At 51.2% G+C, this 66,920-nt stretch overlaps 1 protein-coding gene across 3 annotated transcripts; it reads left to right on the top strand.

Annotated features, from left to right (window-relative positions):
• The first annotated feature begins 10,466 nt into the window (after window positions 1-10,466).
• Window positions 10,467-53,298, top strand: Sec14l1 (SEC14 like lipid binding 1). 3 transcript variants are annotated; one of them, XM_021640446.2, is made up of 18 exons: window positions 10,470-10,648; window positions 10,889-11,036; window positions 12,519-12,611; window positions 36,756-36,905; window positions 36,997-37,128; window positions 38,373-38,501; window positions 38,849-39,086; window positions 40,076-40,185; window positions 42,349-42,538; window positions 44,393-44,481; window positions 45,298-45,368; window positions 46,281-46,452; window positions 46,718-46,852; window positions 47,321-47,455; window positions 49,022-49,273; window positions 50,384-50,562; window positions 50,827-50,928; window positions 52,775-53,018. In XM_021640446.2, the coding sequence occupies exons 3-18, from the start codon at window positions 12,549-12,551 to the stop codon at window positions 52,788-52,790; spliced, it is 2,163 nt and encodes a 720-aa protein (XP_021496121.1). In that variant the 5' UTR covers window positions 10,470-10,648; window positions 10,889-11,036; window positions 12,519-12,548; the 3' UTR covers window positions 52,791-53,018. The 3 variants fall into 3 exon arrangements, with proteins under 3 accessions (XP_021496115.1, XP_021496121.1, XP_021496128.1); XM_021640440.2 differs by lacking the exon at window positions 10,889-11,036 and having other exon boundaries at window positions 10,467-10,648; window positions 52,775-53,298; XM_021640453.2 differs by lacking the exon at window positions 10,889-11,036 and having other exon boundaries at window positions 51,261-53,018.
• Window positions 53,299-66,920: the final 13,622 nt, after the last annotated feature.

The raw sequence follows: 66,920 nt of genomic DNA, 5'->3' as shown, positions 1-66,920 counted from the left end.
TTGCTCTTGTGAGGAGGAGGCAGGGACAAGGGGTCAATTGGGCGGACACAGACTGTGGTGGGGGGAGCTGGGTCCCGAAGAGATGCTGAGGCTGAGCTTGGGCAGCTTCCTGGGTGAACCAAAAGTTCCCCAGTGTGACTAGGCCAGAGGTTGTCCCTGGCACCACCCAGGGCCTGCACCTCCAGCCTTCCCAGAATTCCATGAGCTCTCCATTACATCATCAAACCCACACTTGAGCTATCAGGACTGAATTCTGCTGTCTGCAGCTTTCATCCCCACTGCCCTGGCTTCAGTTCAGAGTACAGGTATCAGAAGGCAGGGAAAACAGACTTGCAGGAGTGAAGGGAGAGTCCCCATAGCAATGATGAGGTTGGCAGGGGTTTTTGGATAATCGCCACCATCTTCTGAGCTCACCTGGTTTATATACATCATTCCCAACCCTTCTTGTCTACAGCTGTAGTGGACCATGTTACAGGGAAGGAAATAAACCCAGAACAGTCGCTTGACCAAAGGCCACGCAGCCCCTAATGGTGTGCTCAGACTCGGACCCAGAGCCTTGGTGCTCAGACCCTTTTCTCCACACTGCCACTGTGCACGGGCTGAGTCTGCCTGCAGAAAGGCTTGGAAACTGCTTGCCCACTCTCAGAGCCCATGCATCATCCAGATAGACTGGAGATATCACAGTGTTTGTGGCTTGCCAGGTTAAGGCACTGGATAGCCAATACCCTTAGAAAATAGACACACTGGGCAGGTTTCTCAGGCGAGGGAAAGCTGTAGAGACTCCGTCGCCGCGACGGCTCGCGGGAGCTACTTAATGTGCGCTCAAACACTGCGCTGGTTGTGTTTTTGTTTTGTTTCTAGCAATTGTAGGTGTGTTGCTTTTATACTTAAGAATCCCATTTCATGCTTCAGTACTTGCCTTGTTTAAAAGAGATGAAAAAGCAAGTAGGTCTGACTGCATGGGAGGCTGTGGGTGGCGTTCCTTCTTTCCTCCGTGCGTCTCTGCTTTCAGCACATTTCTACAAGGGGCCTCTACACATGCTGCTTCTCGCTACAAAGAACAGAAAACCTGGGCTGCAGAGATGGCTCAGAGGTTAAGAGCACTTGGCTACTCTTCCAGGGGTCCTGAGTTCAATTCCCAGCACCCACATGGTGGCTCACAACCATCTATATTGAGATCTGATGACCTCTTCTGGCATGTAAGGTATACATGAAGATAGAGCATTCATATAAATAAATAATGTTAAAAAACACAAGCAAACAAACAGAAGACCTGGACCCTGGACTCTGAGTGGGCTCTGACGGTTCGTGTGACCTGTAGTCTGATGAAGGCGAGCCCTGAGCACAGTGGGAACAGCACTGTTACCAAGGGCCTCCTTTGTCCCTCTGGGCCTTCCCTTGTGAACACAGGCTGCCCCAGTACAGGAATCAGAGTGGGAGAGACAGTGTACCTGCGTCACAGTAAAAGGCCTTCCTTTGGCTCTCCCCACCTCCCTAAGTGCCTTCCAGCACCCCTGCAGTGGGTCACATGCTCACTTCTAAGTGAGTCCCTGGTAGGGATCACTTTAAACTCGGGCTTCTGTGCTGGAGTCACCCACATGTAAAGGAGGGTCAATGCCTTGTGGCCAAAATTGTAGCCTTGAGTGGGAGATACATGTGAGTAAGTGCCTTGGAGAGGGTCTGTGCTCCTGATGCCCTTGACTGTGGTTGGTTTTGGTTGTCGTTTCTGAGACAGGCTGACCTTGAGCTGATCCTCCTGCTTCCGTCTCCCCAGTGGATGCAGCTCAGTTGGGAGGGTGCTTGCTTAACCTCTGTAGTAGGGTCCTGGGATCCCTCCTCAGCACCACCGGAACTGGCCGTGGTGGTGCGCAGCTGTAGGCTTTTAGGGAGAGGCAGGAGAATCAGAAGTTCAAGGTTGTGTTCAAGGCCAGCCCCATACACATGAGATCCTTCCTCCAGTTAAGTCAGGGTTACTCTAGAAGCTGGTCCCCTGTCTCCTCGGGAGAGAATGTATTTTTGCTGCTCTGAGCCATCATCAGGTTTACGGTTCCATGTCGGGCAGCAAGAGGAAACCGGCTCACCCACCACAGTGAGTCTCCAAGGCTGCGTGTCACCCGCTGCCTGCTGTGTGGAGTTCAAAGCGGTCCTCTGTGTCCCAGGGGCATGGAGGAAGGTCAGGAAGGCTCTTGGCTTTACGTCAGTGTGGTTACACGTTTCTGGGAAAGAGTGGAGTCCCTTGCTAATGAATGTCCCACAGGAAGTTGGAGGTCACAGGTTAGTGGCGGCCCAGTGCCAGACCAGAGGCTCGGACACCAGGGCCTGGTAGTTTAATGTTGAGTGAGCTTTTGACCTTGGAGAAGGTGGGAGAGTGACTTTGTGCCTAGCCAGGCAAGAGAACAATCTCTCTGTGAACCCCAAATAGCCTTCAAGTTCAGATAGCCCATAATTAACAGGAAGCAGTTCACAGAGCAGGACCCCAGTATTTCTTCCCAAGCTCTCTGTAGTGAGAGTTGCAAGCTCTGGTCTTTCCATCTCAATCCCTTACTGGTCTCTGGAACATTTTTCATATTGTTTTTCTGTTTGGGAGAAATTTAAGATGGAGAAAGGGTTTATTTAAATGTGGAGGGCGTTGTTAGTAACCAGCTAGAACAGTAGGCAGGGTGATAATAATAACCTCTCCGAACAGAACATTCTGGAGGCAGAGCCGCGGGGTGTGTGGCTGTGGGATGTATTTACAAAGCGGGGTTTGTGGGTTTGTTATTCAAACACTTTCTTTTCTTTAAAAAATTTTTTTAAAGAAATTAAATCTTTAAAAAATTAAATGAGAGCCTAGCAGTGGTGGTACAGGCCTTTAATCCTAGCACTCAGGAGGCAAAGGCAGGCAGATCTGTGAGTTCGAGGCCAGCCTGGACTATAGAGGGGGTCAAGGACAGCCAGGGCCACACAGAGAAACCCTGTCTCGGAAAATCAAAAACAAACCATTTTTTTTTTTCCTGTCTGAGATTACCCTGTGGGTAAAGGCTCCTGCTTCCAGGCCTGAGGACTGGAGCTCACTCCCAAGTAGAAGGCCAGAACTGACTCCTGCAAGTTGCCTTCTGACCTCTGCAAGCTCACCACAACATGTGTGCAAACACACACACAAGTAAACATGTAACATATAAACAATTTTGAAGTAGTCGCAAATATATGAAAGGTGAGGAGGCGGCTGGTGGGACTTAGTTCTCTCATTCTGCCATGTAGGCGGAATGTCCGCTGCAGAGGACTGAACTCATGAAGTCAGACTTGTCAGCCAATGCCTTGACCAGCTGTGCCATCTCTCTGTCCCCATTTTCCCCCTTTCTTTTTAATCAGTTGTTATTATTGTGTGAGGCTGTGCATAGGCTGTGGCACACATATGGAGGAGGTCAAAGGTCACCTTTGTGGGGCTGATTTTCTCCTACCTTTCTTTACATGGGAATCAGGCTGTGAGAGCATTCCAGTTATTGGTTCATCTCACCAGCCCCGCAAACTGTGAGATAGTTCCTGACACCAGATTACATTAACATTTAATCAAAGGTTTTTCTTCTTCTTCTTCTTCTTCTTCCTCTTCTTCTTCTTCTTCTCCTCCTCCTCCTCCTCCTCCTCCTCCTTTTCCTCTGGAGGAGAAAAATTCCTAAAAGCTGCCGCCGTGGGCCTCACGGGCCCCACCGAGGTCGGTGTGGAATGAATGGGTGCCACTGTCCTCCAGAACCTAGGATGTGTGAAGGGAACTTTCCAGGGCAGAGCATAGGGGCCTGGCTGTGGCTTGAGCCCTAAATGACCTGAACTGAAACCACACGTGGCCTGCGCTGCTCTGCCATCGTCCGCAGGCAACCTGCAATTTCTCGGAAGAGACAGACCCAGTTCTTTGATGCAAGTGCAAGCCTGTGGGAGGGTGCACCAGAAGTAGTCTGGGGGAGGAAGAGTCAAGAGCTGTTGCAGAAATGGCCAGGCTAAGGTTCAGCTGAGGCTATCCTAGAGCAAAGGCTGAACACCTTGAAAGAAAAGCTGCTGTTATTTTACTTTATTTTTACATTGGTGAGGATCAAACTAAGGTCTTTACAGGAGCTGCAAGCTACTGATGAGCCCCCAAGCCTGTTCTTATGAAACCTGTCTTTGTTTCACTCTCTTTCAATTTTAATTAATTAACTTTCTTCTTGTTCTTCTTCTTCTTGTTCTTCTTCTTCTGTTTCATTTTTCAAGACAGGGTTTCCCTGTGTAGCTCTGGCTGTCCCAGAACTTGCTCTGTACACCAGGCTGGCCTGGAACTCAGAGATCCTCCTGCCTCTGCCTCCTGAGTGCTGGGAATAAAGATGTGCCTGGCTCTCACTTAATTTTTTAGGGATTTAACTTATTTTTACTTATGTGTATTTCATGTATCTATGTGTGTGTATGTAGCATGTATGTGTGTGTCCATGGGGTCTGGTAGAGGCTGTCAGACCCTCTGGAGCTGGAGTTACAGGCAGTTGTAGGCTGCCAGACATTGGTGCTAGGTACCGAACTCCAGAAGAGTGGCAAGAGCTCCTGACTCTCCATCTCTCCATCTCCCATTTCGCTCTTCTCTTTCCTCTTCCTATTCTTTCTTTCTTCCTTTCTTTTCTTTTCTTTCTCTCTCTCTCTCTCTCTCTCTCTCTCTCTCTCTCTCTCTGTCTCTGTCTTTCGAGGCAGCTTTTAGCTTTTTCTGGCCTGGAGTTTTCTATGTAGAATAGGCTTGTCTCACATGGTCTTTCCATTGTTGGCCCCAGGGCCCAGGGATCACAGGTATGCACCGTTGTGTCTGGCTAAGTGCCCATCACATCTTTCTCTGCTCCAGTGTTACCTTGCTGTCTGAATGAATTAAGCTGAGGAGTCCAGGTTTGTTGAATTAACAAAGGACCAACTAAAGGAACAGAACAGTGGAGATGAAAATGAAGTTATTGTGAACAAAGGACAGTCAGGGACAAAATTCATAGCGGGTCACTAAAGGCAGCTTTGAAGGATAAACTGCTTCCCTGGTCAACCTTGCGTTGAGTAAGAGAATGAGTTCATTTGTACTTTTGAAAAAGACTCCTGCTTGCAAAGTCGGGAAAGTATGGCTTCGATGGGGAAAATTCGATATGACAGCTTTGCCTCCTTAGACCGAAATGAAGTATTTTAAAACTATGTGAAGCTGGATGACGCCTTTTGCAGATCTGGCTTCTTGGCCCCAAGTTTTTGCATCTTGGGGATGATGCAATGCATTAGCTCAAGGCTGCTGGGTGGCTGCCAGGGCTCAATTAGGAAATTGTGCCTGTAGGGTAACCTACATTCCCAGTATTTTTCCAGGCTGGAAACTTTGCCAGACAGTCCATGTCGGGAGACTTTTGTCATGCCTTGCAAGGCCGTGTTTAACTCCTTTACCACCAGGTGGAAATTGGGGACTTTTCCAGAAGCGGGTGTTTGATCAATGCAGATGCAAACAGAAATGTTGTTCCCTTGTGTAAGGACACCAGAGTGAGAAAAAATTATCCTGGGACTCCGTGAGAAGCACAGGTCCCTAGGTAACCTTGATTCTTAGCATCCCACCATGGAATTGTTCTTGCCTTTCTTTGGCTGTGAAGAGGTTGGGCCCTGGAGGCTGACCCTGTGGTGACCCTCCCCTAATCACTGCCTCCAGGACTCGAGCCACCAGCTCCTCATGCTTTCATTGAGAGGATTCCTAATGAGGGACATGGAAAAGATGTGGTCTAAAAACCATCAATAGCATCCCTTCCCCTGGTAAGGGTGGGCATCACTTGCCACAGTGATGATACTGTGCCCTATGAGGGTGTGAATGAAGGCTATAAGCCAGAGGAGCCAAGGAATGATAGCCTCACGCCTAGGCTTCTAATGGGAAGAGGTATCTCAGCCCAGCAGCCTGAAGGAGCAAGCACCTTGCCATGGTTGCTAGGACCTGGTACTCCTCAGCCTTTGTCCTATGGGCACCTGTCACAGATGGGGCCTGACACAGCGTCTTTCAGGACATCTGAGGCATTTAGCAATCCTCCCACAATGACAAGAATCTGGTGAGAGGAAGAGAGATGTGTACAGACAGGAGGACAGCAGCTGCCCTCCCTGCACTTGGGGAACTTTGGATTATGGAGGGACTCACACAGCATTAATACTGCCCTTTGCTGGCCCACAGGTGACACTAGTCACTCAGGGAATCTAAAGAAAGGAGAAGTGGCACTGGAGCAACCCTAGAAACCCATAAACAGTCTGGGTGGTTCTTTTCTGGGTTTGTTTTTGTAAGAAGATGATGTGTCATCACATGACTTGAGTCTTTGATCACATCCTGATCCCTATTCCCTCCTTAACCCACTGGAGTCTGTCTCCTGTCCCTGAGTCCTGAAGAATTCCTGACCACTAAGGAGTCATGATCCTATGATGGCCAAAGCCCAAGAACTCTCTCCTATTCTCACCGGCATCTTTGGCTTTTGGTCTGTTGAGGACACATGACTTTTAACTCCTCCTTTGTGACCAGGAGACGGTGACATGTTTTCCTGCTGTTATTTCACTTCTCCAGCTGTTTAACTGTCTTATCTCTGGTTCTTACCCATGATCCAACTCTTTCCCTAAAGGGTTATCTTTTAATTGTGTGTGTGTGTGTGTGTGTGTGTGTGTGTGTGCTCATGAGTGCATGTGCCCATGGGGGCCACAGGCGTTAGATTCCCAGGAAGCTGGTGCTACTGAGAACCATTCTTGTCTTCTGCACAAAGAAGGAGTACTCTTAACCAGCAAGCAATCTCTCCAGGCCCCATGCTCCAACTCTTTTTTTTTTTTTTTTTTTTGTTCTTTGTTTTGCGTTGATTTTTCTATGCAGTCTTAGCTGCCATGGAACTCACTTTGTAGACCAGGCTGGCCTCAAACTCACAGAAATCCTTCCACGTCAGTCTCCTAAGTCCTGGGATTAGAGGCATGAGCTTGAGTTCTTTTGAACTCTGCCCTTGGCCTTCTCTTTGTCTCTGTGTACATACATACTCTTAGGGATAAAAATGGTCCAACCACTAACTTCATCTTGCCCTTGGATAATCCCTATTTCATCGCGTTCCCTCTATGAGGCCTTCCTCAATTCCTCAAGCATGTTTCCAGGGCCTGTCTCTCTCTCTCTTTCTTAATGAAAATGTCTTAAGTAGCCCAAGCTGGCCTTGAACTTGCTGTGTAGCTAAGGATGATCCTCCTGCCTCTACCTCCCACATGCTGAGACTACAGACCTTTGCCACCACATCCTGCTTATGGAATGCCAGGGATGGTATCTAGGGCCAGGCAGGAGCTCTACCAACTGAGCCCCCAGTTCTCCCTTCCTTTTATATTGAACATTTTCGAGCACTGCTGGACCAGACTAGTTTGCTTGTGTCATTAACGAGAGACTGTTAGTTGCCCTCAGCACCCATCCTCTGCTCTTTCAGGTGAAGAGGAACTATTTATTTTTACCTGGATATGTAGCAACTGGGAATGTGGGTTCCATGGCATGTCCAGCCCTCTTGTCAGTCGTGTGTGCCCCATGTGAATAAATTCTGACCAGTGGATATAAACGAAGCCCCCTCCCCCACCCTGCTCCAGGGAAATATATTTCAGGAGGATGTTTGACCTTCACTTCTTCCTCCTGCAGGGTAGTTGGAGGAGGAAGATGCTTTGTAATAATTGCAAGCAGCAAGAGAGTGGGAACCGATGTCCCGAATGGCTTTCCAATTAGACACCTGCATCCACGTGGCTCAACCCCTCCGGACTGAGACCTGAGACTTCCTAGTTTATCGTGGGAACACTTGCTATTTAATATGGCGACAGTGCTGCCTCACAAGATGCATATAGAATCCACTCCAGCACAAGAGTCTCATTTTGGCAAGTAATTCTCTCCACCCTTCACCCCACTCCCAATCGGACTGCTCTCCCGGGCGAGCTGTGCGCTTACCAACAACTGTTTTCAATTTTACTAAGCAGGACTCAGGACCTCACTGGGGCCATGGCTTAACCATTACATCACAAACTCGGCCCCGTCCTATCAGACACCAGCCACAAGACATGCCTTGAACGTTTCAGTGGAGATCGTTAAACCTGGAGACCTCCCTGCCTCTCAGCCAGGCGCCGGTGTGGAGTACACGGCTACAGGTGCCCAGGAAGTTTCGTTGCCTGTGCTCTGGTTCATCTGCAGGGCTCTTGGGCGATCATCTGAAGCGCTGACAGTCAGCTGTGGAGCCTTGCCACTCTGGGCCTTATCCACGTAAGCTGAGACAACAATGCCTCTGATCACACTTTCGCTGTGGGCTTTGGATCACAGGCAGCCAGACTGAGTCACAGCACACTTCCCTCCGTCCTACCCTTGTCACATTCCTCTCTCAGTGTATAGGGAACAAGAACTCACATGCAGAGAATCACAAGCCCCAGGCCATTCATTAACTGTAGTTATACAGAGGTCCTTACAGATTTTTGGCACCTGATCAATAGCATGAATTTCAAAATAATCAAATGGGATGGGTGTGTAAGCTAAATGGCAAAACACCTGCTTGGCCTATGTGAAACTTGGGTTGAACATCAGCACCACAAAACAAACAAACAGAAAAAGCAAACCACACCCTCTCTTAAATATACCATGTTATAATCTAAACAAATGTTTTTATTTAAAATTGTTACTTCAGTAGGGCCTGGTAAGATGGCTCAGCTGTTTTGTTTTGTAGACAGGGTTTATTTGTATAGCCCTGGCTGTCCTTTTCTCTTTCTTCTTTCTTTCTCTCCCTCTTTCTTTTTCTTTCTTTTGCGCTCTCTCTCTCTCTCTCTCTCTCTCTCTCTCTCTCTCTCTCATGCATTAGTGTTTTCTTTTTGAGTTGGGATCTCACTAGGTAGTGCTGGCTGGCCTGAGCCACAGAGATCCACATGTCTCTGCCTGATGTTGGGATTGAAAGCATGTACCACCACTCCGAGGATGAAGGCAGGAAATGCCAGAGGAGGGCAGGAGAGGGCATCAGATTTCTTGGGGCTAGAGTTAGAGTCGGTTGTGACCTGCCAGGCGGGTACTGGGAAGCAAACCCAGGCTCTATGGAAGAGCAGTCAGTAAAGTTAAGAACACAATTGACGGACTAAATGAATCCCTCAGTTCCTCTTAATCCATCAATTAATTTCCCTCATCGTTCTTTAGAAATTATTTGATGAAGAATGTTTGTTTAGCCGGGCACAGTGGCCCACGCCTGTAATCCCAGCTCTCAGGGAGGGAGGGGCAGGCGGATCTCTGTGAGTTCACCAGGACAGACAAGACTACACAGAAAAACCCTGTGTCGAAAAACCAAAGAATACATGGTTTTGTATCCCTAAGGTCGGTGTCCTCTTTTCTCCATTTCCTCTAAATTTGTGGTTGCATGTGTGAGCTCTGGACAAGACCGTCTCAACAGGCGCTGCCATTCGCTCATTGAGGACTCACATTACCAATGTCTCCTCCAAAGCATCTTCTAAAGCAGAAGGTGATCCCTACACGGGGACACAGTCATCATCCGGTCTGAGTAACGTGGGTAAGCTGGAAAACGATGGTTCGCGCTGGAAAACCAGAGTGGGATGCAGCGACGAATGACACGCCCGTGGGGCGGGTAAACAGGTCCCGAAGGAAACTCCCAACCTCTTCTGCGCAAAGGCAACCTTGAAAGTCCAGCCAGCCACCCTGGGTGACTAATGTAAACGGAACAACAGTGACATTGATGGAGAAACTGTGTGTTGCTTCTAAAACCAGCGTGGCTGTGTGGGCGGATGCGCCAGGCGTCCGCCTATCGTCACCCGCCCTTCTCCAGGACCCCGAAAAGTTTCTGTGCGTCGCTCTTAAGCTTTAAAGTTGGAGGTATTGAAAGGCAAGGCACACCTGGCGGGCCACTGAGGTCCCTCGCTTTCGCTCCACCCCAGTCAGACATTCCCCAGCCATCTGCCCGTGCTAACAAGGGTGCCTGGGCTCCTCCCCACCCTGTTTGCACCATCTCCATTAGTAGGCCAGAATGCAGTCGGGGCACTACAGGGATACAGGATGCTTCTGAGCCGTCAAGGAAAAAACGAGGAAGCACATGGGGAAGATCCAGACTGCGCAGGCGCGCGGCGTCCATGCTGGAGGGCCGGCTTAGCTGAAGTCCTGCCGAGGTCCCAGGCCCCGCTCCCTAGAGAGACCCCGGCCGGGATTCGCGTTTCGAATTTCTTCCCTTGGTCCGCAGCCGCTAAACGCGAAGCCCCGCCCACCTCGAGCGCCCCTCCCTTCCCCGTGACGCAAAGAGAAGGAGCCTCCGGGGCTCGTTCCGCGTCGGGGCGGACTTCCGAAGCTCCTCCTACGCACGCGCAGGTCGGCAACTCGCGCCGGCGCAGTTCGGACTCCAGCCGGGCGGCCGCCCCTCCCCCTCCCTAGCAACCGCCTCCCGCTCCTTCCCCCGCCCCCTCGGCCCGCTGTGCGCACGCGCGCCCCCCGGGGCTCGCCCCTCCCTCCCCGTCACCCGTAACAACCACTCGAGCCTTCGCCGCGCCCCTCGGCCCTCCCGCCCCGGCCCCCGTCCCCGGAACCGGCGGTCGAGCGGCGGCAGCCGAGCCTGAGGCACGGCTCTCTCCCCGTGGAGCCGCCGGCATGAACGCATCCCGCCGCCCCGCGTCCCCGACCCGGTCCTTCTGACAAGAGGTAAGCGAGCGTCGCCTTGGAGGGCTGGGAGCGCGCCCGACCCCCCACCCCCGGCGGAGTCCCTCTGCCGCCGCGGCGGGAGGCGCTCGCCCTCTCCGGGACTTCGGAGCCTGCGGGGTCCCTCGGCGCCACCGCCGCCTGGCCCCGGCCCGCCCCCTCCGTCCAGCCCCGGCCTGCAGGGAGGCGCTCCCCCGGGGCCGACCCGGGGTTGATTTTCAAACACCAATTATCATGCAATAGAGACAGCCCCAGCCTCCGGTGCCATTTGGCGGTGGTCACTTCGGATGCCCGCGCAGGGCGTGGATCTGGACCAGTCCCCCAAAGCCGAGATCTGGCCCGAGTTCAGGGAGCTGGCGAACAAGCTGGTCCTTCAGTGTAGTCACTTTGGGTAAGACTTTCTTAATCCAGGCATCACGCAGTGCTTGCATCTTCTCCCCTACCCGTCAGCACCCGGTAATCATTCTCCTTTTATTTGGGAGATACCTGAAAACGAATTTTCTCAATTAAAAAATGTAAACGATTATCAGATTCCCTACCGCGCACCAGCGTTGTAAGGTTTACGAGAGTGAATGGAACGCGGTCTCCGCGCTCCAGGACGCGTCAGCGCCTGAATCAAGATTAATGAAGGCTTGAGTTTGGAGGAGAACTGAGGAGTTTGGCTCACAAGCCTCGTGGTATGAGAGCTGGGAGTGTAAGCTCGCCTCACGGAGATGGAATCAGGAAAGGCGAATGGCATGCTTGAGGTCACCCGGAGTTTGTAGCCTTCGTAGTTTTCCAACTGTTGGAGGGTGGTTTTCCAGCATAACCTACTCCTTCTGAGAGCTGTGTGCTAAGCAAACATACCAGAGAAAGTTCCAGGCCTGTTTAAAGCAATGCAAACATTGTAGAAGTGCAGCTTCGCAGATAGCAGTTCTGAAGTACATCAGATAGGCTTCTTTTGTTTTGTTTTTTTACCGCCAGAATTGGGGATGCTTAGGTCCTCGGTCTTGAACTTTTGAATATCTTTTTGAACATCCTTACTGACTGAGTCTCTGCAGGATTGGTGGGCTCACTGGGGATTTCCTTCCTCCCCTTCCCCCCCCTTTTTCTCCCCCTCTTTTAAGTAGGTGAGTGAACTGTTCCAGATGACTCTGAACACTGGGTGCTTGCAGAGAAAGCCACCCTTGCCAGCACTAGAGTGATTGTGTATGCAAAGGGGGTTCCTTGACCTTAGGCTGGAGCATGGAATTGATTACTTTGCAGGATCACAGCTTCAGGAGGCTGGAGGGTTTTGGAGCCCCTTTAGCTGAAACTGGGCAGCCTCCCTGCCGTTGGTAGACCGTCTCTGAAAATGGAGCATGCAGTTAGAAAACAATCAACAAAGTTCCCTTTGAAGGCAGCTCTTGAGGAGTATTCCATAGTTTGAGAAGCAGTAGTACTCCCCCCTCCCCCCGCCCGCTTTTTATGTTATCTCCAGAGCTTATGCCTTAACATGTTACTATTTTTATTTGGCTCCTTGTAGAAGTTGTTCCAGAGAAAATAGTTAGAATAGTTGAATCCTAGGACTTCATTGCTGCCGAGGACTAGATCTGCTGACCCAGGCTAGAGAGAGACCCAGGTCTCCGATATAAGGGGCAGAGCTGCTGCCCCCTTCCATGTGGGCCTTCTTTGCTTATTCTTAGTGCCTTGTTACTTCCCCCATCAGACTGTTTCAGCATACCTTCGTGTGTGTGTGTGTGTGTGTGTATGTGTGTGTATGTGTGTGTATGTGTATATGTATGTGTGTGTGATTATGACCTGTGGTGGTCTCTAGGATTTGGTATGATGTGTGAATTCAGTCTCACTTTTTCCTGTAATGTGGTTATTTATTATACATATTTTTGTTTTTTAGGAGTAAGAAGATTGCTATTGAATTACAACCATGGTGCAAAAATACCAGTCCCCAGTGCGGGTGTATAAACATCCCTTTGAGTTAATTATGGCTGTAAGTACTTCACATTTCCGTTTACTCTGCTTTTTAAGATTAAACTTGGATGATCTGCAAACAATGTTCTTTGTTATCATTGCTTCACCTGGTCTGCTCTGTTTCTGGTTGGGACCTCTGTCCAGAGTCTGTGATGTTTTTAAAATATAAGCCTCTGAAACTGCAAATCTGGACATTGTGTTTTTGCAGTTTATCTGGGGTGATGTGTAGGCTTCCATCATTCACCCTTGGAGAACACAGAAATGGGACCCTGACCTGTGAATTTGGCTGGTTTTCTTTGTTCAACTAGCTGTTGGACATGGAGTGAGGACTGGGAATAAGGACGGGGAGTGCCGGGGTGAGGATGGTTCTTTCCTTAGGCTGTTTGTTTGGGAGAGAGCGCTGGCCCTGAGGGAATTCACCTCAGTTGATCTCAGGACTGAGCACTGTGGGATGAAGTTTCCCTCGTTTGAATAAGTAGTTCTTTTCAGTAAGTTTTCCCACCAAATAGCAAATCTACAGTTCAAACCAGAATTCCACAAATAGTGTAGCTGCTGTGTCTTTTAGCTACCTGAATGGGGCTGACAGGCATTCTGCTAGATTCAAAACAAGCCAAGTGCTATTTCTGACCTCTTGTAAATTACCGCTGAGCATTCCGTATCTTTTCATTTGTGTTACTGTTACGGTGTGAGGCCCGCATGAAATGTACAACACATCAGGAGAGTGTGTCTATCACATGCACCCAGGGCACACCCATGCCACTGTCACCAGGCTCAGAGCGTGTTAGCCCAGTAGGGAGATGAGCTTTGCTGCATCTGGGGTCCTGTGCCCATTCCTGTCAGAATGAATATCCCAGGCTGGCCTGCAACTCAGGCTCTTCCTGCCTCAGGCTCCCAAGTCTGGCCATCACAGCTGTGCACCATTCTGTTCAGCTGCCGCCTTCACTCTTAGCTCTGGGTGACTATGCCCGTTTCTGTTTTTTTTTTTGTTGTTGTTTGTTTGTTTGTTTGTTTGGTTGGTTGGTTTTTTTTTTGTAGAAAAGCTCAGGTTTTCCTGCCTCGAGATCAGTTAGCTCAGTAGTCTTGAAAAGCAGAATAAACACTCAGAACCCCTCATGTGGCCATTGCTTGCGTTTTCCCCGATTGAGGTATTGCTTATGCGTAGTGGAGAGGCCTCATGTAGCCCTGCAGTTTCCTCAGGTTTAAACAGTCGCCTACACCTCTCTCAGGGAGGGGCATTTGCATCCTTTGCTGTAGACGGTTCCTTGTCAGGTGTGAGGCTTGTCTGTTTTACGGGTGGGGGCTTTTTATCCTAAAAATAGTTCTGTATTTCCCATAAATATTTTGTGTGAGTAGTGAGAAAATGCTTTTGTGTTAGCATGCTGTCTTGGCTTTTGGTTGTATGAAGCAGCCTGTCCTCTCCCCTGCATACCTCTCCTCCCCCAACCTACTTGAAAGGAGTTTTGTTACAGGGACAGGCACACGTGGTGTGATAGGAATCACACAGAAGTTCAGGAATTCCCGCTGGGTCAGGCTGGAGCCTGTTAGTGGAGGGTGGCTCCTGGCAGCAATCTGCTCTCCCTGGAACTTCACCCCTGGGGACCCTGCCTTGCTCCCCCAGGCTGAGGCTGGCCTCAGAGGGTGGCTCCTGGCAGCTGTCCCTGGAGCGTCACCGCAGCCATTCTGTCCCACCACCCACTGATGCTGCTGTCTGTGTTTCCCTCTCCTTTGGCCCCAGCTCATGGGCCTGCTGAGCGGGCCACAAGCCTTTGGGTCTAGTTTAGCTCTGTGGCGTTTCTTGCTGCATCTTTCAGTTTTTGAGCAGCCAGTTCTTGTCACATTTCCTACTTCACATTCTATAGAGAGACCCGGTCATCCTGCTCTTCCTTAGACTGAAGCTCACAGTGGCCACTTGGAAGTCACGTGACCTTTCTTCAGTTTGCAAAAGGCTGTTGGAGTCAGGGAGGAGGTGTGTGGGGAGTCACCAGGATGGGGCTGGCAGGGTATGTTTGCCAAAACTTTGTTTTAAAAAGCTTAATGTGGGCTGGGGAAATGGCTGAGCTGGTGAAGGCACTTGCTGCCCAGCCCAGGGATCTGAGTGTGATACTGAGGCCCACGTGGCAGAGAGAGAGAACTGACATGTTGTCTGTCTTCTGTTCTGACCCCGACACTTGACTGATGGCATGCATACCCGCCCCCTAATAAATGTAAAGAAATAATTGTTTTTTCAAAAATTTTGCTGTGGGTCTGTTCAGAGGCAGACTTTGCCGTATCTAACCCTGGTTATAAAGATGTCAGGGTTGTGGAAGTGTTCAGACTTACTGATGTCCTTTACTATTTTCAAAATTAGGGAGTTTGCTTTGCAAATTTTATGCATGACTTTTGCATAAATTCAAATTGTTAGCCACCCCCAGTTTTTAAAAACAAGCCGCTTGTAAACTGCTTTTGTTTTTGGCACTGGCTTACTTCCTTTTGGATTGTAAACCTTTTCTTAGGTCTGAGAAGAAAATGTATTTCCTTCCTCTTTCCAGAACTAGAATTGTCAGTTGTTCCAGTTTTGTCCGGCATCGCTCACCCTTTTCCTGACTGCGTTCTCAAGGCATAAGATCCTCAGCATTTACTTTGTTTTACTTATTTTTATTAAGGCAGTCAGCAGTGAAGTGCGTGTTCTGTGACCTGGTCACTCTGAGAGCTGCACTGTAGCTCATTCGCACTAAGCAGGTGCATCTGAGTCCCAGGGACAAGGCTGGGAGGCTCCTCCAGCTCACCCCGGTGGGGAGCCAGGGTTTGTGACTATGAGCTGCAGAAAATTGTCGGGTGAGCATAGCCCGGTACACACAGTGGGGTCACATATTTCAGTTGCATTTCTATTGAATTAATGAAAGTACGCTGTTGGCTTGAGCACCAACAACATTTAAAAAATGTTAAAGATTTCTTGAGCTCATTTGAATTAAAAAGTGGTATCTAAGCAAACAGAACTGAAGTGATGGTTTTGGGCAGGCACTTGTGACACTGGGCAGGTGGGCAGGTGATGGGGCAGGTGAGGGACAGAGGGGACAAACTGCCCATCCTGAGCTCTTGTGCCTTAAGTAATAATGACCTAGTTACTTGTTCGTTTTCCTCTCAGTCTTTGAGCCCCTCAGGGTACCTGTGGACCCTGCTCCCATTGGCTCTGGAGGTGATTTCTGTGACCTGCTCTGCTGCCTGCTGTCCCTTCAGGGCCCCTCCTGCCTGTGCCCTGCCCTTCAAGCTCATTCAGTTCTGACCGGTCTGTGGGCCTAGTGCCTCTCTGCCCCTCCGTGTCTTTTTATACTCCTTCGCCTCACATGTCTGCCTTTCCCATCTGTCTCTTCAGATCTGTTCAGCATGTCCTGCCCTGCTTCCCTGATACCTCTCGAGGCATGCTTCATGTTTCCCAGCTTGTTCCCTTTCTCTGCTGAGGGATAAACCCAGGGCCTCATGTGTCCTGGGCACGTGCCCCACTGCTGAGGCTCACTCACACTTCTGACTTGTTCTTAGGTTTATGTCAGTGTTAGAAGCTTGGCTTGTGAGTCTATTTGCTCTTCTTCTCCAAGGCCCTGAGTGTTCCTCAGAGTGGTGGTGTCTCCTGTTGTCTCCCTTTTTGTTGTCCTGAAAACACACAGGTGTACAGGGTCTGAGCAGTGGGTTTCAGCGTCAGCTGGTTCACCTGAACCTGAGGACGAGGCCTTGTTTGGATTTGGTGGGAACTGGGGTCTCACCTGCCACTGTGACCCTGCTGTCACCAGGCTTTGTGTTTCCTTGGGTCCTCAGGTTGTCCAGGACCTCCCCAGAGAAGGGCCCTCGGTGATAATGAAAGCCAGTGCTTTATCGTGTGAGGTGGGCAGAGCTGTTGGTGACTGTAGTAGCAATGAAAGCGTTTGCTGTGTGCTTGACGGACCAGAAGCCTTACTTGCAGTGTCGTTGTCAATTCAGTACCCCACCAAACAAATACACCGATGCCCTCCTCCCTGCATGTTCTTCAGGCTTCTTCCCATTTCCTGTTTTCTATCTCACAGCCTCTCTCGAAAACAGCTGAAAGGACGAAAAAGAGATTTGCTTAGAGTCTAGATGCAAGTTCCACCCCACCCCTCAATTTGGTGCCCTAGTGAATAGCCAGTGATGGACAGCAACACCCTCCTTGGCCCTTTCCTGATACTGCCTTGCCCACCTCCAAGTACCAGACAAAGATGAACCCTTTTACACACACAGATAACCCTGCCTTGAATCTTTGACATCAGTGAGCATGTATATTTAAGTTTTATTCCTCCAGCCAATGTGTAAGGGACCGGAAAGGGGAGCCTGCTGTTTCCTGCTGAGGCCCTGTGACTGGGGCGCTGGGCAGAACTGGAGCTGGAGTTCATCCTGAGGCGGTGGCTCCGCTCCTGAAGATGGGTCGGGTGGACTGCCACCGGAATCTGCCCTGTTGTCATCCAACCTTTTATTACTTTTTGTATTTATTTTATTTTGTGTGTGTGAGTGTTTTGTCTGCATGTATGTATGTGCAACATGTATATGCTTGGTATATACAGACATCAGAAGAGGGTTTCAGATCCACTCTAGATTGGGAGTTACACATGATTGTGAGCCGCCATGTAGGTGCTGGGAATTCAACCTGGGTCCTCTGCAAGTGCAGCCAGTGCTCCTGACCGCTGGACCATCTCTCCAGTGCCCCTTTTATGATCTTGAACTGCATTTTCTTCCCTTTACCTTAGGTTTCATCCCGGGGTCTTTTTCTGGTTCTGATTCTGGTTTTCAGTTTTGTGGTAATTAGACATGACATTGCAGTGCTCATTGTTTGATCTTTAAGCAGCCTGGTGTATGTTGAGCTCCTTTCTCCTTCTTTCTAAGGACCTGGGCTTTAGGCTGGCCTTAGACTCTTGATCTTCTGCCTCCGTATCCCAAGTAGCTGAGACTGTAGGGCAGCACCACTGTGCCTGGCTGGAGTTAATTTCTGCTCTCATGAGTAAACACATGCTCCAGCATATGTGTGTGTGTGGGGGGGGTGGCGGCGCTGTACTCCATTTTCTCTGATGGCGACTAAGGGTCCTGGAGGGTTATTTGGTGCCATGTTGTGCTCTCTCTGATGAGGGTGAGTTCCATGCCTTGTTCCATTCAACACAAGTTGAGGAGACGGGGCCAACTGACTTGCTGTAAAAAATGGGGCATTCTGGTCTGTCTGTGGCAAGCTAGGCCTCTTTCCCTGCTTTCATCCCACTCCCATTTTAGCCCTCCACGTCAGGTCATGTTTACTGTGGGGGCCCAGCTTTGGGTGCTATAGCCAGATTTAACTCCAATAACAGCGAAATCCCCAAATATCCCATTATGGGAATAATCAGGCATACACAAATAAACAAGGAGAATTGCAGGCTGCTGTGTATCCATTGTTCAGTTCAGGAGCATCACCATCTTGCAGTGACCTTCCACTGTTCTCCCTGGCACCCCTCAGATTGTTGGGTTGTTGGTGCGTATTTATACAGCTTTAAACATAGCCATTGCATTAATAGTCATCTTCCTTACTATCACTTAGGCCACCTCGTTTTCCGTTACCTAAACAGAAAAAGGTTTATGGCTTACTTCAGTGCTTCTCAACCTGTGGGTCTCAACCCCTTTAGGGGTCCCGTTTCAGATATCCTGCATATCAGGTATTTACATTATGATTTGTAGTAGCAAATTTACAGTTAGGAAATAGCAATGAAGATAATGTTATGGTTGGGGTCACCACAACATGAGGAGCTGTACTAAAGGATCACAGCGTTAGGAAAGTTGAGAAGCCCTGGCTTACTTGCCTCCTGCTTCCAGTAGAATGGTTTGCATTTGGGTGCTTGTGTCTTGGCCCTGATTCTGGCCTCCTATCCTGAGCTCTCTTCCTCCTGTTTGCATTCTTGCCCCTGATTTGTTAGGGAAACTGGGTCATTTGTCCTGTGTTGTGTTGCCTCTGCAGCCTTTTGCTGATTTAATTGTTTTCTTAAGCCAGGGGCAGAGAGGGCCCTGCCTGAACCCAGTCATTTAACGCTTTCTCCATCCTCCAGAGGCCTGCTGATGGAGGTTAACACATGGATTAAAACTGCTGCTCCCATCCGCTCCCCTGAGGAGTGTGGCTGCTGTGGATGTGCTCGCCAGGTGCCCAGTCTCTTCAGGTTAAACTGGGCCATCCTATTTATAGTTTCTTTTTAACCCAGTGACTCGAGTCGCATGCCTGTGCTGAGCACCAGGGCTTTATTGGCCGGTTTCTGTGGAGTGCTTACAGGGATGTGACCAGGTGTCCACTTGTTCTGGTCGCGCGGGCTCTGCCCTTCCCCACACTCCTTTCGTTCTAGTCCTTTATGGAAGCTACCACTACAGAGAGAGACAAGTTAGGGCAGTTTGGCAGCTGCTACAGCTGGGCTGTAGTTCTTGGTGTTGAACCTGTACAGGGCTGAAGCTGTGTGTGCTGTGGTAAACGTAGCTTGCCAGGTACTGCTGTCACCCTTGGGAAGGGCGTGCTTGGAGGCAGGGCTGGCAGAAAATCGTATGAACTTAGAGTTCCTGTAAGTTCAGTTACTGAGGACGTTTATGCAGGGACTCACTTGAGCCTAGAATTTGAGTACAGACTGGGAATATAGTGAGAGCTCACTTGGAGGAGGGGAGAAGGAAAGAAGCTGTGTCTGTCTTTCACTGATGCATGCTGCCCTGTTTTGCACCCAGGTGTTGGATGGTTACTAAGCCCTGTCTTGCTCTTTATCTTGAATGTCTACTAAACAGATTTATCTTAAGGACGGTTGGTCTTGGGAAGGATGCTGATGTCTCTGTGCTTCTGGTAACGATTTTATCTCTTGTGTTGGGGATTGAAGTACACTGAGCTACATCCCAGCCATTGGTCAAGAAAGTTGGGACGGGTCACCTTGGAGCATGTTTTGGTTAGATGTGTCTGTGACTTATCTTGGATCATGTCCGGGAGACTCTGGTGAAGGGCATTGGAGTTTGTGTTTGGACTAAGATGGATGGTTACTGTGGTTGTCCGAGAACCGTGCTTGCCGTACGGCATGCTGCTTCCCTCAGGCTCCTGCCCAGCACCAGGTTCATTTTAAGGAGCATTCTTGACTCCGAGAGAGTGGCAATCTGATTTTTTTTGTTTTGGTTTGGTTTGGTTTTTTGAGATAGGGTTTCTCTGTGAAGATCTGGCTGTAGACCAGAAACTTGCTCTGTAGACCAGGTTGGCCTCAAATTCACAGAGAGTAATCCAATTTAAAAAAAAATTAAGTCCGAGACACTGTTATTGAGTCTGTTTTCTTGGTAGCTGTTATTCTGTGATGTCAGTTTGTCCTAATCATGAAGTGCATTTCTTTTCTCCTTTGTGTTTCTTGCCTGTGCACATATTAAAAACCAAGGGGGTTGGAGAGATGGCTCAGCGGTTAAAAGCACTGACTGCTCTTTCAAAGGTCCTGAGTTCAATTCCCAGCAACCACATGGTGGCTCACAACCATCTATAATGGAATCTGAATCCCTCTTCTGGTGTGTGTAAAAACAGCATTCATATACATAAAATAAATAAACCAAAAAAAAAAAAAACCCACAAAAGACAAAACAAACAAATAAGAAAAACAAGGCCAGAGCTTGAGGAAAGTTGCTACCTATTCAGAGGAAAATTGACTGAAGTATAGTGGGTGCTGGAGTGCTTGCTCGAGATCCTGACACTTGCACTGACTAGTTAACAGCATTGTTTAGCATGCTCACCTCACTGTGTTCACACTCTGCTGAGCCAACCTTTCTAGTGGTAGGCGCACAGTCTGCGGTCTTCACCATCAGGTACTGGGCTTCTGCTCAAGCCGGAAAGATGCTGGGTTAGACCCTTCTCGGGGAGTTAAAAGAAAGCAGGTGGATTCTAGTTGTAACATTTTAAACTTAAAATTTCAAAGGGATTGGTCCTTCAGCAGACTGTACAGTCAGCTCTTCTGCTGACTTTCTGTAGGGAGTGGAGTGGGTGTGTCCTGGGGTGCTGTCTCCTTGCTCTGTGGGGTGCTAGGAACCACAAAGGTATGTTAACAAGTGGGTGCATCCCTGTCTTCCATCGTGTGGATGGCTTTATTCGCTAATATTCAGGTAGATTTATAGTATAAATTTTTATGGTTGTAAAACATGCATATAATTAATTCATCCAAATGCATTTTAGTTGTATAGTTTAGGGTATTAAATACAGATGTAATTAGATACAGTGCATCCATCTTAACCACCATTCCAAGCAGTACTGTGTCCATTAAATACTGATATGCACACCCCAGCCATCATTCGATTCTCTTTTGTTGCCAGTTCTAGGACGGAACCCAGGGCCATGTACATTCTAGGCAAGAACCTCACCACTGAGCTGCCCACCCCAATTCTGTTTTCTGTGTCTGTAACTCTGTCTTCTCTTAAGTTCCACAAAGAGGCGGAAGTATTTTTGATCTTTTGTAACTCACTTATTTTATTTAGCCTAATGTTCTCAAGCTTCATCCGTGTTGGATAAAAATTCCCTTCCTTCTTTTTTCTTTGTTTTTGAAACAGGGTCTCACTAGGTAGGGCCAGCTGAAACTCTCTGGCTGGGCTGGAACTCAGAGATCTTGCTGCCTCTTTCTTCCAGGTGCTGGGACCAAAGGCGTCACCACCATGCTTGGAATAGTCCATTGTGTGTGTACATTCATTCATTTATTGGTGACCATCTTGGTTGCTACTGTCGTTTTGTGTTTTGTACTGCTTGGAATGGTGGTTAAGATGGATGCACTGTATCTATTTACATCTGTAAATAATACCCTAAACTATACAACTAAAATGCATTTGAATGAATTTTGTTTTGTTTTGTTGGTTTTTCAAGACAGGGTTTCTCTATGTAGCCTTGGCTATTGTGGAACTCGCTCTGTAGGCCAGACTGGCTTTGAACTCAGAGATCTGCCTGCCCCTGCCTTGCAAGTGCTGGGACTAAAGGTGTGCATCACCACTGCTCAGCTGGTTATTGCTACCTTTTGACTATGAGGCAGAATGTACCCTTTCAACAGTTTTTAAGAACGTATTCTGTGTGTGTGCAAGTGAGAAGACAGCTGACAGTTTATTACTCCTTCCCCCATGGGGGTGCAGGGATCAGCCCATGTTCAGATGCCTTTACCTTCTGAGTTATGGGGCCAGCCTCTGAACTGTACTTGGGAGTTGGTTGATTTCTTTTGATTTTCTGTGTTTGAGTGGTTTTTGTCTGCTTGTGCATCTATCTACTGTATGTGTCTAATGCCTGCAGAGTCCAGAGAGTGCCAGGTCCCTTGGAATAGAGTGGCTGTTGGGAGCCACTCTGGGGGTCCCCTACAAGACAGCAGGTGCTCCTAACCTCTGATGTCACTCCAGCCCCATACTGTACATTTTTAAAACAAATTTTATTGTAATATTAATCAAAAAAATAAATAATAGTAATTGTGTGCCTCTTCAGGTGTAAGTTTTGTTTATAACTTACTTGTTTGAGGACAGGGTCTTGCTTTGTAGGCCAGGCTGACCTCAGACTCATGTTTCTTGAGCACTAGAGTTAGGGCTGTGCAGCCCAGCCCAGCTCATGCTCTATTTCTGATAGATTCAGACTAGTGCAATCTTTCTGAGCGTAGGTGTGATGTACAGATGTATATCACATCTGTTCTTTTTGTGGTGTTGGGGCTCAAACCCAGTGCCTTGCTTGTGCGGCACTGCCTCTCCTGTTCAGCCTGTTGTGGAAGTGAGATGACACACAAGCATCTTCCATGAGGACTGGTGAGCCCTCTCATTTGAGGGAGGGGGCTGCCTGTGGCAAGGCATAGCTTTGCACAGGTACCCTGCCCCCTGAGGTTCCGTGTTAGGACTGCATTTGTCTTCTGCTGCGTGTGACTTAGGTCTGAGCCCCTCAGGCTTTGACCTATCCCATACTGGCTGCTGACTCCTCCAGGCTTTGGTTTTGGCTCATGACACTAGATAAGATTTCCATAGCTCATTGCATTCATTTATGTGGGCAAACACATGGCATTTTTAAAGCTGACAGCTGCAATTCCCTGGAACACCAAATGCTTTTCTGAAGGCCATGGATTATCTTTTACACTGTGAAAAGTCAAACAGCTCTGCCAAGTGGAGCCTGAAAGGACCACGAATCTGCTGGAGTACCCGGTCTGTTCTGCTTTACTTTATCTTTTTTTGTTTTTGTTTTAGGTTTTTTTTTTCTTTTTTTGAGACAGCATCTCAAACCCATGCTGGCCTCCAACTTCCTGTCTGTGGGAGAATGACTGTGGACCCGTCGATCCTTCTGCCTCCACCTTTTAAGTACTAAAAAGTATAGGCATGTGCCACATACCTGGTTTAGGCGGCTCTGGTGGTTGAGTCCAGGGATTCCTTCAAATCCTGCTAAGATGATAGCAGAGTGCTCTCCAGAGTGACAGCCCTGCTGTCCTTTGATTCTCTAACAAAAGTAGGGCTTTTATTTTGATAGTTGAGAAGTGTGCGTGAGCACATAGCCGTCTGTCCCACGTGTGTGTGTGGCAGACACTGTCAGGCGGCAGTGGTCTGCTTTGTTTGTTTTTATGAACAGCAGATAATGCTGTTTTAATAGTTGAAAGCAAACACAAAAGAGTGGGATTAACATGCCGCTGCTATGTCAGAGCCAAGTATAGCACGGGCTCCTTCGTGGGCCTGAGCTGCAGGAATGTGGGTCTAAAGGAGGGAAGTGGTGGGAGGGGCCATCTGCAGCCTGCTGGGCAGAGAGAGCCAGAGCCGGGCCTGTCTTGAGGGGTAGCCCGGGGCCTGCGTGGTTCTGTGTCCCAGAGAAGCTGTCTTCAGCCGGCTGCATGGCCAGCCAAACGTGTGTGTTACTGGAGTCTGCCCTTGTGTGAGGCACCTTGCCCTCCAGTTTCCTTGCTGGCTTGATATTGATGCAGGGTCTGGCCCAGTCAGCCAGCCTGGCTCAAACTCCTGGCTGAAGTCATCCTCCCACCTCAGTCTCCTTGAGGCTGGGACTGCGGGTGCCAGTACCCGAGCGTCCTCTACTTTGTTCCCGTGTAAATGACATTATAATAAGCACAGCTGGCCAGCACTTGGGGTGGAAGGAATATTTTCTCTTTTTAAAGGGGTTTGCTTGTTAGCTGGGAGTGAGGGTGGCGTGTACCCATAATCTCAGCAGCCAGCATGTCAGATGTGGAGGTGGAAAGTGTGAACCCAGTCTGGGTGCATAAGACCCTGCTAGTCAGTAGCTGATGGAGGGTTTGCATGTGCCCCGGGCACAAAGGCATTGCTTTACTCTCAGGAATCCACATCATCCAGATCCTTAAACTGGTTTTGTTTGAAATCCAACCAGCGGTTGGCAGTTGCAAGGGTGGGAAGAGATAGGGACAGACACAGGGGACACACACATCCTTGCCTTAACCTGTCCGTGTCCAGGCTGGTTTGTCGACTGAGGAGTCTTAAACATATACCGGTGACTGTCTGTGCAGCACTTGGAAACTGCGGTCCCCAGAGATTCCTGGATGTGGGAGGTTGTCCTCTATAGCACAGCCTAGGTGAGCTTCAATCTTGGGATCCTTCTGCCTCAGCTTCCGGGGTGTTGAGGTTACAGATCTGAGCCACCATATGTGGCTCAAAAGTTTAGACCTTTGAAGAAACTTAGAGAATGTCAGCAGGGAGGCAGAGGAGGAGCGTGTGTGTGTCATTGGGGTTGGGGAAGGACTCCGAGGCCTCCCGCTAGTCCACCTTCTGGAATCTGACTTTCTGGACAGTGGACACAGCGCATTCCCTTGTGCTGGTTCTCAGGGGTACAGTGGGCAGCAGAGCTGTCCCCACAGCCTGTCTGATAAGCCCATCTGGCCTGGCCCCGGGAGCGGCCTGACCTGCTTTGTGGTTGACAGGGAGCCTGCTGCTGAACTGGCTTGTGCAAAGCCAAGAGCAAGGGTCCAGGGACAGCAGCTAGAGCTGGAGTTTGCTGCTGTGCCTTATCGGACAGACTGTGCGCTGCAACCAGAGAGGGACGCTGCGCACAGCGTAAACTCTCCAGGCTCTAGTCAGTGTGCCCAGGGGCCAGTTTACAGTCTTGCTTTAAGAGACTTTCCACCCGACTCCCTTACCCCCTCCCCCCCGCCACCTCCTACCCCTTCACTCCGGACTCTTCTCCCTTCAGATCCTTCCACTCTCACCTGGGGCCTGCTATGCCAGTCAGTACCTTCCTTCCTCAGTGCCCCTCTTGGTCTGTCTTTTTGGTGGTGCAGCAGATGTCAGTCAAGCGCCATTCAGGACTTGGGGCTTCCGCTTGCCCTGTCGTATCTCCTCCCAGGTAGTCCTCAAATGACAGGCCTTGGAGGGGCCCCACTGGGTAACCTTCATGATGGTAGAGGGGGAGGGGAAGAAGTAAAATTCAAGAAGTCAGTGGGAGTCATTATGCTGCCGGTGTCAAGTCTTTGGACCAAATTGTGCAAGATTGTCCTGAAGGCTTTTGTCTGAGAACAGCAGTGTGCTTTCTGCGGCTGTGGGAACCGAGGTGAGTGTTGACACTCGGGCTACCACAGGGCCAAGTTTCTGACATGGGTCCAGATTGTGTAGGGAGTGTCAGTGCCGTTAGGACGCCGGCTTCAGGGCAGCCTGTAGCAGGGGCACATTCCAGAGAAAGGGTGGGGGCACAGCGCTGTGGTGGTAGATGCTTGCCTGGCATGCGGGAAGCCAGGCTGTGGAGGGCACTTCTCGATCTGCAGTGCTCAGCTGAGCCCTGGCAGCGTACCCTGCCTGTGCTTCCCACAGCTTCCTCCCGGGGGAAGTTAGTGTGCAGTCATAGCACGCTGTGCTTGTCCTGGGACAGGGTCTGAAACGCCTGGCACTTCATAATCTTTCAGCAGTGCTGTGGGTTCAGGAAGATGAAATGGCAGTGAGCACACACAGACTTTATTTTCATTTTTATTATATGTTTGTTTAGTGTGTGTGTGTGTGTGTGTGTGTGTGTACGAGCGAGTGAACCACGCACATACAAGTAGGCTTTATTTTTAAGAGCACTTTTATGTTTAAAGAAAATTGAGCCCTGGTGTGTCTGTGCAGCCTCCCTCCTGCCTCGCACTTTTCCCACTAGCATCCTGTGTGATTTGATTCTTTCTACTGAAGAGTGAGGCCTGGTGACTTGCAGTCTGCTCAGATCCACCAGCTCCTCACACAACTTGTGTGCCTGCAGGCCTGATGACACTTGCTGTCACGGAGCTGCCATTGCAACCGTCCTGCTTATTTAAGAGTGAAATAGAGCCCTTTCCCCTTCAATTACGTGTATTACTTTGGAAATGTTATTCAAATACCTTAATAAATGGTCCAGGGCTCCACCTCCTCTCAAGCATTTTGTCTTAAGAAATCAGGGTGCTGGGAACTCCTCAGCAGAGCTCTGTGTAATAGGTAAGCCGGCCAGGAACAGCAGGAATGGTCATCTTCCGGACTTCTGATGCAGGATGTGGGGTTTCCAGGCTGGCCATTAAGTCCTGAACTGACAGCAGCAGGCTCTTAGCTGAGGGTAGGCTTGAGTTTTCTAAGTACAGTCAAAAAGAAGATGCAGTAAACCACGCCTTCTTGGTTATGCTTGAATTTTATTTGAAGACCCAGTAGCTCCCTTGAACCTGTTACTATTATGCATTTCTTGGTGGTCTTGCTTGGGAATTTTTTTTACAGCATAAAAGAAGTTATGTTTATGTGTGATTTTCTACATGAATGCGTGCATACACCTTGTGTGTGCCTGGTGCCAGTGGAGGCCAGAAGAGAGTGTCATATCCCCTGAAACTGAAGTTAGAGATGGTTGTGAGCTGCTGTGTTGGTGCTGGGATCTGAACCCAGGTCCTCTGCAAGAGCAGCAAATGCTTTTTATCATGAAGCCATCTCCAGGCCTCTTGCCAGGGAATTCTTGAAGGAAGAATATAAGTATTTCTGTATGAGAGTGTGGTCTGGCTGCGAAGTCTGCCCCCACTTAATAGCCAGGGTTGATTTGCCTGATCTGTCTGGCTAGTTGGATGTTCGCTTCCTCCCTCACTGTTCCATGTTGAGGAGGGCGCTCAGAATAGAAGGGCCAGTCTTCGGTCAGGGGTATCTGTGCTTCCCTTCCGACAGCCTCTCAAGAATACAAGTATTTCAAGATAAAGAACTCCAGACTGTCTTGCTAAACCACTTTAGCCATTGAGTTAATTGGTCCTTACTAGGTTCAGCTAGAGGCCGAAGAGGCATTACACAGCAGGCTCCGCCACCTACCGCCATTGCAGATCTCAGTGGTTCCTGTCACCCAGGGCTCAGGGGGCAGGAGGCCAGTCTTGGTTACACTGGGACAGCCTTTAAAAGAATAAAAGAAAGCCACAGTGGCACTTGGGAAGTTGAGGCTGGAAGATTGCCACACATTTGAGGCTAGCCTGGGCTACAGCGTGAAACCCTGGCGCAGACCTAAGGGACAATCTTTTTATTTTATGTGCCTTGGTGTTTTGCCTGCCTGAGTGCCTGTGTGAGGGTGTCAGAGCTTGGAGTCACAGACAGTTGTGAGCTGCCATGTAGGTGCTGGGAACTGAACCCGGGTTCTGGACGAGCGTTCAGTGCTCCTATCTGCTAAGCCGTCAGCAGTTTTAACCAGATGGAAACTTGCTGATTTTTTTTTCTCTTCCATAATCCTTTGCTTCTGTTGTGTCAGTGACGCCCTCCGCTGAGTGCTGGCGACTGCTGGTCTGCGCTCCATCTCTGGGGGCCACCCTTGTTGCCTGCCCAGTGATGGGCCCAGAGCTGTCAAGCTGCGGTGTGTGCTGTTCCCATTCTTGTGCTGTTTGTGTGCTGCTGCTGGAGGCTCTGCCTGCCTGGTGTCTGGTGTGGACGGGGGGGGGGGGGTCACAGGTAGCAACTCACGCATGTGAAATGCTTCTTAGAGTGCCTCGCCTGTACAGAGTGCCGGCTTGTCAAGCTGTGTGTTGGGGTGCTGTCAGGGACAGTCAGAGCAGCACTGAGACACAGTGTGTGTGGGCTGCTCCCTCCTGCTGTGCACACGCCGCGCCCCACCACGACTCAGTGTGCTCTGGGGGGAAATGTTACTTTTTCCTTTTCTGTGATTGGCATACATGTTTAGAACGTTGGAGCAAAGGAGCAAGCACATGCCGGATTCTGACACGGTGATGTGGAACGCCTTGGTTCTCAGTGTCCGCCAGCCCCTTTGAGTTCCATGTGCATTCTGGGAATGGAACCTTCCCTGAAAGCAATCACAGCTGGCTTGTACGGAATGATAAACTGAGTGGATGTTAGGGGAGAGATGCAGAAAGGTTGCTCCTGGTCAGAGGGGGGCCAGAGACCTGTGGTTTCCATCAGTTCTTTTTTTGGGAGGTGGGGTTGGGAGGGGAGGTTTATGGTTGGTTCATTCATCTCTCCCATTCCCGCCCTCCGTCTTTAAGATGTCAGGTATCCTAAGCTAGCCTTGAACATGCTATGTAGCCGGGAATGACCTTGGGTTCTGATCATCCTGCTTCCACCTCTTGAGTGCTAGGATTACAGATGTGCTCCATCAGCCTGATTTACGCAGTTCTAGTGCTGGAAGCCAGAGCTTCATGGGGGTAGCAAGCACTCTGCTACTGCAGCACAGCCAGGCTGACATTCACATTTAATGGAGCTTTCAGCAGAGAGATGGCCTGGTGGGCACTGGGAGGCCCCAGGTGTCCTCACTATGCCCTGTGCAGCCTGTGGGTTGAGCATAGGACTCTTCTGACCTAAGTCATCTGGAAGGTGCATTGTCAGCACCAGGGACTTTGGGGTTTTCTAAGATGAAGTTCATATTTAACATTCAGATGTGTTTGGTTTTAGAGGAAATGGCTTGGGATAATGGCCTGGTATCTCTCAAGTTTGTACATGCATGTCTTAGTTTTAGGCTAGGACTGTCTAAAGAGAGAGGGGACACTGTGGTCCCTTGGCCGGCTCCATTATGCGTTTTATAGTCGTGAAGCCAGCAGTGTTGAGTTGAGCTTGGAAATGGCTCCTCAGATGGAGCACGAAGTTACGTGTGCTGTAACTGATTAGTTATAACTTTCAAAGGGATTCAAATCTTTAGAAGTTTAGTTTCTTTAAATATATTATTAAGTATGAACACAAAGTTGAGTATGGGCTTAGCAGAGGATCAAGAGTGTGGGGCAAGCCTGGGCTACATGGTAGGACACCATCTCAAAAATAGAAGCTAAGTGTGAGCACAAGAGGAAGTACTTACTAGCACTAAGCAGAAGTACCTGCTTCCTTCCTTTCTTCCTTCCTTTGTTTTCTCCCTTCCTTCCTTCTTTCTGCTCCCCCCACCCCACCTTCAGACAGGATCTTACCGTGTAGTCCTGGTTGGCTCAGAACTCTCTTTGTAGAATAGACAGATTGGCCTGAAACACATGGATATCCTCCTGCCTCTGTCTGGAATTAAAGATGTGCCATCTTTAATCTGTGCCGCCAAGCCTGGCAAGAGGTAAGTTTTCGAGAGTTTCTGTCAGGACCACACAAGCCCACAGAAGAATGAACTGATCTTCAGCAGTTTCCCTGGGAGCTGTCAATATCAGTGTCTAGACTTAGCTGTCCATAGGCCTTCAACCCTGCCCTGTGGTACTGGGGGTCAAATCTGGGGCCTTGCTCCTGTAGACAAGTGCCCCAGCTCTGAGCTGCCCTGCAGCCCGTGCATTTGATCTGCAGCAGTAGGCCAGCCCCTGCAGCATTGTGGTTCCTCCTGGGAAGCTGGCACTCCCTGCAGGGATCCGACACACTTCTCTGGAGTTGAGCTGGCCCACAGATGCTCTTGTTTCTTCTCTGGGTGACTCTAGCCGTCCTCTTCAGGGATCTCCACAGACACTTCCACAGGGCTTTTCCCCAGTACAGGCTGCTTTAGCAGGCCCTGCCCCAGGGTATGCTGTAGCCTGTAGCAGAAGTTGCCGTGTTATTGCTACATAGGACTTTGAGTCTTACCTAAGTACCTAATGCTCCTAGATCTTCCCTTACATCCTCCAGAATCCTTAGCTTAGGACCTATGTGTCACAGATGTGTGTGTGCGCCCACGTGTGTGCGTGTGGACATATGGAGGTCAAAGGATAATTCTTAGGAGTCAGTTCTCTCCTGGTACCTTTGGAGTTTGGGAAACAAACTGAGGTCATCAGGCCTGTATAATGGTGCCTGTACCTCCAGCATCTTGCGGACCCTGGCCAGTTTCCTGAGGCAAGGCTGGCCGTGAGTCTTGGAGGACAGATGGGTGCCAGCGGCTTGCCTCTGTGTTGTTATTTCCACAGTCAGTGAGTCGTCGCAGCCTAGCACTTAGGTCAGTCTGCCTCTTTTGAATGTGTTGGGTGTTTGTTTCTTTGTTGGTGGCATTGAGTAGGTTATGGTATAGTTTATTTACTCACTGATTTTTTTTTCCCCAGGGTAAACCTATGTCTGATAATTAGTTTTTTGGTTGTATCTAGCACCCCAGAACATCTCACCTGTCCAGAAAACAGCTGGCTTGGTTTGATAGCCAATTTGGGTGTGAACACAGTTCAGTTTGGAGGGGGTTGTTCTTTAAACAGAATTTCTTTTAAATAAGTTTTTCTGGCACCATGCAGTACTCAGCTCCTTAATTCGAAGCCAATCCGCCTTCACTAATGCGGTTTTCTTTAGCACAGTGCTCGATTTTGATATGTCAACATGGCATCCAGAAGTCGGTTAAGAGCTGAAAGCTGTGTTGCCACCTCCTAAACCCTGTGGGGAGGGAAGGGTGGGTGTGGAGGTGGGAGGAATTGTTACCCAGGAGGCAGCTTCCTTCTGGGGAGGCAGTTGATAAGAGCCTAGTGTTTTATTACAATTGCTGCTTTAAACACAAAGTGCAGATGATCACAATAGCTTTCTCTTTCCCAAGCCAGCCCTCACTTAGAAGGGAGTCTCCTAGAGCTTTTCTTCTCTCTTAAGAAGTGATCTGTGCCAGCTTGGTTGTGTTCTGTCTTCCTTGACTCACGTTGCTGAATCCTGTGTGTGCTCAGGAGGCTGGGTGTGCTGTACTTGCTGCCCCTCTGGCTCTCCTGTACAGAGCTGAGGTGCTCCCTGGGCTAGAGCAGACCTTTGACAGTAGGAGGCTCCGTGCAGCCCACCCAGCCTCAGGAGCGCTCTGTCCCCTCCGGCCTGTGAGCTGGAGCTTGGAAGGAGACCTCAAGAGAGGCACCATCTCTGCTGTGCATTTTTGTATGTAAATGTGGTTTTGCTGCATTTAGCCAGCCTCGTGGAAGACAATACATCCTCCTCTCCCTCTATCCCCCTATCCCTCCCTCTCTCTCTCTTCCTCCCTTTCAGAAAAGAAAGAAAAAAGACAAGCAGTGCCAAGGCTTGAGCCCATAGCTGTGCCCATACCAAGTACATGGTTATTGAGCTATACTCCTGGTTTCTGGTTTTTGTTTTGTTTTAAATCTGCAATGGTTTCTGGTTTTTGTTTTGTTTTAAATCTGCAATGGTTTCTGGTTTTTATTTTGTTTTAAATCTGCAATGTTGGTAAATGGAACACAGGGCCTCTCATACACTATGAAGGTGCTTTCCTCTAAGGCTTAGCATACGCCTGTGCCCTCAGCCCTGTTTTTACTTTGAGTTAGGGTCTTATCAAGTTGTCCAGGCTGACCTTGAACTTGTTATCCTCTTGCTTCAGCCCCTGAGTACCTGGCATTGCATGCCAGGCAGGCTCATGGTTCTAATTCAGATCAGTGTTTGTATACTCTGGCTTGGTGTAATATAGCTAGGGCTACACAGAGAAACCCTGTCTTAAAAAAACAAAACAAAAGATGTTTCCCCTATAAAACTCTATTCCTTTACATGTTTTCTCCAATTTCTTGTTGTTGTTGACTCTCCCAACGTTTTATTTGGGGAAATTTCCAGTTGTAAAAAGTTAACAGAGAGCAGTAAATACCATGTCAGTTTCCTGCACTTTTGTGGTAGGAACATTCAAGGACAAGTTGTGTCTGTACTGTGACATTTTAACTCCTGAAGGATGGCCCTTCTCCGGACTCACCGAGACCGCCTCGCAGCAGGCCTGTTAAGGTAGTGATGCAGTAGATAACGGCATGGCCTTGCTGCTACTGTCATTCCAGGGCAAGGCCTAAGCCCCGCTGTGTCCCCTGCCTCTTAGACTCCAGCCTTTTTCAGACATGTGCTTTTGCTGCCTTTTAAGACACTGACATTTTGTTTCAGTTTTAAAAGTTTTATTTTATGTGTCTTGGTGGTTTGCCTGCAAATATGTCTTTGTGCTGCATGTGTGCAGTGCCTGAAGTGGAGGTGGGGGTGGTTGGGAGCTGCCGTGTGGGTGCTGGAAATCAAATCCATGGTCCTCTGCAAGAGCAGCTGGTGCTCTCAACCACTGAGCCAGCTCTCCAGCCCCGTGTTTTTAATTTGGTTTTTTTTTTTTGGGGGGGGGTGTTTGTTTATTTTTTGAGACAGGGTTTCTCAGTATAGCCTTGGCTATCCTGGAACTTGCTCTGTAGACTAGGCTGGCCTTGGAACGGACAGAGATCCTCCTGCCTTGCCGCCCTAGTTCTGGGATCAAAGGTGTGTGTTACCACTGGCCGGCCCTGTTTTTTCCTTTTTAGGAAAATAACAATTCTAACTAGAATCTTGTGGAATTGGGATTTCTCTGATCATCTTCTCGTTATAGTGACGATTGTTTTGAGGCTTGCCTGGCTCCTGCATATAGTGCTTGTGTCCTGTCACTGCTTGCTGGCCTTCTGCTGGATAGAGCTGGGGCACCGGCTTGCTTCTGTCTTTGGGGGCTGCTCATCCGCTCTCTAGGAGCCTCACAGGCTGCAGCTGCTGTTGAACAGGAGGCACTGGTGCCTGTGAGCTACAGAGAACTCAGAGCGCCCTTTACAGTCTCCTTCCCATGGCCCTTGGAAGTTAGCTTTGCTCATATGCACAGGACTCTTTGGTCACGGCGAGTGAGAAACAAAGGCTGGATTCATTAGTTACTTTAGGAAACTTTTATTCCATACTGTAGAAGAATGTTTATTAACAAAGACCTCGTTTCAGGCATTGAGGTTCTGATTTTCCTGGGAAGGAAAAGAGAAGTGGTGTTTGGTCCCTACCCTGTGGTTGGTCCTGCTGAGTGGCAGGATGGGAAGGAACATGGAAGGAGGAGGGAGGAAGAAAAGCATTCTGCAGTCTGAAGAGAAGGCTCTGTACCCATCAGCCTCTCCTGAGCCTGAGTGCCCAGGTGCTACCTGGCTGCTCACCTCAAGGTACAAGGGAGGGACTCTGTCATGTGAGAGACTGCACAGGTGGGTGGCTTCCTAGGAAGTGGAGGGACTTCAGTGTGGCTTCAGTTCCAGGCCCTACTGTACCACTCAGCTTCAAGAAGATCAGGGTTAGGGCCAGGCGTTGGCGCACACCTTTGATCCAGAGGCAAAAGCAGATCTCTGAGTTCTGCCATGTAGAGAGACCCAGCCTCAACTGCCCCCGCCCCCCAAAAGAATGCCATGCTGTATTTTAAAAGTGGCTACTTGAGGTGTTGACAAAGAGCCTCCCTCTGCTGTTTCTTGGTAGATTCCTAGTCACTCTCTCTTAAGAGCTATAGTTTGGGGCCCTGGTGTCCTTAATCTCTTGGTGTGTCAGTGATGGGATGTGTCGAGCCGACTTCCTTTTACTACACTGCTTTGCAAATGGCTGGGAGCAGGGCCTGGCAGTTTCTCATGGAGTCACTTATTCACTTGTGGCCTCCTGAGGATTGTCCGGGGAGTGAGCAGAGCAGGTAGATGAACTTCCCAGGTGCTGGTTGTTCTTGGAGAGACAGCTATTGTGTGACCTGTGAGATCCTGCAGCTTGGCTTTTGGGATGCCTCTGAGTGGAGGAGAGGAGGAGGCTGTGTGAACCTGAAAGCACTGTCAGGGCCACGTGCAGCTGCCTTCCTGCCAAGCTGTCCTCACATGACTCACTCGGTTTCTGAAAATGGGATGCTCAGTGCTTTTGGCACTTCCTTCTCCTTCTCTGCAGAGGAGGAGAAGGGCAGGGCTGCCTTGGCCATAAGGAGGACCTTGCAGATGATGAGGACCTAAGTGTCATAGTTCCTGCTTCCCTCCATTCCCCTGGTCCTTAGGAGACAGCTGCAGTGCCCTGTCCTCTGAGACACTACTCATCACTTAGACTGTAGAGACCTGTCCTAGGTCTGCACAGTCCTGTCCTGACAGGCTGCTCCTTCCTCCAGCTCCTTCAGTGTGCAGCCCCTGTGCGTTCCTGGACCCCTGCAGTGTGATGGTCACCCCCTGTCTATCCGTCCTGCCCTGGAGCTGCCTACCATGGCGCCTCCTAACCATACTTCAGATGGATGTGACCTACAGTTTCTCAGAAAGCAAATGTGATGATCCAGGAGAGCCAAGGTGGAATTGAGCCCTCGTGGAAACCCAGGTGGAGGGGTTCTGCTGTGTCTTGAGTTGACCTACAGTCAGAGGGACAAGCCTTGCGGGGTGAGCGGCAGCAACCTTCTCCACCCCTGGCTGTTTTCCAGCCTGCTTTGGGGCTCTCCCTGGTTGCAGGAGAGTCTAAGCAGCTAATGTTTCTTTTCACCATTGTCTCACATTTCCTCTTTAAATTGATTTTGGTTGTGGTTAACTTAAGATGAGATGTCGCCATAAACCTCCCTCCCCATTCTTAGTTAATCCCTATAGAGGAGTGGCTCCTGCCAGTCTTGTGTGAGACCTGTAGAGGAATGTTAATTCAGAGCATGGCTGTTCTGGCAAGAGATCACATCCAGAGATGTTCTAGGTCTGTGTGATTGGGCTAGAATACAAAGAGCCTGTAATCCAGGAGACAGGGGCAAGTAGATCTGAGTTCAAGGCCAGCCTGGTATAGAGCAAGTTTCAGGTAAAGAAAAGCTTATATCCAAACATGGTGGATGATGGCATTACATGCCTTTAATCCCAAACATTGAAGGTAAAGGTAGTTTGTAGAAGGAAGTACTTATGTTTGAAAGTGATGTCTAATTGAGTGGGGAAAAGTTGATGGATCAGAGAAAAACTTGATAGAATAGAGTAAGCCCAACTTTCATAAGAAGGGAGAGGAAAGGCAAGCTACTTAAGGGGCAGTGAGAAAGAGGAGACAGTTTTTACTGGGACAGTAATAGAGAGACAGGTTGCAGAGAGAGAACTGAGGTGAAGACGGAAAGAGCCAGAGAATGAGAAGGAGCCACAAGATTAGAGTAGATTGCTTGAGGCCAAAGAGAGCAATTCAGAGGCTGAGAGAAAAGCCAGATTGAATAAGTCATCTGGGAGAGCCAGATCAGCTGAGTTAAACCAGCCAGCTTGAAGCTCAGGAAGAAAAAGAAAGCTTATTAAGCAGAAAGTCTCAGAGGCTGAAAATGTTCTAGGCCTAGGTTAGATTGTACAAAGGCTAGAAGCTTCAAGAGGCTTGTAAGCCTCCCAGACAACAGTTACCTCAGTGACTGTTAGCCGCAGTACCGTCTTCACAGGGGGAGCCGAGGACAGAGCAAGTGAGTTAGCGAGGTGCAACCTGTGGGCTTCATAAATTGTATCATAAGTCTTTTTCCCCGTTGACTTTTGTTTTGAGGTCATTGTTGATTCGTAGTAGGTCATTGTTGATTCGTAGTATATTAACATAATTCAAAATCATACTGTGGTGAGCTCCCATGAGCCCTTCAAACCCATTTCCACAGTGTAATGCAGAAATATGTATCATCTGGGGCAGGGTGCCAGCCGCTCCCATCCGCACCAGTATGTCGATCTTACAGCCATGCCTTCCTTCCCTCTTCCTAAAATCCCTCACCACCCCTAGTTTTCAGTTTCTTTAATTTTTGTCTTTTCATGAATGGTATATAAAGTTCAAGGTCAACGCTGGCTACATAGTGAGTCTGAGGCCAACCTGGGATACACGAGACCCCATCTCAAGGCAAAACAAAACAGAGAAAAAGGGGATTCCTGTGGGTCTGACTGTTTGGGCTGAGGACACTCCATGTGCAAAGGGAAAGCTGTTCCTTTTCATGTGTGTGCACTCCCTGAAGGACATGGATTGCCCTGTGAGCTTGCATATGTATGTCGAGCAGGGCCGCTGCCAGGCTGCGTGGTGGCTTCGTGTTCAGGGTTCAGTTTTGGGAATCGTGCCTGCTTTCCGGGTAGTTGCGTCGGTTCACAGTCCTGCCAGCAGTTTCAGGAGCGTTTCCCCATCTTCCCTGGCTTTTAGTGTTCGCTGCTCTCTGTTCCTGGTGGTGCACAGTTGCACTTGTGCAGTTCCGTTGTGTCTCCCGCCCGCTGGTCTCCCCGCTCATTTCTAGGTGTAGCTATGTGCCGTGTGCCCAGGCGTCATGGGAAGATGTTTGTTCCTGTCTTTACCCTCTTTGGAGATGTTGGTCTCACTCTTCAGCACAATCTGGACCCATAATCCTCCTGCCTCCACCTTTTAATTGTTTGGCTTGCAGATATGCCTAACATTTGTTCATGTTATGATTAGATTTTAATTATTAGTGGGGGGGTTGCTTTGTTTTAGATCATGGTAAATAACAACAATAACAACAAAAAGAACATCCTAATTTTTTTCTTCCATTTCTATATTAGTCAAAAATGGTCTAGGCAGGGACTGGAGAGATGGCTGAGAGGTTAAGAGCACTGGCTGCTGCTCCAGAGGTCCTGAATGCAGTTCCCAGCAACCACACAGTGGCTCACAACCGTCTATAATGAGATCTGGTGCCCTCTTCTGGCATGCAGGTGTACAGACAGACAGACAGACATTATATTTATAATAAATAAATATCTTTTTAAATGGTCTAGGTGGAACCCGAGGTGCAGCTCAGTTGAACAGGTGCTTAATATGTACACAGCCCTGGGTCCATCCTCTCCCCAGAAGGGAAGAGGGAGCCATGAGCTGGCTGTGCCCACTGCTCTGTCTCCCTGTACTGAGGATCTGGCCTCTACTTTGGTCGAGGGAATCCTTCCTCTTTGTTGGTTTCAAAGTCATGGTAGCTATGTTGGGTTTTTTGCCTTTCCATACATATTTGAAAAATCATCTTTCATTTAGCCACAGCAGAAGCTTGCCAGGGTTTGGCACTGCCCTGAGCATGCATGCCTACGGAATTGCCATCCTTACTAGATCAAAGCTTCCAGTCCAGAAACGGGGGTCTTCCCCACTCCTGCAAGATCAGCCACAGCGTGACAGGTGCCATCTCCTTTTTGTCACTGTCCTTCATCCACAGGCCTATGAAAGGAGGTTCCCTACATGTCCTTTGATTCCAATGTTCGTGGACAGTGACACCGTGAGCGAATTTAAGAGTGAGGATGGGGCTATTCATGTCATCGAGAGGCGCTGCAAGCTGGACATAGACGCTCCCCGGCTGTTGAAGAAGGTAGCTGGCGGAGGCTTCGGGGTTGTGAGGCGAGCTCAGCCCACACTGAACACGGTTTAAGAGCGCTTTCCCTCCTTTCTCTCCTTTACAGATTGCGGGAGTCGACTACGTTTATTTTGTCCAGAAAAACTCCCTGAATTCTCGAGAGCGCACTTTGCACATCGAGGCGCACAACGAGACGTTTTCTAACCGCGTCATCATCCGCGAACATTGCTGCTACACAGTGAGTAATGAGTGCCAGCTCACTGGGGACCCCTGGCTGTGTGTGACCTCACCGGGTCAGTCGCAGCTAGCTGGGGCTCCTGGGCCAAGTGCAGCCTGTTAAGAACGGCAGCTCTGCTGCGCCAGCTGCTGCTTCTCCTTGTGGAGGAGTGGCGCAGTGGGGGGGACTTGACAAGAGGATTGTGTTACTGTGACAGGCCAGGCTGCCACCTGACACCCTGACTGTTCTTGTCTCACCGCTCATTGTCTTGGAGTTTGACGCGTAGACCAGGCTAGCCTTAACTTGCTGCCATCTTCCTGCCTTTCTTCCCGGGTGCTGCATTACAGTTGTGTACCAGTAGACTCAGCTCCTCATCAGTTTGTTCTGTGTTTTGAAACAGGCTATCACTGTAAAGCCCTGGCTGGTCTGAATTCAGCTATGTAGAGTAGGCTGGAACTTACAAAGGTCCATCCGCCTCTGCCCCCCAGTTGTTCAGACTAAAGGCGTGTAGTACCAAGGCCAGCTTCCCGATTGTCTTTAAATGTGACACTGTGTGTTTTTAGCCAAGGCTTGTGTGTGTTTACAGGTAGAGCTCCGAGCATCTGTCCATTTTGCTTTTCACTGCACACACCTATTTCAGGAGCTCTCGCAGAGCATGAGAACTACCCCCTCCTGTGTACCCCAGCTGTTTGCCTCCTACGACTTCCTCCACATAGAATCCAAATGACCCATTGAACAGCGCCACCTGTGGTTCCTAGGGTCAAGCCCACGCCTCCCTTTAGAGGCGCCCATAGTCCTCACGGGTCCCTATTTGTGCCCTGCCTTCCTGCTACTTGCTGGGCCCTGCAGCCAGCCATGCCATTTCTGGAGCTGGGGAACCCTGCTCAGCCTTTCTCCAGAGCGCACTACCTCCTAAGTAGCCGTGTGGCTTTCTTGCTTTTCCTATCTGTGGCTCATGTGTCTCTCAGGAAGCCCAAGCAGTGTAGCGTGTGGCTCTTTCTCTGTCTGTGTAGAGCCACCTCAGGTGCTCGTGAGTGGATAAGAACCTGGAGTAAAAAGCTCTGTTCGTCACTTAGCGAAAGTCATGTGATTACAGTTGAAGCCTCTGAGTGTCGGCTGTGTAATTTTTGCCCTGCTTTCCTCCTCCCTCATGACTGTGATGTCATTAAACATGCTTCTTCCGGGTACTGGTCAGCTGGCCAGGGAAACAGACAGGTTATGGCTCCAGTGTGAGCGTGGTGGGAACAGATTCTCTCTGCCCGCAGGTTCACCCTGAGAATGAGGACTGGACCTGTTTCGAACAGTCTGCAAGTTTAGATATCAAATCATTCTTCGGTTTTGAAAGTACAGTGGAAAAAATTGCCATGAAACATTATACAAGCAACATTAAAAAAGTGAGTGTCTTTCATGGGTTTGTGTGGAAAGGGGAAGTGGGAATCCCTGAAAGAATGACCACAGCTGCTTGCCTTTTTTATTGTTTACTTTTTTGAGACAAGATTTCCATATTCACTCGAATCCGTAATCCTCCTGCTTCAGCCTCCCAAGTATTAGGGTGTGTGCCACAGTACCCAGTGAAAATTAGTTCTTGAGTGGGGACTGGGAATTGAACTCTGGGCCTTGCATATTAACCTGGAATTCCACACAGAGCTGTATCCCCAGCCCCCAAATTCCTATTTGGGTAAATCTTGTAAGCTGCTGAGCACAGTCTGGGTGTTGAACACACGCTTACCTTACCTTACAGGGGAAAGAAATCATTGAATACTACCTGCGGCAGCTGGAGGAGGAAGGCATCACCTTCGTGCCCCGCTGGACCCCGCCATGTCCGGGACCCTCGTCAGAAGCATCATCGACAAGCAAGAATCAAGCCACATCTGCAGCTGTTCTTGTTCCGGACACTGCTGCTGCCAAGGAGGGCCTGAGTGGGGAGAGCCTCAGTGGCCCCGGCACAGCGTCTGAGCCCGTGGTGGGAACCCCTGACGGTGAGCCCAGCACGGCTGGGGGGGACCCATGGGGCTTGTCCCCTCTCTGGGCTCTGGCCAGTTGTGTCTCCTCATGACAGTTGATCCGTCTGCTTCCGTCTTTGTCTCCTGAGCCTCCCACTTAGAGAACACATTCATTTATTCTTTTTCTTTAAGTAGAAGCTATTTCTAGTTATCCATTCATGAGACCAGAAGATGTTTCCCACGTGTTTTGATTGATGGCACCTTGCGTGGCTCTAAGTCCTGCCGACGGCTTTTTGATCCCACGGGGCCTGTGCTGTTTATGTATAGCTCCCACGCGCAGCAGTTTCACTCCTTTAATGATGGCTGCCTTCAGGTTCGAAATACCTTCAGTTCATGTTTGGGTTCACTGAGGCACGGAGCAGTTGAGCAGCTTGTCAGTGGTCACACAGCTAGTGAGCGGCAGAGTTGGGAGTGCCTTTACACTGGCTAGACCCAGAGTTGGTGTGCGTGCACTTTTCCGTATGCTAAGTACATACACGGAGCACAAGTTTTTAATTTTTAGTTACAAAACGTGTAAAAAACATGGAGAAAATCAGAAAACGTAAGAAGGTTCTCCCACTGAGAAACAGTGTTAAAATAATATATTTATCTTTCCTTCATTCTGCTGGCCTTTGGGCAGCCAGCTGGGGAAAGGGCTGGGGCAGCATTCTTGAGCTCAGGCCCTGTGTTGAAGCAAAAGGGTGTGCTGTATCTGCTAAGCGGTTAGCCCATCCTGAGTGGTACTGAAATTACAGGCGGAGGACTGGAAGGAGGCACAGCCTCCTGTGTTTATCGGGGTTCTCATCTTAAACACTGCTTACTTACCTGTGGTTATCAGCGATCCTCCCTAAAAGACTGCTGAAGCCGCCCAGGGAGGCTGCCAACTCTGCTTCCCCTCTCCCCTCCAGCACACCCTGCCCACACCATCCCTGACAGAAGGGCTCAGCGTCCTCGGCGGTAAATAACGCCTGCACCTTAACTTCCAGACAAGCTAGATGCTGACTACATCAAGAGATACTTGGGTGACCTGACTCCCCTCCAGGAGAGCTGCCTCATCAGACTGCGCCAGTGGCTCCAGGAAACACACAAGGGCAAAGTGAGTGGGCTCCTCCGTCAGCACTGCAGACCGTGGGTCTCCAGTCTCACCCGAAACTGCCTCTGCACCCGCCCCTCCTACCCGGAAGCCATGAGTGTGTCCGCCCTCACTACCCTCATGTCGGGGCTGAGGTGCCGTCTACACAGGAGCAGCTTCCCGCGCTCTAGGGAACAGTCTAGCCCAGAAACCGTGAAAGGCCGAGCCGCAGCGCAGAGCATCTGCCGGGCTTGAGGACTGGGAGGTGGATTGGAGTGTTAAGTGCTGTCCCTAGTATACAGAGAAATCCACTCTTTTGTGAGGTTTTTATGCACATAGGTCATTAGCTTTGTTATTTAGAAGAGTGTCATTCCCTGTCACAGTGGAGCTTTGGTTCTGAGATTGGGGGAGATCTATCCAGCCCCACAGGTGTGACAATTACAGAAACAGGCTGGTAGGTCAGGCCAGCTGTGGACAGTGTCAGATAAAGGGACCTGGGCATTACTGGCTGGCCTGGTTCACAGGCTTGCTTGCCTGGGTTTATAGACACACAGAGGCAGCCATTAGGAAAGCAGCCTCGGAGGAGTGGCCACCTGTGTGGCAGCGGTAGTGGGTGCTTTCAGCTCCTTCAGTCCTCACAGCCCTGCAGGTGAGTGTGGGGTGGGAAAGGAGGTGGAAGGGTCAGGCAGACAGCTGAGGTCTTGGGGCTGGAGTGTGATGAAGTAGGATTGCCACTCAGACCACCTGGTTCTAGCACTGGTAGATCCATCCCCTCACCTCCCTCTTATTTTAAAAGAAATGTAGGTAACCAGTTGATTAGGGTGAGAGTTTATTTATTTTTATTTAGGTATTTAAATGTTTTACTTATTTAATGTGTGTGTTTTCCTTGTGTGTATGTCTGTTCCATGTGCATGCAGAGGCCAGAAGAGGGCATCACATTCCCCAAGACTAGAGTTTCAGGGGGCTGTGAGCCGCCCTGTGAGAGTGGGGAATTGGACTTAGGTCCTCTGACAGCACAGCTGGTGCCCCTAACTGCTGAGCTGTCTCTTCAGCTCCTTCTTTATTTTTTTGGAGAGTCTTGTTCTAGCTGCAAACTTAAAAAGAAATTTTTAAAGTATTTTATGTTTATGGATGTTTTGCTTACATGTATATCTACATAGCACATTTAACTACTGATCTGCCACTCCAGCCCCAAATAGTAAAAAACTCTTAATCTTTTTGTGTCAGCCACCCAAGTGCTGGGACTATGTTTTTCAAGACAGGGTTTCTCTGTATAGCTTTGGCTGTTCTGGATTCACTTTGTAGACCAGGCTGGCCTCAAACTCACAGAGATCCACCTGCCTCTGCCTCCCTAAGTGCTGGGATTACCGCGCCCAGCGTTATCACCCACCTTCTGTGTAACTTTGATGTTTTTCAAATGATTGCGCCACATCATCTACTGGCTTTGTTGGGAAGGGTCCTGCAAGGATATTGCTCCCACTCTGGGAGAGACAGGCTGGTAGGTCTCCTGATGGCCCCACTGCCCTCCTTCATGGATGAGTAGCCGTGAGGGAGGTTCCTGGCCCAGAGCAGGCTGGGGACACAGCCCGGGCTTGTTCTTTATTCAGCAAGCATCCTATGGACTGAGAGTAGTGAGCATTCCAGTGTGGCAGCACCGCCATCCTGTCCAGCATCTGAAGTGTGCCGTGTACCAAAAAGGGATCTTGCTTCAGTTCACACGGAGGCCAGAGTGTAGGCCTGAGGCTGGCCGGTTCCCAAGTCTGTTGCAGCCAGGTGTGGTGGCATCGCCTGGCTTCAGTCAAGGCAGAGGCAGGCAGTTTACATAGTGAGTTCCATCGGAGCGTCCTAGGGAGACCCTGTCTCAGAAAACAAGCAAACAGACAAAAAGGTCAGTTTGCCTCCACTTTGCTTTGCTGAGCAGAAAACAGCAGTCAGGATTGTCATTCCAGTACTGCTGCGTTTTAACTCTGTGAATGTATTCTTCAGATTAATTATAGCTTTATTAAAATGGCCCCTGGGGTGACTCTTCTGGCAGCTTTGTGTGTGTGTGTGTGTGTGTTGCAAGGAAGGGATCCAGGGTCTTTATGTGCTTAAAAGCACTGTGACCCAAGCTCACATTGGCAGGAGGTATGTTTGACCCCTGTCCCCAGAGACGGGCAGGTGGCTTAGAGACCTCTCTCCTCCTAGATCCCGAAGGACGAGCATATTCTGCGGTTTCTGCGTGCCCGAGATTTTAATATCGACAAGGCCAGAGAGATCATGTGCCAGTCTCTAACTTGGCGGAAACAGCACCAGGTGGATTACATCCTAGACACCTGGACTCCGCCCCAGGTCCTTCAGGATTACTACGCTGGAGGCTGGCATCACCATGACAAAGGTAGGGTGAGCCTGACGTGGTCACCTCTGTGCTGTCCTGTATGTCACCCTACGTGGCAGCCTGTAGCCCTGCCTTGAAGGACATGATGAGCTGGCGAGACCTTTCTTGAAGCCTGTTCACACCCAAGCCTGGACAGCCAAGCATTGGGAAGCGGGCAGGTGCCTTGCCTTCTGCTTTCAGAGTCTGGTTGAGAGAGCACTGCTCTTTGTGGTGCAGCTCAGTGGCACAGTGCTGGCGGCACGGAGTGATCCCCACTGTTACCGTGGCCGGAAGCTGCCTGGCTCTGCCTCGAAGAGCGGAGGAGAGCAGAGCTGGAAGCAGCAGCCCGACACTCCCAGCTGCCTCGCCCACCTCACAGCCCTGTGGGCGGGTGCTCCTGCTTCACAGTCTTCCTGCTGCTGACCCACAGCCGGTCAGCCATGCGGAATGCACACGTGGCCTGCAGCTAGGACAGGGGTACCAGGAATTGTGCCTTCTCCCCTCAGACATGTCCTTCCGGATACCAGCTCCTGGGCATCTTGGTTTGCTTGTTTGTTTGTTTGTTTTTTAATTTTGTGAATGTGGTTCTCCAGATTAATTGTGGCTGTATTAATTTTTGCTTTTGTTTTTATTTTTGAGACAAGGTTACATGTAGCCCAGGCTAGCCTTGAACTCTCTCCTAAATAGCTGACAGAGGCTTTGAACCCCTAATCTGTTGATTTTGTTTTTAATCTTGTATATAATTAATGGTCATGGTAACTTCTGAGTTTCTGCTTGACAAGGAGGCCCTTTATGTAACATAGGCTAGCCTTGAACCCAAGGTCCTCCTGCCTTAGGCCCTTGAACGCAGAGACATGCTAGAGACACTACAATGCCCATGACTTTAATATATTTTTGTTGAAAATATAATACTTGTTGAAAGATTAAAGGTTTGGTAGTAAAATATTGACCGGCCAGCTGTGGTGGCTCATGCCTAACCCAGCAGTTAGGACTGAGTGTGGACAGTACAGTGAGTTCCAGGACAGCAGAGTTATAGATGAGACTGTGTCTCAAGCAAAAGATTGACAAATGTCAGAAGAGCCAGGTGTGGTGGTGAATGCTTACAGTCCCACCCCTTGAGAGGCCCAGGGCATCCCTGTGAGTTCAAGGCCAGCCTCATCTATGGAGTGAGGTCTAAGCCAGCCTGAGCTATACCATGAGGCCTGGGCTGCAGGGGAAGTTCTGCAGGGAAGTTCTGGTCCCAGGCAGGAGAACAGCAGACTTGGTGTGTTGAGGAGCCTGACCTCAGCGCTGCCCTGTCCCATGTGGCCGGGGTCCAAGCCATGACGGCAGGCTGTGCTCTGGCCTGTGATCTGCTCCACTCTGGTGGGGGGTAGCAGGTTCTCGAGTGAGTTAGGAGGCCTGGTCAGTGGACCTCCAGGCTAAGGAGCCTCAGACCTGCATGTGCTGGCTGTGGGACTTGCGGGTTTTCCAGAAGTGTGTCCTTAGGGAGGAAGGCTGGCTTCTAAAAAAGCTGACAGTAAATTTTTAATCACTTATGGGAAAATTGTTTTAAAATTTACAAAAGACCAAAACTGTATTTATAGAAAATATGTGGCCGTGCTGCTGTCCCCTGTAGTGAACTCAGAGCCTAGCATCAGCCATGGTCACACAGATTGGGGAAACCAGGCAGGCTGCACCCAGCTCAGCCCCACTTGGCCTGGGACCTGTCAGTTGCCGTCAGCTGATCTGTTTCGGAGAGGTATTGCCCACACGTGCTGTCCTCAGGCAGAAGCCAGTGTTGGCTCCTCAGAGTGGCCAGAGCCCCGTGTGTATCTCTTAGAGGCGTGGCCTGCCACTCCCTCGTCACAGCTTCTTCGATGCCCTCCTTTGCAGATGGGCGGCCGCTGTACGTGCTCCGGCTAGGCCAGATGGACACCAAAGGCCTGGTGCGAGCCCTGGGAGAGGAAGCCCTGCTGCGATATGTAAGTGCTCAGCGGGGCACTGGGCCGAGGGCTGGCCTCACTTGCTGCCAGCAGGACTGGGCGCACAGCTAGCTGCTGGGACAAGTGTGCAGTGCCCCACACTTGGGGCGATGGAGGACGCACAGCACAAGCCTGAGGAGACGGCTCCTGCCACCTCTGACTTAGAGCTGTCACTCACGCCACAGCTCTTGCCAGATCTCTTTCTGCTGATCCCCTCTTGCAGGCTGGTGGCCTCTCATAGGCTGCTGAGCTGTCTCCTCCTGGTTCCAGGCCATCTCCACCTTCCCAGTCTACTGTGCCCTGGCCCAGAAAACAGCCTGTTCTTTCTGTTTGAAAACAAACTAAGACTTAAAAAAGCAAGTTCCTTCTCCCCCAATATCCCCAGTCCTTGTGTGCTGTGTATTCTTTTAGGTACACATGTCTCAGCCATGTGTGTCACACACAACACAGTCACACATTCTCTCCCTCTTTCTTCTCCTCTCCCTCTCTCTGTCACACACACGCACACGCACGCACATATGAACGCACACTCCCCTCACTCCTCACCTCCTGCCCCAAGCAACCTGTTTTGCACGCCCCCCACGATAGAGCTCCCTGCTCAGGTGACCTGACTGGTGCTTTCCTTGGCCCTCTTGCCTTCTCTGTTGCTGCTGCCATCTAGTCTCTGCAAGTGAATAGCGACTGTTGCCATGTCGGGTGTGAGGGAGGTGCCTGGGTCTTCCTGCCTCGTTCCCCCCACCCCCCATGAGTCGTGAGTATGATGTTACTGTCGCCTCCCGGACTGACCCTGGCTGCCTTTTGGACCTCTGCTTACAGGTTCTTTCCATAAATGAAGAAGGCCTGAGGCGTTGCGAAGAGAATACCAAAGTTTTCGGCCGGCCCATCAGGTGGGTGGACAGGAGCTAAAGACTTTGAGTTGATCTTTGGCACCATAGTCTGATAGCTGACTGTTTACACACATTCTAGAAGGTTGAAAAGCAAGTGACAAGGGCAGTGACAAGGTTTAGCATTTGTCCCCGAGTTGCTGTGTGTGCCTAGAAGCCAAGACTACATTACCTGGTGGTTTTGTGGTGTTTTCTCCTTCTCCCAACCCCCAGTTCTTCAGGAACCAGCTTCTGATTGTGGAATACTACTGTGAGAAGAAGAGCCAGGCAGGATGGCTCACACCTGTAATTCCAGCACTTGAGAGAGGAGGCAGGAGGATCAGGAGTTGAAGGTCATCATCAAGTCCTTAGAGTTCAAGGCCGGCCCGAGCTACACATGAGACCCTGTCTCAGAGAAAGTTGTGCCGCGACTGAGGGCTGAGCAGCGTGGGCTCTGCCAGGCATGCAAGGCTCCTGGTTACAGCTGCGTGTGCTGTCGGTGCTGAGCCAGTGCTCGACCTGAGCATGCCATGGCACTGCATGTCACATACCGCGTCAAATGCCGAGTCTCTGCCTGACGGCACCAGCTTGCTCAGCAGTGAGCCCGCATCAGCGGGGCTCTTGGTTGTTTAGTTGGATTTTCAGAGCTAGGGTCTCATTAGCCCAGGCTGTCCTTGAACTCCTGATCCTCCTGCCTCAGCTTCCTGAGCACTGGGGTTTCCGGAGTCTGACAGGACTCGGTAGTTCAGGCATTGTTCCTCATGGAGCATCTGTGTTTCACACGCACAGCTATAAATAAGCGCTCATAGCACTTTACTCTTTTAAAACTGGTATATTTGGGAATGCCTGTAAATGACTTTTATATGAAAAGAATGAAGTAGGACACCATTGTCCACATGCCATCTGTTAAATAAACATGTCTTCATGCTCCCACAGCTCGTGGACCTGCCTGGTGGACCTGGAAGGGCTAAACATGCGCCACCTGTGGAGACCTGGGGTCAAGGCGCTGCTTCGGATCATTGAGGTCGTGGAGGCCAACTACCCGGAGACGCTGGGCCGCCTCCTCATCCTGCGGGCCCCCAGGGTCTTCCCCGTCCTCTGGACACTGGTGGGTTCAGATGGCCATCTGTAGTCAGCCAGGCGTGCTCAGCACAGCCTCCACTGCAGCCCCCCCCCCCCACACACACAGCAGCAAATGCACACACACAGTGCTTCTGACCCTTTAGGAGGGAAAGCAGGGGCTTCCTGAGGACCCTCATGCTTGGCCAGTAGACTTGAGGGCCTGTGACAGCTTCGGCCCGAAGCCTGGCCACTCACGGCCTCACATCGGAGGCTCAGGTTGTGAAGTCACTGTTTTGTCTGCTCACTTGCAGGTTAGTCCATTTATTGATGACAACACCAGAAGGAAATTCCTCATTTATGCAGGAAATGACTACCAGGGCCCTGGAGGCCTGCTGGACTACATCGATAAAGAGATCATTCCAGATTTCCTGAGCGGGGAGTGCATGGTAGGCTTCGTCCCCGCTGCTTCGCGCTGAAGGTTTCTGACCTTCTGGTTGGGACGTTGGCTTTATCTGTCCGGACAGTGTCGTGGGCCGGGGCTGACCTGTGCTGCTCAGGGGCTTTGTCAGCAATGCACATTTACATTAACCCTTGTTACGGGGTCCTGTGCAGCACGCCGTCCTTTACTCGCACATGCGATACAAATGCTGCTGATTCTCATGTAAATCATGTAATTGACTTTTTCTCACGCGTGTTAGTGAGTCCTGTGGTGACCCAGCTTCAGCTTGTTCTCACTTATTCAATGTAAAAACACATGTATTTAAGTGGGCTTTACAAGAATTTTGCTAAGTGCTGCAGACTATTTGACAACATTGCCAGTGTCCTCCGCTTTCTCAGCTGCTGCCGGGGGTGGGCGTTTGGGCTGAGGCTGCCTGGCTTTTCCACGGTTTTCACTGCCACATTTACCTTCCTAGTGTGACGTGCCGGAGGGCGGACTGGTCCCCAAATCTCTGTACAGGACTGCAGAGGAGCTGGAAAATGAGGACCTGAAGCTCTGGACGGAGACCATCTACCAGTCGGCCAGCGTGTTCAAAGGAGCTCCACATGAGGTGCCCACCCTCTGGCCTCTCCCATGGGAGAGACACCCTCACTCCCTACCCGGCAGGCAGGGCTTCTCTTCGTCCTTGGCTCTTGGTCTTTAGCTCTTGTTGGCACCCATGTCAGTAAATGGCACCACTGACGCCAAGCTGCCTCAGTGGACACACTGCTGTTTGAGCAGAGAACCTTGGAAGCAAGTTGGCCCATTGACGGCTATTTCTCTGGAGATCCTGGACCGGTGCAGACTGAGTCTTGCCTGGGGAGGTTGTTCTAGCTCCTGGGTTTAGTTTGATGGTTTTCTGGAGCAAGTTTGTGTGCAGGCTTTCCTTGGCTGGCTTCTGGTCATTTATGTTTCTTAGTCTTTTGTCAGTGCGGTGGAAGGAGGAGAAATGAGCTCATATTGTTCGGTTCTTGCCAGCCTGGCGTGTAGCGGCAGGTGCAGAAGCAGCAGTGGCCCTGCTTGACTTGCCTCTCTTCCTGTCCCTGTGAGCGAGCACGGCGGGCTCACCCTTTGCTTAGCTCTAGGGCAGGTGTGTTGCTGAGTGTTCCTGGTGGGAGGCAGCACTTTCTCCAGCACAGGCCATCCGTCAGTGTAGAGCTGGCTTCACTGGTGGTGTTCTGCTGTGGCAGCCCCTGGTTCCGCCGCCTGCCAGCTGCCATCTTCCTGACAGCTGACTGACACACAGAGGCACGCTCAAGCATTAGCCTGGGGCTGTGCTGAGAACCAGCAGGCAGAGACGAGTGTGCCTCTCTCTCTCGTGGTCCAGGCCCCATGCAGGGCACCGTGGATCTTTGACTGCCCTTAGACTCACTCTTCTTCATTTCTTCTGTGGGGGAAGGCTGGGGCTTTGTATTAGGCAGCTGTCATTTTGTCTTTGTTGCAAGATGCTGGGGCTCACAGTACTGAAACAGTAAAGGCATCGTTCTGCCTTGGGGTGTAAGTAAAGTCACATCAGAGGCCTGCTGCCTGGAGTCAAGGCTCACGTCACAGTCCCTGTTGCCCTGTCAGCACAGGGGCCAAGGTCTCCAGCTAGGTCTGCCCCTGGGGTGCTGTTTTGATGAAGAGAATAAGCTGCACCCTCTAGTGCCACCTGCTGCTCTGAGAGGGGCCATCGTGCCTCCTGGATCTGCTCTTACCACCTTCAGAGGGTCATGGTGGGCTGCACAGTTGCTTCTGCTCTGCAGCCTCAAGTGTCCTCACAGACCTCCTCTTCCCTTTGGGACCCTTGAGACTGATGCAGAATAGATTACAGCTTTGGGGTTGGCACTCTGCACCATCGACCATCACCCCCAGGGCACAGCCGATCTTTCCACTAACTTGCATGCCACGATTTGAACCAGTCTTGTACAGGCAGCCAGCACTGTGCTAGGCCCTGTCCTGTTTATGGCCCTCTTCTTTAGGGCCTGCCACTGCTCCCTAGCCTGAGGCAGTCCACTAACTCTCATGTCCATGCTGGTGAGTTTTCCTTACTTGTGTTGGGAAGATGAGAAGTGGACTCTGCCAGCTCACACATCTGCCCCAGCTGCGGCCAGGCTTTGTGCTGTGGATTGGTTGCTGATGGGGTCTCTTTCCACAGATTCTCATTCAGATTGTGGACGCTGCCTCAGTGATCACTTGGGATTTTGATGTGTGCAAAGGGGACATCGTCTTTAATATTTATCACTCCAAGAGGTCTCCCCAGCCACCCAAAAAGGACTCACTGGGGGCCCACAGCATCACCTCTCCAGGGGGGAACAATGTGCAGCTCATAGACAAAGCCTGGCAGCTGGGCCGGGACTACAGCATGGTGGAGTCACCCCTCATCTGCAAGGAAGGAGAGAGTGTGCAGGTAAGCCTGCAGCGTGACACTGCTGCTCACTCAGGCCTGACGAGGAAGTGCCTGGCCCTCCAGCCCGCGTGGCTTCTGCACCAGGAGAAGGGCACAGCTGGGCTGCCTCACAGCCAGAAAGCCAGCGTGCCCGGGGCACAGTGGAAGGAGAGGCCTGAGGCCAGAGCTATGAACTTAGCAAAATGTGTGGCTTTCCCCACAAGTGTTGGCGCCCCGTGCGGTGTGACTGGGGTCAGGTGACTTCACTGACATGTAACTCGGCGTGGCTCTGCCTCTAGAGTAAAGTCACGCAGAAGCAAGAGGAACAAGTACAGCCAGGCACGGTGGCACACGCCTATAATCCCAGCACTCTGGGATGCTAAGGCAGGCGGATCTCTGTGAGTTCGAGGCCAGCCTGGTCTACAAAGTGAGTCCAGGACAGCCAGGGCTACACAGGGAGACTCTGTCTCAAAAAACAAAACAAAACAAAGTGAGGATCAAGTACAGAGGGCACTCCCTGCCAGCTCTCACTAAGAAACATGGCAGCTCTGCACTGTGCTGGCTCGTGTTTGCCCCTGGGTCGCTCTCTCCCTCCGTGGTGCTCGCTACTGCCCCACCTTTGGCAGTAAATGCCGGCTTTCACTCCTGCAGTGCTCCTGGCCTGTACAGTGGCCACAGGCTCTCCTCCTCTATGCTTCAGCAGTGGGCTGCCGGCACATGAGTCGTCTGTGAGGCAGCTTGAAAGGGAATCTTCACCCCTCTTAAAGTAATGGGTGAGGGAAGTTGGCTTTGCCCCTGGATCTTTAGTCCAGAATGGAAAACATGGTTGGAGCAGATTGCCCGCAATGGGGAAGTGCCAGGATTGTGACGGAGAAGCTGTTCCCTGGCCTTCACAGGCCTTCTGACAGCCCGCCCTGCCAAGCCCCTGCTTCCTGGCAGTGTCTGGAGGCTGCAGGTTGCTGAGGGCAGTAGGCATGCCACAGTCTGCCTTCCCAGCACCTGGCAGTCCTGGCAGGACATCATTAGGCTGTTTGCTCACGGCAAGCTCTCAGGGCAGCCCTCAGAGCTCGTCAGACCTGTTTGAAGACTGGTAGAAAGAGCATCCTGAGTTGCCACTGCCCGCTGTTGCAGGGCTCCCATGTGACCAGGTGGCCAGGCTTCTACATCCTGCAGTGGAAATTCCACAGCATGCCAGCGTGTGCCGCCACCAACCTGCCCCGAGTGGACGACGTGCTGGCCTCCCTGCAGGTGTCCTCCCACAAGTGCAAAGTGATGTACTACACAGAGGTCATCGGCTCCGAGGACTTCAGGTGGGTGCCTGGAAGCGCGGCTCTGGCCGAGGTCTCTCCTTCACTGTCAGACCTGTGGGCAGGAGAGGGGATGTGGCCTAGCGCTCGCTAAGTGCAGCGTCCCCTATGGGCAGACCACAGGAAGCAGATTCGTCCAATGGGATGTTCTTGTCCCTTCCCTGCTTTGCAAGTGCTGACGGGGGAGGCGCAGAAAGAGGTGTGCTGGAATCCAGCCGGCATCTCCGGGCAGTCCTCACTCCTGTTCTCTGTTGGGCTCATCTGCAGAGGCTCCATGACCAGCCTGGAGTCCAGCCACAGCGGGTTCTCCCAGCTCAGTGCCGCCACCACCTCTTCCAGCCAGTCGCACTCCAGCTCCATGATTTCCAGGTAGTGCTGCGACGCCTGTGCCCAGTGCGGAGGGACGCCTCCTCCTCGACGCTGTGCTCCACCCACGCCAGGATGTGCTGGCTCCTCACCCTCTAGATAGCAGCTAGCCCTCCAGATGCTGTCCCAGTCACTTGCTCCCCAGACTGTCTTGACAGGTAGCTCTAACTCTACCCTAACTTTAACTCGATAGCCATAGATTTTGTACAGCGTGCACAAAATCAAACCGGAGCACAAGGGCTCTCAAAAGAAAAGTAGGTTATCTACAGTAAGAGACTGACTGGTCTCAATTGTCGATGCAAAAATTTTCCAACAAACTCCACCTTGTCCACTAGTGAATGACTTGTGTGACATCTGCAGAGACGAGCCGCCTCCTCCACGGAACTGAAGCTGCCGCAGCAGCACTCACGCTGCACCAGAGTCCTCTCCGCTCCCTGTTAGTGGAGGCGGCCTGTGGATTCAGGACAGCCCTTGGGGTCCCTTTCCTCAGAGGACTTGGCAGCCTGCAGGAGCACCCAGCCCTGGGGCTGAGCCAGCCCACTCCTGAGCAGGCACCCACAGCCCAGGAGGGGCTGTCAGGGCCCCTCCGACTCCCAACAACATCGCCATCATTAAACATTGCTTTCTCTTTCCTCCTCTTCAAATCTTTTGATATTTTTCAGAGCAAAATTTTTCTGTCCGTGAACTTGGGGAGGGGAGCAATCTTTCCCTCTGCTGAATGCTGTTTTTCCTTCGGCAGGTGGGCAGTTCTCTGCCCTCTAGCACCCAAGGTCCTTAGCCAACAGCACCCAGGGTCCTCAGCACTCCAATACCCAGGGTCTTCAGCCTTCAGCACCCAGGGTCCTAAGTCCCCCTAGTACCCAGGGTCCTCAGTCCTCCTAGCTCCCAGGGTCCTTGGCCCTCCTATCTCCCAGGGTCCTCAGTCCTCCTAGCTCCCAGGGTCCTCAGCCCTCCTAGCTCCCAGGGTCCTCAGCCCTCCTAGCTCCCAGGGTCCTCAGCCCTCCTAGCTCCCAGGGTCCTCAGCCCTCAGCACTTAATGTCCTCAGTCCTCAGCACCCAGGGTCCTCAGCTCTCAGCCGGGTGTTTGGAAGCAGTAGGTCACACTTCTGGAGGTGTGACAGTGCAGACCCCAGCAATGCTGTCCAGGGTGGCGCATGGCTTGTAGTGACCTGGGGTGTGTCAGTGGATGCTGTGGGTATGTGTGCAGGTGCTGTGTGTGTGCATGAGGGGGCGGGCTGCTTCTGGGGATAGACCAGCAGAGCTTCACATGGTCTGCAAGCATTTCATAGAAGCAGACCAGACGCTGGGATGGTGTGTCTTTTTTTTTTTTTTTTTTTTTCTTTCTTTGTGATCCCGACTTCCCAAAGCCTGCTGTCTGAGCAGGGTCTGCTTGACTGCTTACGTGGGGAAAGCATGTTTCTTACGAAGCTGTTTGGAAGTTGCAAGTGGCTGATCTCCAGAGAACGGCATGGGATCTGTTTGTGTGTGTATTAAAAGTGTCCAAAGATGTGTGCCAGACCCACATGGCCATGAGCATGTGAGACAGGTGTGGAATCATGTGTTAATGCCGCTTTGAGGTGTTGGGTAGCTGGCAGTGTGACGTGCGCTATGTCAGCAAGCATGAGGAGAGACTCCACAGCAGCCTGGCGTGGCCAGTGAAGCCCCCTGGCTCCCGGCGCCCTGAGCCATGCATTTCCTGTGCGTGGGAGCTGTTTCTAGACAGCACAGCAGGGCATCATGCTGCTTCCAGTCAGGGCTTCCCAGCTCCAAGCTAAAGGACCTGAAGATGCCCCTGCTCTTTCTCTCTCCTCTTCCCCTCTCTCCCCCTCTCCCTCTCTCTGTGTCCCAGATGGCGATTTTGCTGACAGCCTCCAAGAATACGCCTCACTCGACAGCCCACATGTGCCCGAGGTGTCTGTCTGAGTCGCAGCCTGTCCCAGGCTGAAGATCTGTTCCCCTTAAGCCCATTGAGAAGTGGCCCTGCTCAGCCCCTGAGAGCTGAGCGCATCTTTAAGAGCCTAAAGCACACGCACACTCACGGGCCTTCAGCTCCCCGAGCCATAGGGCACTGGCTGCCTGGGAGGGGTGACGAGGTGTGGTGTGACCCTGTGCGGCTCACAGAGCCTCTTGTTGCAGTGCCCGGCACTCTCCTAAAATGCTGCTGTCTCTCACCTTCCCACCCCAAGGACTCACTCTCTGGGTTCTCCCTGTTTCTCATGTCTTAATTCACTCTCCTTCCTGAATCCATTATTTGCATATCAAATTCTGTAAATGTTTTGTAAACTTATTACCTCACTCTTGGTAATACAATACTGATAGTCTTTAAAAGATTTTTTTATTGTTACAATAATAAATGTGAACTGTTTAACTAAAGTATCCTTTTCTTCTTGGGAAGGCCCCTGTGAAGGGGAGGCCAAGCTACTGAGTGGCTGCAGGCCACCCTGCCTCTCCCCCGCCTCTCCCCCGCCTCTCAAAGGCTTGCTGTGCCTTGCAGTTGAGCACAAAAGACATGGCTGGTTCAGCCTGGCTCCCAGTGCCATCACATTGCTTAGTAGTGAAATAGGTTTCTCCAAGCAGGTGCCTCTGGGATTCGGGACAGTAGGCAGGGTGGACCTGGGGAGGCTGGAGTGACCTCATCCCCGCTCCCCTCTTTCGAGGGCCTGCCGAGGTAGCAGAGCCCAGCACAGCAGGGCAGGGGGCAAAGCGAGAACCTTCCCCCAAAAAGGGAAGCGCAAGCTCTGTCTTAACTCCGTCTTAACTGTTCTAGTGGGCCCAGCTGGGGGCCTGATCATGCCCTAGAAGGCAGGAGACTCCCACGTGTGTCTCACAGCCTGGCATGTAAGCCCTGCCGGGTGATGCGTCTGCCCTTGGCAGTCAAGCTGCGAAATGGGCTGACACTTCAGCTACCTGGCACTTCCTGCTGAACTTGCAGCCCGAGGAAAGGCTTTCCCAAGGTTGGTGAAGGCAAACTTACCTCTCCTAGCCTTGGCTCCAGGGTCACATTCTTATGGAAATGAGACAGCCTGGGAATCTGCAAAGCTTAGAAGCGTCTAGCCTGAAGTTCTGTCTTGGCTGTTCTGATAGGCGCACTCTGAGTGGCATGCCATACCTAGGCCAGATTGCTAGCGTGTCTCAGCCAGAAACACCATGTTTTCTTTGACAGGGTTTTGCCATGCCACCCAGGCTATCCTAGACTTCACTCTGCAGGCTGGGCTGCCTTGAAACTCACCATGCTGCCTCTTCCTCCCAAGCACTGGCATTTCGGATGTGTTCCACCATAGCTGGCCCCATGTTTTCTTTGATGCCAGATCCCTGGAGAACTCTGACCAAACCTAAACCTTGGAGTACCTGCAGTTCTCAAGTCCCGGGGGAGGCATTTTTATCAATGTCATGAAACGAACCAACTGGACTCAGTTCTGCTCAAAAAGTGAGGGCTTTGGCAAGATGGCCCGGCAGATACTCACTGCCAGGCCTGAGGGCCTAAGTTCCATCACTGGGACCCACGTGGTTGTAAGGAAAGAATGGACTGCAGACTGTCCCCTGACTTCCATGCACACACTTTGCCGTGCATGTGCCCACACAAGGAACATACAAATAAATGTAATTTTTAAAATTGAAAACCAAGGACTTAACTTGGCATTCTGGGAAGACAGCAATGGTGTCTCATAAATACAGCAAGAATAAAATGTACAGCTGTTGGAGAGCCAAATAAATCCTGTGCTCCAAAGTGCTGAAATGACAGGATTTGCTGTATTTTTCCAGTTGCTCCTGTGACCATCACTCTGCCCACAAAACCAAGCCGTACGGTATCCTAGAATGTTCAAAACCGCCGTGCTCTGGACAAACCACTAGACAAACCTCGTGGCCTCTGAGGAGAAAGTAGGGGTGGTCTGGGAGATGCTGTAACAGGAATGCCTCTGCAGCCTGGGGTCTTGCTGGACAGATGGGCCTGGGGCAGCAGCAGACTGGCCTACCTGACCTGCCGCATGTACATCCAGCAGCCAGGGGTGTGGGTGGCTGCTGGGCACCACCAAGATCGCCGAACCATGAAAGCCTGAGAACATGCACACCAAGGTAACCCCACATCACCACTCGGATGACCCACCGTTAAAAACTGAGTTTTATGCCTGGCCTGTGGGTCAGTTCAGAGAATGGTGGCCTGCCTACTAGAAGCCCCGGTTGTATCCGCAGCACTACACCGAACATGGAGGTTGTGCCTGCCTGCAATCCCATCACAGGAAAGCAGGAGGGTGTGGAAGTTCAAGGTCATAAGGTCATTCTTGGCTCTGTGGAGAGTTCAGAGGCAGCCTCGGCTACTTGAGACCCTGACTCAAAAAGTAACGCACACACACACACATGAATTTTTGTTGTTTGTTGTTTTTCAAGACAGGGTAATCCTGGCTGACTTGGAACTCGCTTTGTAGATCAGGCTGGCCAAGAACTCACAGAGATCCTCCTACTTCTGTCTCCCTGCTGGGGATTAAGGGCATGTGCCACCATGCCTAGCTCTTGTCACCCCTCCCTCAAATTTTAAAAAAGTGAACTTGAGCCTGAAAACAATGGAAGTTGAGATTTCAGTCAATGAACTTTGAGAAGCTCAGAAGGGGAGATGAGAGGATAAATTATTTCACACTCAGACACTAATTAGCAAGGAGCACGAAGTGAGGAAATGAGGAAAGCTGTAATCCTGAGTGAAGAGCCACACATGATTGGAGCCTAGAAGATGGAAGTAAGGTAGGGGTGGGAGCCAGGACCCGAGGGCTAAAATCGGGAAGTCTTTCTTTTTTTTAATTTATTTTTTATATCAATCACAGGTTATTTACTTTGTATCCCAGCTGTAGCTCCCTCCCTCATTCCCTCCCAATCCCACCCTCCCTCATCTTCTCCCTGCCCCTTTCTAAGTCCACTAATAGGGGAGGACCTCCTCCCCTTCCATCTGACCCTAGCTTATCAAGTCTCTTATCAAGTCACAGAAAGCCGTGTACAACTCAACACGTAATCCTAGCTCTTGGAAGGTGTGAGGCTGGAGAGCCGTGTGACCAGCGGAGCCAACCTGGAGCAAAAGAGACGCTGAGATGTGTCCAAACCCTGAAAATCTGGTCATGAGACCTGCAAGAATAGGACTGCTCCATCCCTGCCCTGGGCCTGCACGTCCCGGTACGCACAGCCTTATGGCCCCCACCTCTGCCGCCCTTCGGCCAGGCTACAGGTGAAACTTTGCTTCTTAGAAGGTCGAGTCCAGCAAGCACTTGGAATTCCTCTTTCGTGCAAATACGGCATTCCCAGCACTCTGCACCCCAACACCCCTCCAGTGAGCTGTGCTCACTCCCAAAGCCTCTACCCCCTTGCCAAAGTTTAAATGGCCTTCCTTTCCACCACCCACCCCTAATGACATAACCTGTCTCACTGAAGCTGTCGCCCCATCCCGAGAAGGCTGTTTCTCAAGCACTCACAGCCAACAGAGGTCCTGCATTGCGCCCACCCTCCTGACTCTCCAGGGAGGCGCTCAGCAGAGCCAGGAAGCAGAAAAGAGGCAGCAGGAAGGTTGAGGCAGGAGGATCACACAGTCAGGGTCATCCTCATCTATTATAGATCTAGTTTGAGGCCAGCCTGGTATTTGTGAGACCCTATCTTAGAAACAACCAAAAAGGAAAAAAAAAAAAAAAAATGGAGACCAGGACAAGTGCCTCATTCTGGCCCCTGCTGTGATTGGCATGTAGTGGTTCCGGCACGTGGTATATGTTCAACTTGTACAGAACCTGTTTCCTCCCTTTATAGCAAGGGTGGAGGTGTTCAGTGTGCCTTGAAGGAAGAACACGGGTTTGATCTCCCCACCATGTGGTACAGGTGTGGGCAGGAGCTGTCCTCAAGCAGGACGCGCTGTGGCCATGCCAAGGCCAGGGACAGTAGGAGCTGGGTGGAGGCACGGAGCCACCAAGCCAGCCTTCACTTTGGTTGTTCCCGAGGGGAACAGGCTGCCCCAGTTAACAATGAGCCTTGCTGTCACGTGCTGTCCACGGCTGTCCTTTCCTCACAGTGGAGGCCTGGGCTGTTGCCCACACTGACCTTTACATTGGGCTTAACCGGAAACAGAGACAATCTCTACAAACGATCCTGAGCTCTCATAGACAGTGCGGTTGTGCCAGCCCAGCCACTGTTCCTGCTTAGAGGTGGGAACCAGAGCTGCTGCCTGCGCCCCTTCTAGCTCCGTCCCCAGCTCGTGCCATCCCAGGGCTGAAATGTAAGCCCAGACGAGCTGCCCTGCTCTGCCGCTCCGGCCCTGGCTGGGCCACTTCACACCCATGATGGGAGGCTCCTGGGTCTGTCGCCCAAGGGAAGCCTGCTCCAGTCCTGGCTCACTCCTCACCTGGTGTCAGCTCCTGCCTCCTGGGACCAGGCAGGAGCCTCCAGAGGTCCTCACAGTCAGCACTCACTACTGGAGAGATGGAGCCTTGAAGGTGGACCTCTTAGGAAGCCTTTAGGGGACCCCACGCTAGATGGTGGGGTCCCTACCTGACTCTGGCTTCCTGCCAAGCACGTCACAGATCTGTTAGTATCGTCACCCAAAGCCTACTGATACCTGGCACCCCTGCAAAGCTGTTTTGGAAGAATTGACCTTTTTTGGGAGGTTGTCTAAAACAGATGTCCTCTATCAGGCCAAGCTATAACTAGGATAAAAAGTTCACATGCCCTACCCCCTCCTGGAGAGTGGTTCTCCTGACTGCCCCCCAGGCAGCCTGGCTTGAGCTGGAATGTCAGCCCTTCCAGTCCCCAGGCTGCTAGGCTTTGGTAAGGGTCTATGTTGTGTTTTCTTTCTCTTCAGCAGAGGACGTGAGATGACCGTGGACAATGGAAATGAAACGTCGCTGGCAGCTCTTCGGCTCTGGAGCCCCTGAGAATGGGAGGGCAGACCGTTTGCAGGGGTGAGCTCCAGGCCCAGAGCTGGGGGAATGGACAGAGGAAGATGGGGGCCATGGAAGGCTGCACCCAGGCTTTTGGCTCTGCCTCCCTGTCTCCCCAGGCTGGCCTGTGAGCTGCTGGCATCAGCCCCTGTGGCGTGTGCAGCTCACTAAGCTGAGATGTCTGCTCTGCTCATGCTTTTGCTCATGTGGAGCCTTGAGGTGGCCTGCCCTGGGGAAGCAGCCTTGACATTCCAACGGAGTCAAGTTGAGTGATTTCTTGCAGGCCCTTGTAAGTGGGAGGTGATCTGACCTTGGGCCCAGGCATCTCTGCATCCCCAGACCCCTCTTCCCATCAGCACTCATCAGCGTGCTTCGCTGGTGTCTGCCGAAGGCCCTGCCACCCACGCTGGACTCCACCACACACTGGGCTTTCAAAAAACTCAGTTGTTCTTCTGACTTAAAAAAAAAATGAAAATAGTTTCATGGACTCTTAAGAGAATGATGGGCCCCGAGAGAGGGCAGAGTGATCCCAAAGGCAGGAAAAGGAAGGCTCAGCATCTTGGGCCTCCCAGGGCTTCCCCAGAGGGAAAATGGGAGAGCCTGTCAGTCAGCATCAAGATCAGGGCAGGAACAGGGGGAGCACGTTATTTTCTTGCTGTGACAAGATGTCTGACAAAGGTGACCCAAGGCCACTTTGCCTCATAGCTTAAGGTACAGTGTGTGATGGTGGGGAGTCAGAGCCACAGCTGGCTTGGCAGCTGGTCACATTGCGTCCAGTCAGGAAGCAGAGAGACACGATCGCTGGCACTCAGTCCACTGTCTCCTTCTTAGGCAGTTCATACCAGCCCATGGCATGGTGCCATGTTCCTCCAGGGTGGGGCTTCTCACCTCAAAAGTTCCTTGAAGACACACCTGGAGACGTGTCTCCTAGGTGACTCCAGACACCGTCGAGTTGGCGATACTCACCCCCACAGGGAGCAAGGCTGAGCTGTCGCCGCCTCCTTCCCATCCTCTTCCTCCACTCTGGGCAAGGACAGTGTGGAAAGAGGTGTTTCCTCAAGAAAGGCCCTCCTCCCTCGTGTCCCCTCCGCCGAAGGTGCTGGCGGGTGTTGCTGTCCACTTGTGGCCACCTGCACAGTACAAAGCTTGCCTCCGTGCTTTTGTTTTGGTTGATTGGTTGGTTTTGGTTTTGGTTTTTGAGACAGGGCATCTCTGCGTAACAGTCCTGGCTGTCCTGGAACCCCACTTTGTAGATCAGGCTGGCCTCTAACAGATCCACCTGCCTCTACCTCCTAAGTGCTGGTATTAAAGGTGTGTGTCCCCATGCCGGGCCCTGCCCAGCCTGGCCCAGCCTGTGCCTCTTCTTGGGGACTGTGCCCCGAGGCTGCCAAGGGAAGCCAGGGAGAAGAGGGCCTTCCCCACCAGTGGATCAGGATGGCTAGCTCGCAGCTTCTCCCTTGGACCTGGGCATGCTTGCACCACTGGGCATAGGCTTATTACTCCCTAGAGCAGTGACTTTCAACCTGTGGGTTGCGACTCATTTGGGGGTTGAACGACCCTTTCATGGGGGTCGCCTAAGACCACTGAAAAACATAGATTCATAACTGAAAAACATGATGATTCAAACAGTAGCAAAATTAAAGTTATGAAGTAGTGGCGAAGATAATTTTATGGTGGGGGTCACCACATGAGGAACTGTCTTAAAGGGTCGCAGCATCAGGACGGCTGAGAACCCCTGCTCAACAGGGAAACACAGGCCCCAGCTTGGTGTGGCTGTCAGAGGAGTAAGGGACCGAGGCTCTGGAGATCTAGAGGGAGTCAAGCCTCACCCTTCAAACATGGCTGGCTGTAGCTAGAAGCTGGGCAGACCGGGTGGTGGGCCTGGCCTGTGGGGTGTTGACTGAGGACCTGAGCCACCCCCTTGCCCAGCCCGTCTCATCTGGCTTCCCTGGCTCTCCCTTTAGTCCACTTCTGCGTCCAGGAGACTCCCAACACAGCAGGGCTTCCAGCCAAAACTCAGGGATTAGGTCTGAGGGGAGCTGCTCTGGGAGAGGGGTTGGGGTGGGTGACCATTGCTTGCCTCTCACAGCCTGCCCTGCCAGCCAAGTCGAAACCGCCTGGGGTAGGCTGGCAAGCCTCCCAAGGCTGCTGTTCCCCACTGTGCTAGAGGACAGCTTTGCTTGTGTAAGGTGCATGCTGGGTCCTCAGCCACTCCATTTCATCGCTTATGTCAAAAGTGTGGGGCCGTCTCCAAAGGAGCAACCGACAGGCTCATTGTTGACTGAAGGTCTGGGCTCCCCGAGGACCTTCGCTAATCCCTGCTTTACCGAGGCTTCACTGTGTTTGTGGAAGGATTTGAGCCGGATCGGCTATGCTCACACCCTCCCCATGTGCCCTGTGCCTCCCGGGTCCCTGGAAGCTCTTCGCCGTGACTCTGGAAGCCAGTGGCCAGTGTCTCTTCGCATCTCTCTGTGCCTTGCACAGACTTATGTGCAACCCAAAGACACTTGTGAAATCTGCTTGTCAAAATGTTACTTGTAGCACCATTCTTGCTCAGCCTGGCTGTCCCGGGAGCCCTGTGAAGGCATGGCCTATTACACCATCTAGCTGCCAACTCATGACAGTCCCTCTCCAGGCCTGCCCTGAACTCACTGACCCATCTCCAGCCTTATTGCACACTGGGGAAACTGAGGCTCAGGGGGCCTGGGGACTGTGCCCACAGTTTCAGCTAACAAATGAGAAAAAAAGAGCCAGCCAGGCGGTGCCTCAGGACTGCTGGTCATGGCGTGCTGCCCCACCAGGGCCCGAGGGATAAGATACCCCTGAAGGCCAGCACAGACCCTAGTGGGGGTGGGCCTGCTCGGGAGGCCTCCTCAGAAGGAGCCCAGCTGACATGGCTGCTCACCTCAGGACAGCCTCCACTTTGGTCACATGAAGGGCTGACTTTAGTGTCCTTCAAATTCTAAGTACAAAAACCCCTCCCCCCACCTCCCCACCACCCTTTGTTCTTTCTACTCCTCAAATGCATGGCAAGGAGTGCAGTCCTTACCCTGGAAGAGCAAGGTGGAGGGGATGATGGCATCCCACAGGCCTACTGAGGAGGAGGAAGCATAGCCAGGAAAGGCAGGAAGTACTTCTTGGGCGGGAGAGTTTGGCAATGGCAGCACCCCTGCATCGTCCTCTGCCTGTCCCCAAGCTCTGTCTAAGAGCTGCCCTTGACTTTCTCTCCTCCTTGGGATGCAGGGCCTAATTCTCTGCCTGAGATCCAGAGCAGGCATCCGGACAGATGGCTCAGCCAGGTGGGAATATGCCCTGTCTGTGCCTGGCTGGGGGTGCCAGGCCTGTGTAAGACTTCTGTGTGGCCTGGCTCTGCCGAATGCAGGTAGGGGCAGCTAGCTTCAGGTTGGAGGGGAAGCTCTGTCTATAGTGATAGGGACACCAACTAGGAGTGTAGGCTGGCCTTGAACTTGTGATCCTGTAACCCATGACCCGCAGTAGCGGAATGCCTTTGGCGGTGGGAGAGACTTCTTTCCCAGGCCGTCTTTGTGCTCCCGTGGCTGGGTGCCCTGTGGGTCCCGTGTCAGTGTTGAATCAGCAAGTGACTCTGTACCATCTCCCAGACGAGTGGTTTATTTTTATTTCCTCTTTCAACCACTCCAGCGTGCCTCCGGAGCACTGCGCAGTTTGACAGATTTCTAGAGAAAAGCGGGGGTGGGGAGCATGCTTTGAGAGCGACTTTTATGAGACACTGGCTTGGCTCTGATGGCACTTGCACCCCTCTACAGGGGCAAATGTCCCAGGGGGAGTTCCCCCCACAGACTGGAAAGAGGCACGAGGCATGTGGGCTCTTATTTTATTTTGCTATAAGTCAAGAGCCCAGGAGATGGTGTAGCAGTTAAGAGTGCTTGCTGCTCTTTGGAAGAAGGGCTGAAGTTTGGCGCCTGCAACTACACTCAGCTCACAACTGTCTAGTAGTCTAGTTCCAGGGGATCAAACACGTTCTCCATGGGCAAACACACACATACACACACAATTTGATAAATAAATAAATAAATAAATAAATAAAACAGCAACAACAACAAATAAAAATAGTGTGCCTTTAGCCCCAGCACTCAGGAGGCAGAGACAAGCAAATCTCTGTGAGTTCAAGGCCAACCTGGCCTACGTGGTGATAATCCCTTGTCTTAAAAAATAAACAGAATAAACAGTATATAAACAGAAAATGAAGCTAAGGATGGTGTATATGCCAGCACTGAAGACATGGAGGTTGGAGGCTAGGACTGAGAAGATGGACTACCATTTGCCTCCAAGCCTGTTGGCCTGAGTTCATTCTTAGAGTTCATCATGGTGGAAGTGGAGAATCCTTCCAAGTTGTCCTTTGACCCTAACATGTGTCAAGGAATACTCGACTCCAACCCCACCACACAAAAATACAAATAAAAAAAAACTTTTTTTAAAGTCAAATGAAATGGAGATAGGTGTATCATAGAGTTCAAGGCCAGCCTTGTCTACATAATATGTTCCAGCCTGGGCTATGTGAGACCCAATCTCAGAAACACAAAACTGTGTGTGTGTGTGTGTGTGTGTGTGTGTGTGTGTGTGTGTGGTGTAGAAATCATGACCATTGCTTTCTCTGTCTATTGAGCCAATGGTGTGTCTGATTTCAACGACAGGAGCAACCCAAATCCTTCAAAGGCAAGTTCTCAGTCAGCAAGCCCTGATGCTCAGAGAGAGCCTGTGTGAATCTCCTTTCATCTAGAACAGACACCCACAATTAAGTACCAGACCCCTTCCTGCAGAAGCCAGAAGCTGAAAGCTGGGCGCAAGCCTGTAGTCCTGGCACTTAGGATGCCGAAACAGAAGGATCACCACATGTTTCAAGGCCAGTTTAAGTTACACGGTTTTGAGATAGCCTGGGCTACAGAGTGCCATCGTGGATTTTAATTTCATAGGGCAAAGGGTTTACTTCAGCTGCAGTTCAGTGCCTGTCATGGCGGAAAGCCAAGGTGGCACAACCAGAGGCTACCGGCGGCCTCACACCCACCATCAGAAAACAGAGACGAGTGAACGGATGCCGCAGCAACTCTCCCTCTCCCCGTTTTTACAGCCAGGGAGCAGCCCCAGCCACAGCCATGCTGGGGCTTCCACCGCAGCTAAGGTGGTCGAAGCTAAGGTGGTCGGGATAATCTCCCACCTTCGTCCTGCTGAGTCTAGAGTTTGTGACGTGACGTTGACAAGTAACTACTGTGATGCAAAAACAAAAACCAAAACCCAACATCGAAGGTCCTGGAAGCTTTGTTAGTACTTCCTGCATAGACTGTCCCTCTGGGAGGCACATCAGAGGGACCTGACGGGACCCCTGGTGGGACCTCAGGGGTTTCTCCTGACTCAGTGGTCCACGGTCAGGCAGAACCGCTGGAGCTAACGGGAACCAGAAGCAAAGTCTCGCGTTGAGTCCCGCCAAGCCAATGACAGTTCTCACTGGCTGCTCTGCAGCTCGTCTGCAACAGCTGTCTCCTCCGTGCTAAGAGCAAAAACTTCAGCCTGGAAGCCCAGCTGCACAGCCAGTGCCCTCGGACCAAACCCACCAGGCATGTCACACTGGGCTCTTTTCCTTGTCTCCTGGGGAAAAACTTGAAAACCCTTCCATGACGGCAGAGTTCACTCCTGACTCTCTGTTTAATCATGGAAGTGATGCATGCTGGGGAATTCTTTCTTTCTGTGTGTGGGAAGGGCACACAGGTGCGAGGCCACAGTTCAGCCCTAAGGGCCTTTCCTCCGGAGCCGCCCCCTTGTTCCTCGAGTCGGGGTCTCTTCCTGGGACCTGGAGCTGGCTGATTCAGCTAGGCCAGCTCCCCCAGCGACCCTCCTGTCTCGAGGATGACAGGTGTGCGCTGCCTTTTTCGTGTGGGTTCTGGGATCCAGCTCGGCTGCACTTCACCCAAGTGGCCATCTTCCCATCCCTGGGAGCTTTATTTAAAGCAGGAGCACAATTAGAGAGTTCTGGAGGGGAGAGGGCGGGAGGGAGGGGGAGAGGGAGGAGAGAGCCTGAGGATGCAGCGTGTCTATTCTAGGAAGGGCACAGGAATTCATTCACGCATTTGATTTTATAATTGTGCGCTTAGTAGCTCTGGTGCAAAATATGCAAATCAGAGGGAAATTACATGCTAATGGGCAGCACATTGGTTCTATTTTCAGCACCCTTCGCCTGCCTCCTGGGGGGTACATACAGCCAAGCAGATGGCTGGTTCATTTTTGTTTTGTTTTTTTCTTCCTTGTCCCAGCTATTCCTATAGCCCTCAGGTCAAACTGAGTCCTGCCATTTGACTGTAGATTATGGCGCTCTGAGTCAGGCATCTGTGGACCACCAGGTCTTGGGCGTGTGGGAGTGGCCACTTTCCCTGCCTGTGACCACTGGGTGACCTTGAAGATGCCCTCACCGCTCTTTAGATCCAGGGGGGTGTGCTCCCACACAGCGGGCCTCAGCACCCATCTAGGCACACACACAGTGGCACCCTGGGGCTGATAGCTTGCAGCTGGAACCCATGAATCACTGCTGACATCAGCATTAGCCCAGAGGCTGATGTCACAGGCTGTCACAGCCAGCGGAGGCCAACTTGAGGGGAAAGGACGACAGGAGGGAGAAGGCCAGATAGGAAGGCTCGGTCTCCAGTTGTTCAGGTAGGCCAACTCCCGGTCCTGGCTTGTGGCACAGGCATGGTGGCAGGGAGGAAAAGGAGCCTCGGACCGCCGCATACAGCCTCGTGGACCTGGGGGCCCAGCATGAGGCCCCTGCAGGGACACCAGAGGCCTGAGTTTACACCATCCCCACACACATCCGCCTAACCCGTTCCCTACACCCCTCATGGAAGGACTGGAGCCTCTCCCCTCTCTGTGCCAGGCCCCCAGGAAGGCAGCCCACCACCCCAAACAGACCCCATGCCTTTCCTGGTAGAATAATTTTATTTTTAATCATACATGTGGATATGCCCGCAAAGGTAGGTGCTGTCAGGGGCCAGAAGAGGGTATTGGATCCCGGCAGCTGGAATTACAGAGGGTGGCGAGCCACAGTGTGGGGGCTGGGAATTCAGCTCATCCTCAAAGAGCGCAGCCGGTGCTCTTAGCTGACAGGCCATCTCTCCAGCCCTTCACCCCACCCGAGGTGTCCCTCTTACTGGAGCTACGCTGAGCAGTTGTGGCCTGTCACAGTGCACGGGGTGGGGGGGGCGCTGTTTCTGAGGTAGGTTGGGGCCCAGGAGGCTGGTGAACGGCCCAAGATAGTGGACAAGCCACCGTGGCTGGGGATGGCTCGGCCCAATACCAGCTGTGCTTCAGATCGGGATTCTGTTCTGTTCATAATGCACGTCGTGGGTGCTCTTCACGGGACCTGTGTTCAGAGTGAGTCGGTCACCGGTCACAGCAGTTCCACAGGACCACTGGTGTTGGGGACAGCAGGGAAACGGGCTGTTGGGGCACTGGCTGTGCCCTGCTGGCCTTCGGAAGCACAGGAGCGCGAGCACATCGCTCTGCCTCTACAAGCCGGCCTCGTGTCTTTCCTCGATCCGCAGCCCAGCCCCAAAGAGAAGCTGCCTAGTGTGCACTGTGAGGAGGCAAGTGTGGCGGGGCATGGGGGCTGGCAAGATGACTCCGTTGATAAAAGTGTTTGCTGCCCAGACTTACAGCACGAGTTCAGTTTCCCACAAGGCTGCGGGAGAGCTGACTCCTGTCAGCCAGTTGTGCTAGACCTCCATAAGCTAAATGTGGCCCAAGCACAAAATAAACAAACAAAATGGAAGCCAAAAAATACTCTAAGCATCTCTCCCCTCCTTGAGTAAAGGAAGACATTAGTTAAAAAACAAAACAACGTAAAACAAAAACCCAAAACTTAGTTACAAAGAACGTCAAACAAACAGAAATCATAGAGAACGGCAATCTGAACGCCTTTGGATCTGTCAGCTACATTTAACAGTTGCTAACATTTTGCTTTTTTTTAATTAAAAATTAAAAATTTCCTGACATTTTCGCCTAAATATTTTTAGACTTTTTTAAAATGACATTTTAAGCGCATGTGCTGGTGCACGCCTGTGATTCCAGCACACAGGAGGTGGAGGCAGGGGGATCGGGTGCCCAGGGCCATTCTCAGTGACCTTGTGAGTTCAAGGGCTCCCTGGGCTCTGTTAGACCCTGTCTCAGAAACAGTATTTTTCTAATTTAAAAAAAAATACTGCTCAAGATTTTAAAAACTGAAAAATGACATTTTCTTACTCAGCTGTCGGCTGCCATGAAAACTCACGCGTGCTGCTTAGACAGTCACGCACACATTTGGGGTCAGAGGGCAGGTGGCGCTCTCCTTCCGCCATGTTGGGATGGGACTGTTGCTTCCACCACGGTTAGCCAGCCCTCCGCCTTCGGGGCAGTTCTTATCATAGGATGGTGGGCCGCAGGTGTGCGCCACCATATGTGGCTTTTATTTATTTGGGTTCCATGCACGGGCCTCCAGCCATTGAGCTGGAATGGTGAGCATGTTTACCTGCCCAGTCTCACCTGCCTGGTCTCCTTATGAACCACCCAGCCTTGAGAATTCTGAAGCACCACGAAACCGACTGAGCCTGCTGGCTTCCCCCTTGTGTTTATGGCCTGTGGAGAAGGCTGGGCCCAGGGGCTGTGGACTACCAAACTCCCGGCTGGTGATTTTTTCTCTGCTGATCACTTTTTTGTTGTTCCACAGGACCTACCGGGTGTGGTGTGCGTCTGCACCAAGACAGAGCTGACGGGTCTCACACTCAACATTTGGGCCAGCCTGGCTAACGGGCACCAGGGGGCTGGGGTGAGGGCTAGTCTTCCCCATTGTTAAAGGTCTGTTGTGACCATTTGGTAACCTGGGGGTGACGTGTGGGCACTGGAAGCATCCAGTTTCCTGCCAGTCTGCCAGGACTCTTGCTTGAATCTATTCTTTGCTGCAGAGGCTGTGGAGAGGGTGTCTGATCTCTCCCCCTCTTCCCCTCTCTCCTTCCACCCTCCCCTTCTCTTCCTCCTCCTCTTTCCTCCCCTTGTACCTCCCAATCTCCTCCTCCTCCCCTTTTCCACCTCCCC

This window comes from Meriones unguiculatus, chromosome 7 (assembly GCF_030254825.1).
Source record: "Meriones unguiculatus strain TT.TT164.6M chromosome 7, Bangor_MerUng_6.1, whole genome shotgun sequence".
NCBI lineage: Eukaryota > Metazoa > Chordata > Mammalia > Rodentia > Muridae > Meriones > Meriones unguiculatus.
Note: the sequence above shows the minus strand (reverse complement) of the source record. Positions and strands in the feature narration are given on the sequence as shown.

Bases quoted from the DNA above. Each gene is read 5' to 3' on its own strand.
- Sec14l1 (XM_021640440.2), top strand. From the start codon at position 12,549: ATGGTGCAAAAATACCAGTCCCCAGTGCGGGTGTATAAACATCCCTTT. The intron at 42,539-44,392 runs GTAGGGTGAGCC...CCTCCTTTGCAG, and splicing joins CTGGCATCACCATGACAAAG to ATGGGCGGCCGCTGTACGTG. The intron at 44,482-45,297 runs GTAAGTGCTCAG...CTCTGCTTACAG, and splicing joins AGGAAGCCCTGCTGCGATAT to GTTCTTTCCATAAATGAAGA.